At 52.2% G+C, this 70,572-nt stretch overlaps 1 protein-coding gene and 2 long non-coding RNA genes across 3 annotated transcripts; all 3 read left to right on the forward strand.

Moving 5' to 3' along the window:
- The first annotated feature begins 6,452 nt into the window (after positions 1-6,452).
- On the forward strand, positions 6,453-15,133 carry LOC132249685 (uncharacterized). The gene is made up of 2 exons (XR_009461220.1): positions 6,453-6,801; positions 11,937-15,133. It is a non-coding gene; the product is annotated as an uncharacterized LOC132249685 (long non-coding RNA).
- Positions 15,134-23,565: 8,432 nt separating this feature from the next.
- LOC132249684 (uncharacterized) lies at positions 23,566-30,429 on the forward strand. Its single transcript, XM_059725448.1, has 3 exons — positions 23,566-28,015; positions 28,927-29,006; positions 29,212-30,429. The coding sequence occupies exon 1, from the start codon at positions 24,319-24,321 to the stop codon at positions 26,104-26,106; it is 1,788 nt and encodes a 595-aa protein (XP_059581431.1). The 5' UTR covers positions 23,566-24,318; the 3' UTR covers positions 26,107-28,015; positions 28,927-29,006; positions 29,212-30,429.
- An 18,180-nt stretch (positions 30,430-48,609) lies between these two features.
- LOC132249686 (uncharacterized) lies at positions 48,610-54,394 on the forward strand. The gene is made up of 2 exons (XR_009461221.1): positions 48,610-51,787; positions 53,487-54,394. It is a non-coding gene; the product is annotated as an uncharacterized LOC132249686 (long non-coding RNA).
- Positions 54,395-70,572: the final 16,178 nt, after the last annotated feature.

Raw genomic sequence — 70,572 nt, forward strand, 5'->3', positions numbered from 1 at the left:
TAAAACAGGAAAATTGAAATGAAACAAAGGGCATCAAAACAGCCTCAAAACAAAACAAGGCTAGTTGAAACGTTTCAAAAGTTGAAACGTTTTGACCGTAGTGCTGGGGATGGAAAGTCAGTCCAGCTCGGCTGACTTCCCATCCCTGGCGCAAGATACGGCTGGGGATGGGAAGTCAGCCCAGCTGGGCTGACTCTCCAAATCCCACACTAGATCAGGCTGGGGGCAGGGAGTCCTAGCTGGGCTGACTTCCCGTCCCCGGCAGAGCTAGCGAAATGTCGAAACAGAGTCAAAACAGCCTTACTGTTTTGATGAAGCAAAACAGAACAACTGCTTTGAATTGAAATGAAGTTCGATATGAAACACTGTTCCATTGAAACCTCGAACCTCAAGTGAAATGGAACAGTGCTGTTTTGCACAGCCCTACTAAGTATATGAAACTGAATAAGGAACTGGATTTTGAGCTGGGATTATAGCTACAAATACTTCTTGTGCCACCCCAGACCATGTCTCTGTAACACTGGGGGACTCTCCTGGACATCTCTGACCACACAACTGCCCAGCCTGAAGTGTGTCTTGGACACTGTGCTAAGTATCAGGACCCAAATAAGGAGCTGGATTTTGCGCTGGGATTATACCCAGAAACCCTTCTTGGGCTACCCCAGATCACACCTCTGTGCCACTGGGGGAATCTCTCTGACCAGAGACTTGCCCAGCCCAAAATGCAGTATGGCCGTGCCAAGCTGCCAACAGAAAGCACCCCAGCCTCTGTGCTAAATATATAGACCCAAATAAGGAACTGGATTTTGGTCTGGGATTATAGCTACAAATCCTTTTTAGGCCACCCCATGCCATGCCACTGTGGCACCAGGGGACTGTCCTGGACATCTCTGACTACAAACTTCCCAGCCCGAAGGCATGGTTTGGCTGTGCCAGGCTGCCTACTGACGCCACCCCCCACAGACACTGTGCTAAGTATCCAGATCCGAATAAGGAACTCACATCTGGGCTGGGATTATAGCTAGAAATCCTCCTTGGACCACCCCATGGCATAGCTATGTGCCACAGGGGAACTCTCCTAGATGTCTCTGACGAGAGACATGCCCAACCCAAAGCACCGTTTGGCTCTGCCAGGCTGCCAATTGACAGCACCCCACTGTGCTAACTACATGGTCTTGAATTAGGAACTGGTTTCTGGGCTGAGATTAGAGATGGAAATGCTTCTTGGCCACTTTACACCATGACTCTGTGGCACCAGGGCACCTTCCTGGACATCTCTGACAAGAATCGTGCCCAGCCCTAAGCGTGGTATGGCCGTGCCAGGCTGCCAACTGACAGCCCCCTATTCCCACTGTATTAAATGCATAGGCTTGAATAAGGAACTGGTTTTTGCCTGGGATTATACTCAGAAATCCTTTCTGGGCCATGCCATGACATACCTCTGTGCCACTGGGGGACAGTACTGTACATCACTGACCAGAGACTTGCCCGGCCCAAAGCGTGGTTTGCCCGTGCCAGGCTGCCAACTGACAGCACCCCAGCCACTGTACTAAGAATATGGACCCAAATAAGGGACTGGATTTTGGGCTGGGATTATACCTAGAAATCCTTCTTGGGACACCTCACTCCATGCCTCTTTGCCACCAGGAGATTCTCATGGACATCTATGACCAGAGACTTGCCTGGATGAAAGCAGAGTTTGGCCATGCCAAGCTACCAACTGATAGCCCCCTATTCCCACTGTACTACTGTAGCAAGAAACTTCCTCTTTTTTTGCCTGCCCCCTGACTCCAATCTGAAGCCCCTCCATATGGCAAAACCCCCTTTTGCAGTATTTGTCCCCTTTTAGGGATATTTCTCTTTTCCTCCTTTTCTTCCTTCCCCTCTTTTCTTCTTTTATTATTTTTTAAATACAATATAGGGTGTTCTTTAATTAAAAAATATATTTTGTAGGTGCTTTTATGGGTGTAAAATAGTATTCTGCATCGGTATGTCTTCCCCTCATTATATTAGGTCTATTTGTTATATGTGCCATGGCATTTCACCCTTTTATATTTTATGCTTTTTAACTTTGTAACAAATGTACTTTATGCTTAAAAGTAAGTTGTACCATATAATGATGTTAGCAAGGGCAGGAATCACATTGCCGCCTCCCTGTATAGAGCTGGTCCCTGAGTGAATTATTATTGATTGTGTAACATGGTAGCTAGCTACCATAACGAGTTAATGAGCAAGGATTAACACCTACAACCACAAACTAATGTAACCCAGGCTTTTCATTCCATACAGGAAGAGCACACACCAACTGCTGAAGCTTCCTTAGCCTGACGAAGGGTTTTTGAACCTGAAAGCTTGCTTAATAACTATTCTCCAGCCATTTGAGTTGGTCTAATAAAAGATATCAAATTCACCCAAGGAACCTTGTAACCCAGGCGGTACTCCAAAAGGTACTCCCTCTCCAATTGAAGGGATCAAAGCAGGTGCACAAGCGCTGTGGGAGGTGTAGGGACTCTCCTCCCCCTATAGAGCAGAGCCAGACCACCACTGGGGACTTAACCATATACCTTTTAATGAGGGAACAATACTGGGAACATAACAGGCATAATCAGGGGGTCTAGTGCACACTACAATGCCCCAAGGGGGCAGGATTCAACAAAGGTTAGACACTTACAATCATTGACAAAAGACAGGGTTAACAAAATACAAAACACAAACCGCAGAGCAAACAATACTAGTTGGGGAAATATAAAAAGGTACAAAATACAAAATGTCAAAGGACAAGGAAATATAGGGCCTAGGTAACTGGAAGGGGGAAAACACAATGGCCCCTTTCCACTGCAAGAAGAATTTCTCCTTGTTAGCTCACTCACTCCAAGTCACCAAAGCTGGGACTTGAACTTGGATCTCCCACATCATAGGCAGAAATGTGGCTACGCAGCCACCAGGGCTAGTACTGCTCCATGCTGCTAGGGGTCTTGACCTTCCTGGAGCCCCGGCCTCACGTCAAGCTTCCTGGCCTCCGATTGGAGGAGCTGGAAGCCAAGCTGGGACCCCTCAGGTCACTGCTCATATCCTTGCTGGAGCAGGGAAGCCTCTCCTGCTGGCCACAGCCTCTCGTAGAGGATCCTGGAGCCCAGCAGGGAGCCTCTCCTGCCAGCCGCACGCCGCGCTGCTGAGGGTCCAACTGCTGCCAGCAGGTCCCACTCTCTTCGGGCTCTTCTGGGGCAACTGCTCCTGCCCCGCTGGCTCAGCTCTTGCCAGCTCTTTGAAGCTCCTTCCTCATGGTCCCTCACTGGTCTCTTCCCTGAGTCAGCCGTGCTGCCCCTTTTATCCCCCTCCAGGTGACCCAAGGGGCCAATCAGGGGACATGAGGGGTGAGTCTCTGGGGCCTGATTGGTGAGGAAAGGGAATCCCAAGTCCTCCAATCATCTTTTGCCCTTTCAAAACCCCTGGTCTAGGTCACTGCCAGCTAGCCTGTCACATCGTCCCCTGCGGAACCCTTCACCATCCCTGGTGAAGTGCAGGCCTCAGCCTGGGGGACTACTGGACCCATGGGGCAGCGATGGGGACCTCCCCTGGCACCCCCGGGGCATTGTAGGTGAAGCAGCAGACTGGCCGAAGCTCCCGCCTTGGCCCTGGGGTGCGGTCTGGGGCAGGACTCTGCGAGGGCCCAGGCAACTCAGGTTCCCTCTCACTCGAGGAGTCTGCCCCACTGGCAGGTAAAGGCGTGGGGATGTTTTCTCCTTTGGTCTCACCAGGTGGGGCCCCACGAGCAGCACTCCCCATCTCCCCTTCGCCCTGAGGAGTGGCAGGTCCTAAGCTTGGGTGAGAGTCGGTAGGGTACCACCAGTCAGACGTAAGGACTAAATGCTCAAACTGTGATCGGTGTTTGCGGAGGAAGACCCTGCAGTCCTCCGGGGGAGCTGCAGGTACGATTGCTGGCTGGGTGGCATGAGGCCTCCTCCTCCAGGGAGACCTAGGCCTCTCTTCTCGCAGCTCGCTCTCGGGTGGAGGGGGCCCCACCAATTCGCCAATAGGCAGCAGGAGGTTCCGGTGGACCACGTGACTTCGACCCAGTCCAGACTCAGGGAAGATCTCGTATACTGGGAGGTCTCTTAGTTGTCGCACCACTGTATAGGGTTCAGCCCACCACCAATCAGTGATTTTGTGTCTCCCAGTTAGCCCCAGGTTTCGCAGCAACACCCGGCCCCCTTCTTGTAACCCTTGCTCACAAACTTGAGCGTCATAAAGCTGCTTATGGCGTTGCTGGTTTCTTCCAGCAGTTTTGGCTGCCAGTCGGTATGCACAACAGAGACGGTCCCAAAGCTGTTGTACATATTGACCATGAGTCAAATGTTGTTGGTAGACTCATTCTACTCCAAAGCACAAATCTATGGGTAACTGGGGCTCCCTCCCGAACATGAGTAAATATGGACTGACCCCCGTTGCATCATTCCTAGTGGAGTTGCAGGCATGCACCAGGTATGCGATACGCTGGCTCCATGCGGCCTTCTGTTCCTGCTGGAGGGTACCCAGCATGTTCAAGAGAGTGCTATTGAAGTGCTAAGGTTGGGGATCCCCTTGGGGGTGGTAGGGTGTAGTCCTTGATTTCTGTATGCCAGCCACTGTCAGTACCTCACGCAACCACTGGCTCTCAAAATCTCACCCTTGATTGGAGTGGATTCTTGCCGGCAGCCCAAACACGGAGAAGTACTTTTCCCACAGTACTTTGGCAACTGTTCTTGCTGTTTGATCTCACGTAGGGAAGGCCTGGGCATATCAGGTGAAGTGGTCTGTCACAACCAGCACATTCCCCTTTCGGTGCCCCTCCCCTTCTATGGCTAGGAAATCCATGCACACCACCTCCATGGGTTTTGAGCTCTGGATGGTGTGTAGATAGGCAGTTTGAGTGGGTAGGATCTTCCTCCACAAACACCAATCACAGTTTGAGCATTTAGTCCTTACGTCTTCAGCCATTTTGGGCCAAAAGAACTGCTCGTGGGCTAGCGCCAGGGTGCGCTCCACTCCCATGTACCTAAAGTCATCATGCAAGGCCCGTAATGCAAGGGCCTTATACTTCTGAGGGAGGACCAGCTGCCAATATTTACGTCCTTCTGGGTCCTGCACCTCCCGATGTAGCACTCTATCAAACAAGCAAAGCCTTTCCCACTCCCTCAACAGGATGTGGGCTGCTGGGGTAGCATTATTAAGGGTTGTGGGGTGGGTATTCCCTGATCTCCAGGCATGCAGCACCTCTCACACATCTGGGTCCTGTTCTTGCACTGTCCACCATTCCGTGGCCGTGACCTGGGGCAACGAAGAGGGAGTCAGCGTGGTGTACTGAACCCAGGCCTGTGGGATCCCCTCAGGGGGCAACCCCAACACCTCAGCCATGCAAACGGTACTTTCCCTTGTCCCCACAGGGTCTTGTAGCTGCAGGTCGCAAATGGTCTTCACTGTCTTGGGGCTCCAACCACTCCCAGGGTTGCTGGGGAATTGTCAAGACAGGGCATCAGCATCCACGTTCTTTCGCCCCTCTTGATAGTGCAGGCTAAAGATGTCGTTGGCTAATGCCGCAATCCAATGTTGGCCAGTCGCATCCAACTTAGCGCTGGTGAGCACGTAGGTAAGGGGATTATTGTCTGTCCACACCTGAAAGGTAGTCCCATACAGATAGTCCCGGAATTTCTCAGTGACGGCCCACTTGAGGGCCAGGAATTCAAGCTTATGTACCAGTAGCGTGTCTCGCTGGGTGACAATCCCCTGCTGGCAAAAGCCACTGGTCGCCGGTGTCCATTATGTTCCTGGTACAGTACAGCCCCCAGTCCTGACAGGCTAGCATCCATGTGCAAAATAAAAGGGTGTTTGGGGTCAGCATATGCCAGCACAGGAGCCTGAGTCAACTGCAGGATCACCTCCTGGAAGGCATCTTCACACTGTGAGTCCCACTGGGGACCAAAAGTCTCTGTGGGGCTCCATGTCACAGGAAGCCCATTTAAGCCATTGTTTTGCCCCTTCTTGCAGGGTGACCTTCCCCCCTGGTGTCCACGAGTTAGGGCATTTAAAGGTCCAGTTATTGTAGCATAGTCTTTAACGAATCGCCGGTAGAAACCTGCAAATCCCAGGAACCTTTTCAAGTTCTTGGGTGGAGGCCAGGTGGTCACAGCACTTACTGTCTCTGGATCAGTGCTGACCCCTTCTTGTGATACAATGTGTCCTACGTACTTCACAGAGGCCTGGCAGAACTTACATTTATCAATGGTGTGGAATCAAACAAAATGAATGCCTTAAACTTTGGTCAAGCTAAACTATGAGTCGTAAGATGACCGTGACAGCTGAGTGGGGAATTGCTGGTTCTGCATGTTAGAGGAGACAAAGGGAAATATTTGTTCTTTGTAATTCCCCTGCAACTGCTTCACTCACCGTGGCCTTGAGATAGCAGGAAAGTATGTGCCTGTTCTTCTTGAGATAACAGAGTGCTTGTTAGTTGTCTTTGACTGCTTACTCAGAGAATTTTATTTTTGCAATCATGTCCTGTGTAATGGCTGTTCAAAAGCTTATATAAACTGCATTTTTCTGTTTGAAGGGAGAGACCTCCCTGGAGTGCTGGTGAATCCATGTTGCTCTGAGTTCTCTCCTACAGTACTGTATTTGAATGAAAACTTCTACTGACCTAACCCTAAAGTCTACATGTGTTTTTCCATGACAGTTCTTGGTGCCGTGACTCAGATCCAGAACACATGTTAAAGAAGTAGGACCGCGGACCGTTCCCCGCTGAACCCCAGGCACCAAACTTAAGAGGTAAGAGACCTAATTCAAAATTTCTATTGGGGTTTTGAAGGAGGACTGGCCATAGGCTCCCAACTTAGCCGCAGTAACTGGACCCGAACCTTGTCAGAACAGGTCAGTTTAGAACCTTATTGCCAGCTAAAATTTTCTGTCTGATAATTCTGTCTGGTAACGTACATTCTGTTCAGGGAGAATCTGTCTGAAATCTCCTCCATCCAACAGCACATTGGGCTTGCAGTTAGTTAACCAAGGCAGTGTGGAAGGGGGTCTGGCCGACTGCATGTGCCCCATGTGTGAATGAATTGAATCTGAAAGGGATTGAGAGTCTCTGAAGACTCATCCCAGGGGCATCCGTTAGCCATCCAGGCTGCCCGCTGTGACAGAGTCTGACTCTAGCGGTTAAAGACTAGGGTGGTGCAATTTTACAGATTTATAAGACTGGTTTTGTCTTCCCCAACCCTTTTTCCCAGTAGCTTCTGTGTTTACCCCACCCAATCTGCTTCTGGAATGAGCCGAAGCTGAATCTGATTGTCGTAAGTCTTGGCGGACAAGCCGTGGGGCCTGACACAGACTAGCACAGACGTACCTTGAAATCTTTCCCTTGTCTTACCCGTGTGTGTGAAAATGGAGGCAGGTCAGTCAAAACAAGTTCCAGTTCCCTCTAAGGGAACTCCAGTGTACTATATGTACATACATTATTCTCCCAAAGCTTGCAAGTACCTGGACAAGTGGAACTGGTACACTGGGGATGATCCCATAAAACAATTTCCACAGGAAGGAACATGCAATCAGGATAAAATAGTGCACTTAAAAGGGGCTGTAGAGTCCTGTGGATCCAAAACACCACAAAACCAGTGGAACACGTTCTTTTATTAGTATGATGAAATGTCCAAAAGGTGGACAGAATCTCAAACTAGAAGTCTCAAAGACTCACAAGAGAAATTAAAACAGCAGTTAAAAGCTGTCCGGGAGAAATTGGCTGCTCCCCCAAATTACACACCGGCCACCGCTCCGATATATCCAGCGTTGCCTGGGGCGCCCCCACTGCCGGAGCCAACAGAGGACATCCTTGACTTCTGTTCGAACCCTGCTCTCCTGGGACTCCCACATCAACAACAACTGGTTCAGCAATAGGCTGCAGCCCAGACTGGGGACCCATTAGCTGAAGCTCCTTTGGTAAACTCATCCATGGAGCTTAATAGTCCAGACTCATCCACCATACGTGCCACTCAATCATCACCAGTGTGGCAATTTAACCCTGGGTCACAACCCACCACAGGTATACTTAGAAGAATGGGAATGGGTATGGAAAGATCTCCCATTAATCTTAGATCCTGGGATGTACAAATTCTCCCCCTAGGACAAATGCCAGGCATTGGCACCGATAGTCAAAATATAGTAATCGTGCTTACACCCTGGACTCCAAGTGCTCTCTACAATTTAACTCAAAAATTCCCCAAAATCAGGGAAGACCCAGAAAAATTTCAGGAAGAATTGCAGACTGTTATAAATTGTTATAATCCAACATGGGCTAACATTAATCAGCTCATGTGATCCATTTTGCCCAAAGAAACTATGCTGCATCTGTACACTTCCTGTACTTAGCCAGATCAAAACCCAGGGACTGGCCAAGATTTGATTGACAAGATAAATGCTTTGGTTCAGACAGTTCTCACAATTTGCCCAAAGAAGGCAGACTGGACCAAAATAAATACCTGTAAACAAAACAAAAATGAACACCCCAGTGACTATTTGGAACACCTCAAACAGGCATTTGAACAGTATCCAGGAATGGATGACCCTGTCGGAAATGCTAAACAAGCAATAGTAGCAGCATTCGTCCAGGGACTTAACCCTAAAATTGCTGAGAAAATTCAAACAGTAGTTATTAGCTGGGAAACTAAAGACTTGACTGAAGTCCTTGCCGTAGCCAACCATTTTCATAACAAAATGGAACGGTCTAAAGATAATGCTGAGACCAAGTTAATGGCTTTACAAATTTCTCAGTTGCAGGGCCCAGGTAGGGGAAGGAGATGTGGACAGGGAAGGGGAGGACTGGGTGGATTCAGGGGAAGAGGTAGATCCCTGAGCCCACAAAACCAAGCCTATGGGAACCAATGTCATTATTGCAAAGAAGAAGGATACTGGAAGTCGGAATGCCCCAACCGCCCTGACCAAAGACCCAGACCCCAGTCCCTGCCCCCACCTCCTCTTATCAATTTTCCCAGTGTTGAATAGGACAGCCTGAGGGACAGTGACATCATCGCTCCTTTGCTTGCTACCGACCAATCTGGTCCGGTTTGTTAAGTGTCTTATTTCTGGTAAACCTGTTTCCTGTCTTGTTGATACTGGAGCTTCTCGCTCCACCCTAAAAGCCACTGAATTCCCTTTCTTGCCTCATTCTCCTGAAAATGTAAATGCTGTCAGCATAGGCGGACAACCTACCCCACATCCTGTTTCCGAACCTGTCTCCATTTCTATTGGCCCTTTGTCTGAGGATCATGCCTTCCTTCTTAGCCCTTGTGCACCTGTCAACCTTATTGAAAAGGATTTGTTGTGTAAACTGGGATGCGTAATTTATTGTAGCCCAGATGGTGTTTACCGTGAGGTACCGGAACATAGGGAAACCGAGCTTGTGGCTTTGCTAACTCAGGAGTACTCTGATCCTGACACTTCTACTTGCAAGAGGAACTGTTAGCATGAGTACCTCCACAACTGTGGTCCACCCATGCAAATGAAGTGGGACATATGTTGAGTGCTGAACCAGTGCGCATCACCTTGAACCCTGCCAAGCCACTTCCTTGTGTCCTGCACTACCCCATCTCAAAAGAAGCTGAGAAAGGGATCAAGCCTGTCATTTCCTCACTCCTTGAGCAACGGATCACTGTCCCAGCACGCTCCCCTTGTAACACACCTATCCTGCCCATTAAGAAACCTAGTAAAGATACTTATCATTTTGTGCAAGACCTTTGAGCTGTAAATGCTGCTGTTCTACCTACTGCTGTTTTCCCGTGGTACCTAACCCTGCCACTATTTTTTCCTGTATCCCTCCAGATGCCACCTGTTTTACAGTAGTGGACCTGTGGTCTGCTTTCTTCTCCATCCCCATTCATGAGGATAGTCAGTACCTGTTTACATTCACCTATCAGGGACTCCAATATACCTAGACAAGACTCCCTCAGGGATATACGGAGTCCCCCACCTTGTTTTCTCAGATCCTGAAGAAAGATTTGGACCCCATCACGTTCAAAGGGGGATCCACCCTTATTCAGTATGTTGATGATTTATTATTAGCCTCACTGTGGCAGAGCACAGGGTGTGTCTGCCACTTTAAGGGCCTGGAGCTGGCAGCCTCCAGGTGCCTGATGAGGGCAGCCATTTTGAGACAGCGGCTGCCTATATAAACAGGGCAGTTTGGCTGCAGGAGGCCAGGCAGCAACATTGCCTGGCCAGAGGGCTGCTGAGAACAACCTGGAGGTAAGGGGGAGCTGCAAGGGGATGGTAAGGAGGCTTCTGGTCCTGGGCACGACCTGAAACTGCACCCTGCCGGGAGTGGGTGGTCTGGTGGGGCTCTCAGTGGTGCGGGAGCCCCCAGGAAATGCCAGGCCAGTTACCACCCCGGTGAAAAGTGGGTTGGGGCGCCTTAACCCCTAGCTCCCACCACCACTGGGTGGGTTACCCTAGTGTTTGTTGGAGGGGCCAGAGGGCCAGTGTTGTGAGGGGCCCAGAGAGGGCGGACCCCGAGAGTGGGAGTGATGTGGGTGTGGTGCTGCGGTTGCCCCCGAGAGGATGGAGAGTAGCGGCACGGTGAGGCCCGGAGACAGAGTGAGCGGCTAGAGAGACCCAGCCCGAAAGGGAGAGTACCCTCAACTGGCCCATGCTGGGGCCAGGACTTGGAGAGTCAAAAGGGCTGGGGGCCCACCACGAGGGATGCCCAAGAGCCGGGGGCCTGGCCTCCTGACTGGCCTGGAGGTGGGCCAGGGCAAGTGGCCGAAGGTCCCGGGGGGACCACGCCCTAGAGGGGAAGATGGCTTCGGGGGGGCGAGGTAGCCCGGATGAAGGCGGAGAGGCTGCCTGAGTGGAGAGGATCATAGAGGGGTCCTGTATGGATGATTCTGGGGCCCAGTGTGGGGCCGGTGACTAGGAGAACAGCAAGATGCCATCTGCGAGGCTTGGGCTGCGGTATTAGGGGAGGTTGGAGCTGCAGAGCGCCCCCTGGCATCGGGGCATTACAATGGGCAGCCTCCCGCCTAATGGACATCGGATTGAATCAATTATCATCAAAGGCGTGGCGGGCGAGAGAGGCAGGCGGTTGGCCCATTGAGACAGGGGGCAGGCCACGGAGTTTGGCCCTGAGGAGGCCCCCTGTCAAGCTCGCCTACTTTAGAGGCCTGCGAATGGGATACTTTGACACTCCTCTCAGCTTTGGCTCAGAAAGGCCGCAAGGCCTCAAAATCCAAACTGCAATTCTGTAAGTCTAAGGTACGTAGCTCCTGTTCCATCTGTTTAGCTCATAACATTGGGCAACGGGTAAAGACAACACCTGCAGCCCATCCGCCTCCATGGGGGCTGTTTGTGAACTTGCAAATTAATTTTGTACAGCTACCCATGTGTTGTTCGTATGAGTATATTCTTGTTATTATTGATATGTTCTCTGGATAGGTGGAAGCCTACCCATGCATACATGCTGATTCCATCACAGTAGCTAAGAAACTGCTTAAAGAATTCATTCCTAGATTTGGATTGCTCCACACAATAGATAGTGATAGAGGCACCCATTTCACAAGACAAATAGTAAAAAAACATCTGCCAAGCACTCAACATACAGCAACTACCTGCACGTAGTTATCCACGATCAAGTGGTGCTGTAGAATGTAAAAACTCTGATTTAAAGACACGCATTTCAAAAATTTGTGCTGAAACAGGCCTCAAATGGCCTGATGCACCGCTCATTGCTCTCATGCACATTAGAAACACTGTCGATAGAAAACATGGCCTAAGACCTTACGAAATACTCATGGCATGACCCATGAGGATGCTGGCCGCCCCAACTGCTGCCCCATACCAAACAGACCTACAACTAACTGATGGAACTGTGCTGAACTATTGCAAGGCATTAATGAAGTGTCAGGTCTGTTCATTCACAGGTCCAAGAAGCCTTACCTCAACCACTGGATATTCCCTGTCACAACCTCGAACCAGGTGATTGAGTCTATGTAAAGGTCCATCAGTGGAAAAACGTGCTTCAACCCAGATGGAAAGGACCGTTTCAGGTGCTTCTGACCACTAACACTGCTGTTCATTGCCAAGGTCACCAAATGTGGACTCACGCCTCTCACTGTAAAGAAGTATCACCTCCATTGGGCCCCGAAGCGACTGAATTCCAACCCAGATTAAGACCTTTCCCTGAGGCCAAGGACAAAGACCCTCAGGACCTCACTCAGGCAAGTGAGGAGTGTCTCTAATGGGTTATGGAATAGAGAAAATCCCACACAATTTACTGATTCGTTTTGATGCACTGGCTGGGGGAGTAGTTAACTGATTGCACGATTTCACAATGATTACACACTTAACTTATACAACACAACTTTATTTTAAAACTCTTTGCTAAGTATATAACACTGCTTAGCTTTAAGAAACACCACAAACATTAAAAACACAATAATTACATATATCAGAAACAATGCTCTGAATGCACTTCCTTCCCAAACAATACTATAAGAATTAGTGTTACAAAAACAACTACAATTACAACTAAAAGTTAAATTTGAATCAATACTATTATTTTTTCATAATATACTTACAATCCTAGAATTCCAAGAAGCCAAATACGAAAATATGGTTTCATTCCTCAGTAGTACGATTTTAATGGGTTGGCCTCAGTAGTACGGTTCAATGAAATGGGCTCAGCAATACAATTCAATAGGCTGGCCTCAGCAGTGATAGGACTAAGTCCCCTTCCTTCAGTCCCTTTCAGGTGCTCCGCGGCTTCAGCGTGAACTAAGAGATTCGTGTTCACGGAGAGGGTGGTTCAGGTGATCAGTCTGGACCCGGGCTATACTTGCGATTTTTTTTCCTTCGTTGTTCTACAAGTATAGTCACCTCCAAATTGGGACAGCAAGTTACCGTTTTTATTGAGCGAGCTGCCATCAGTGGGCTCCTCCTACTCAATATATCACTGCTCCCAAATTTGGGCTCGGATCTTCCTCAACAGATTGTTTTACCTTTGTTGAGCGTTTTAAATTACCTTTGGGAAACTTCCATATCACTGCAAATGCCCTTTTCTTACCAACCTGGTCAAAAGGCCTCAGGGTTTGATCTCTTGGAATTCAGGATATTTGCTCTCTTTGTAAAAGACTTCTAAAAGATGAAATTTAAATTAAGACTTTAAGCAAAGTCAGGACCTTTTGCACGTAGTCCCCAAAACAAAGAACTAGATAAGGAGATAAATCTTATCTTCTTCCTGAAACTGGCTAATGGGCAACCTTTACAAACATTCAAACTATTTCATTCACTATGACAAGGAGCATCAGGGTGCAAGTGCTAGTAACCTCTCCCCTGAACCCAACTCCTCAGCCCGGCCAGATTTACCAATTGTGGAATGAAGATATCATCTCTGACCCCGTTAGAAAAAAGCTTCATGTTTGGATATTATTTATCTTGATTGTTAATGCCAAACTTTTGAGCTTAGCCTGTGAAAATGTATTTTTGTCTTTAGTTAATCAAATTAGAATAGATTTAAATGTCTCCAGTTGTTGGATATGTAGTCATGTTCCTATCCATTTTACTGGAGGAATACCCATGATACCTGTACCCTTGAATACAACTCAGATGCTGGCCCCTTATTATTCAGATTTCCATAGAAACGAGACTTGGTAAGACATAAGCTGCAATTGGTCTGACTATATACAACTAGCCTATGCTACCCCTGGAAAGTTTTGTTGGACATGTAATGGATCACATGTGGCAGTAAGAGTTAGCAAATGCAAAGTAGAATTTAAAGTAAATGGTGCTTGGTTTTCTAATGGTTCCTGAATATCTAATTACTCCCCCCAGATTAAATTTTCTGGGTACTATTCACAATGGATGATGAAACCACAATGTAACACCACCTTCACTGCACTAGCTGGTCATTATTTTGTATGTGGAAACAAGGCGTATAAAAATCTTCCTTCCGAGTGGGAAGGAACGTGCTGTTTCTGCCACGTACCCTGCTTTCACAATTAGATCACATTTGCCAAAAGGAAAAATTTGCAATGTTCACAAAATTACTGAAAACTAAAGATTTTAAAGTATAATGTTCCCTAATTATGGGGCAGGCTTAGCTATGTCTAAAATACAGAAGGTTGCAGTATCCTTGGGGGGGAAAAAATAGCCAATGCCACTGCCATTGGGTTCCGTGAAATAAGTAAAGAAATGAGACAAATGACTTTGCAAAATAGATTTGCTCTAGACTATATATAGCCAGTAAAGGAGGAGTATGTGTCATGATAAAGTCTAAATGCTGTGTGTGTGTATATATACCTGATGCCTCTAGTACCACTGAAAATCAAGCCGAGATTATTGAAAAGGAAGCTGCCAAACTTCACCAAATTAATCAATGGGATATGGAAGGAATGTGGTCTTAGTTAACCTCCTGGTTCCCAGATTTAGGAACCCTTGGCAAGAAAATCCTGTATGAAATATTGCTTGTCTTGATAGTTCTGATAATGTTTTACGTTTTAATGCAACTGATCCTCTGCTGCATTAAAGCCAGCAGGCGAAGCTTTAGCAAAACAAGAAAACACACCGCAGAGTCTAGAATAACGGTGTTACAAAAGTGTGAGCAGATTGAAAGAAAACATGAAAGGCTGCAAGATGAAATAAAAGGACTCATGAGAATGGAAGTTTAAGGCTAAAGTGAGACTAAAAAGTCTCAAAGGGGGGACTGTGAAATCAAACAAAATGAATGCCTTAAACTTTGGTCAAGCTAAACTGTGAGTTGTAAGATGAACATGACAGCTGAGTGGGGAATTGCTGGCTCTGCACGTCAGAGGAGACAAAGGGAAATGTTTGTTTGTAATTCCCCTGCAACTGCTTCGCTCACCGTGGCCGTGAGATAGCAGGAAAGTATGTGCCTGTTCTTCCTGAGATAAGAGTGCTTGTTAGTTGTCTTTGACTGCTTACTCAGAGAATTTTTTTATTTTTGCAATCATGTCCTGTGTAACGGCTGTTCAAAAGCTTATATAAACTGCATGATTCTGTTTTGAAGAGAGAGACCTCCCTGGAGTGCTGGTGAATCCATGTTGCTCTGAGTTCTCTCCTACAGTACTGTAGCTCTGAATAAAAGCTTCTACTGACCTGACCCTAAAGTCTACCCGTGTTTTTCCACAACAGTGGCCAATTTAAGTCCCGTGGTCTCCAGCCGATTTAAGTACCCGGAGCAGCCGTTCTTCATGTTCCTGCAGGGTCTTTCCAAAAACAATAATATCATCTAAATAAACCAGTACTTGGGTCATATGAATATCCCCAACCACCTTCTCCAGAAGGTGGCAGGAGCCCCAAATATCCCTTGGGGCATTTGCTCAAACTGATAGGATCCCAAGGGGCAAACAAAAGCAGTCTTCTCTTTGTCCCCTTCCCACAGAGGTATCTGGTAGTAGCTGCTGTGGAGGTCTAGTACCGAAAACCATTTGCTCCTTACTAAACTCAAATATGAGATTGATGTTATATATCTTGACTTCAAAAAAGCCTTTGATCTGGTTTCCCATGATCACCTCTTGGAGAAACTGGCCAATTGTCGCCTTGGGTCCTCCACGACCCACTGGCTGGAAAATTGGCTCCGGGGTCGGACCCAGAGGGTAGTAATTGATGGAAGTCACTCATCGTGGTGTCCTGTGACCAGTGGGGTCCCCCAAGGCTCTGTCCTTGGACCCATACTGTTCAACATCTTCATTAATGATGTGGACGCTGGAGTCAGAAGCGGACTGGCCAAGTTTGCCGATGACGCCAAACTTTGGGGCAAAGCATCCACACCAGAAGACAGGCGGATGATCCAGGCTGACCTGGACAGGCTCAGCAAGTGGGCGGACAAGAATCTGATGGTGTTCAACGCCGATAAATGCAAGGTTCTCCACCTTGGGAAGAAAAACCCGCAGCATCCTTACAGGCCCGGTAGTGCTATGTTGGCTAGCACTATGCAAGAAAGAGACTTGGGGGTCATCATTGACCACAAGATGAACATGAGCCTGCGGTGCGATGCTGCGGCTAGTAAAGCGACCAAAACGCTGGCTTGCATCCATAGATGCTTCTCAAGCAAATCCCGGGATGTCATTCTCCCCTTGTACTCGGCTTTGGTGAGGCCGCAGCTGGAATACTGCGTCCAGTTTTGGGCCCCACAATTCAAAAAGGATGTGGAGAAGCTTGAGAGAGTCCAGAGAAGAGCCACGCACACGATCAGAGGTCAGGGAAGCAGACCCTATGATGACAGGCTGAGAGCCCTGGGGCTCTTTAGCCTGGAAAAGCGCAGGCTCAGGGGTGATCTGATGGCCACCTACAAGTTTATCAGGGGTGAGCACCAGTATCTAGGGGAACGTTTGTTCCCCAGAGTGCCCCAAGGGATGATGAGGTCGAATGGTCACAAACTACTTCAAGACCGTTTCAGGCTGGACGTAAGGAAGAATTTCTTTATTGTCCAAGCCCCCAAGGTCTGGAACAGCCTGCCACCGGAGGTGGTTCAAGCGCCTACATTGAACACCTTCAAGAGCAAACTGGATGCTTATCTTGCTGGGATCCTATGACCCCAGCTGACTTCCTGCCCTTGGGCAGGGGGCTGGACTCAATGATCTTCCGAGGTCCCTTCCAGCCCTAATGTCTATGAAATCTATGAAAAACAGTCCAAAGCCTCCTGCAGCTGTGGGACAGTGTATTGGTCAATGATGGGCCAGGTGTTCAAAGTCCGGTAATCAATACGCATACGGAGTTGGCCATTCTTCTTCCACACAATCACAATGCGAGAGGCATAAGGGCTCTTAGATTCTATGATGATGCGGTGGTCCATGAGCTCCTGCAGATGACGCCTTATTTCCGCCATCTCAGCGAGGGGAATGTGCCGAGACCTTTCGCGAAAGGGTCGTGGGTTGCTCAGACGAATGTGATACTTCACCCCCTTAGCCTCCCCTACATCCCAGTCATTCAGGGAGAAAACACAGGCTTGAGCCCCGAGTTTGTCCCAGAGCCGAGCTTTACAGGATTTGGGCACTGGGGAGTTCCCCCCAAAAAATGTTGAAGGGTCAATTGGAAGGGGGTTTGCCTCCTGCTCAGGGCTCACCACTTCAGCTTTCTTTATCAAGGCCACCTTCTGTCCCGGGTGGACCACAATATCTTTCAAGGTTGGGTTAACCACTATCACTGTAACCAGGTCTAGATTGAGCCCTTTTGTCTCAATCACACAATCAGGGACCCTCAGCGCACTGGGTCTCTCTCTCCCAGTGGGGATCTCCACCACCAGCAGCTTATTCTTTTCATCCCTCTCAATCCAATTGCATACAGTAGGCGAAGCCCATTGGCCCTGTGCAGGCGGGAACCCCCCTCCAATTGACCCTTCAAGGTTTTTTCTTTTGCCCCTTCAAAACCCCTGGGCCAAATCATTACCAGATTGGTGAGGAAAGGGAATCCCAAGTCCTCCAATCATTTTTTGCCCTTTCAAAACCCCTGGGCTAGGTCACTGCCAGCTAGCCTGTCACATCAAGGAGAGGAAAGAATCAATACAGAGCTGGGAACTCCCTGAAACTTCACTGTTCAAGGTACAGCAGCCCCAGTTTGAATTAACGGAGTCTGGAGACTGACTCTTGGGACTGAATAGCCCCCCGATCAACTATTCCCAGAGCCCTGTTCATCATGGCAATGAATCAATCAAAATTCATCAAAGGACTCCTGAGACTGCATGTACTCATGGACGTAACCCCTGGGGCTGACAGCTGCCATCCAGCTGCCACCAACGGAGACATCCCACGAAGTCAAGGACCCCTGGATTAAGTAAGCCCAAGAACTGGGGAGTCACCAAAGTCTGCCAGAGAGGGATAAAAGGCAGTGAGGAATGACCCCCAATGCTCCCTCTTTGACCTGATCAGCACCCTGCCTGTCCAGCCAGAAGGACCAGCTGGTGACCCACTTCTGAACTAATAACTCACTGAAAGAAGCCTCAACTGGCCATTGACAGCAGACTCCAGCGCTTGGGGATAGGTATATCTTGACACTGGTGCTTAGTGTTCATAGCTAGCTACTGAGTGTGTGTGTGTGTGTGTGTGTGTGCATGAATGTGTGTGTGTTTGAGAGGATCAGCCCCAAGCTTAATGATCTGACTTTTGCATCCATCTAATAAACTAGAATTTTATGATGTGTTATCAGATTTACCCACCACTTTGGGGTGTGCTCATTTATTAGTGTAGCCCAGGTAACTCTGCTATATACTCCCCTTCTCCAGTTGAAGAGAATTGTTAGCTGGCAGGTGTGCTGTGGGGGAACTACAGACCACTCAGTTTCCCTCCTTCCCTATAGAAACAGGCCAGGACAGTCAGGAAACTTAACTATAGACACATTTATTTACATTAATTTATCACAAGGAAAAGAAATATGGATATAAACATATGTACTATACACACACACACACACACACACACACACGATATCTAAACAAATAACATAAACAATACCCTCTGGGTAAATGCAATAAAACCTTATACCAGTGCTCCAGATACAGGTATGTCACAGGTAAGTATCTGATCTGAAACAGATAAAGGCCAAAATAAACATAGATAGCCAACAGATAAACTATAGATAAGTATGGGTGAACAATAAATAAGCCACAAATAAATACAGATAAACAGCAGGTGAAATAATAGCAACAGGGGTCCCAGAAGAGCCCTAGGACTCTACTCATCTACTAATTTACAAACATGAGAGTTCATAAAATATAAGGCATGACATCACACCATTTATGGCGCAAGAACCCCAAAGATAACCTTAATCCCAAGGGGAAACCCCAATGCCCCTGAGCTTTTCCCAAGCCCTACAAGGAAGCTGGTAACTTTAGGGGGCCCCCTCCCACTGGGACCTCCACATTCATGAGCCCTTAACTAACCAGGGGGACTCCTCCTCCCCTGTGGGAATCTTCTTTTCCCTGCAACTCATGGCTCCCAGGACTGGAGGGTGGCCCTTGTCCTCTGTGCCAAGCTGCTCTTTCACCTGCAGTGGGCTTTGGCAGGGGGTCGTTGTCCCCTAGAACAGGGCTCCTATATGCAGGGCTTCTGGGACCTCTGACTCGGCCCTGTCCGCTGGCCACTCAACATTTTGCTATGGGTCAGTGATGACTCTGAAAGTTATGCTAAGCTTGGGCCTACTCACAAAAGTTAAAATACAGAATAATAATGCTAACTGCATAGTGCAAGAGGATGCAAGTTCATGGCTAGGCCATCTAAGAAGGAATAATGAAGTATCTCTTCCAGCTTCTCTTGCTATATTTAGAATGATTTCAAGCAGACTCTTAGTTGTCTGGTGTGTAACCACATGAAATGTCTATCCTTGATTAATCAGTACGGTAAATATTTCTTTTGCGACTAACTTGCATTTATGTGCAGGAAGACATTCTCCATATGTGATAGATGTCTCCTCCTGATTTAGTATGTTTTTCCTGGCTGTTAATCAGTTTCTTGATATGTTTCAAACTGAATAACCTCTTGTTACTGAAGAAGGTAATTTATTCAAATTAAAAATTTCTGGCAACTAGTAATGAGCAGGTTTTTCCTGTCTTACTGCTGGGAACTCTCTCTTGATTTACACAACTAAAAGAATGCTTTTAAGATGCTAAACTAAGGGTATAAAAAGGCAGTAAAACAGCAAACAGCAAGCGTTTGAGAGCTCAGGTAGTGGGTTGTGGTGCTGGAGGTTTGGAGAGGAGCTTACCTTGGCTCTGACTAGGTTGCCTTGTGTCCCCTGTTTGGGGTGATGAGGGTTTTGTTTGATTTCTAGTGGCTTTGATCTTGTGGGGGAGAAGGATGTGAGGGCATGTTGTGCTGTAGTGATGGAAGATGGGGGAACAGGGTGCTGAAAATTGGTTTGGTTTAGAGTAGCGGGGTGGAGTGGCTGGTTTGCTCTGGTGATGTTTGGCTGGGGGGTGGGGGGGTGCCAGTCTCTGCCTGCGTGTTGCTGCTGCCACCGGCCTCCCTTCAGTTCTGGGAGCTGTACTCTGTGTTGTGTCTCTGGGTGTGTCACTGGTGTTTCTTTCTGCTTTGATGTTGAAAATCACAGCAGCACTTTTTGTTCTTTCTTTGCTCTTCCCAGAGCTGGAAGGATGGGAGTGTTTGCATGTAAATTGGTCCCCTCCTTTGGGAGGGGTTTGCTTGTATCCTCTGTGCCTTGTGTGGGGGTGGCGGCTGTGTGCTGCTTTTGGAGACCGGGGCGGGTGCATCTCTCTCCTTAGTACTATGAGATGTGAATACTGTTTCGTGTAGTACTTGCTTGTTGTTTGGGGGGTGATGCAAATATCTGGACCCTGAGCGGGGAAGAGATCAGGTAGAGGTGAAGTGACCTAGTGCCACCACCATGCAGAAGGAGGTGGAAGAAGTTGGTGGCTGTGTCCCTGTCGTCACTTCTGGTTCTCCTTGAGCGAGGCCTTTGCCTGTCGGGTGGAGCTGTGTGCGTGGACAGAGCCCGCAGCAGGTAAGACGTTACTGGTAGCGGCGTGGGATTGTCTTCCGGTCAGGCAGTCGTTTGCGGTCTGCCCTTCTGTTTGGTAGTGAAGTTTCCTGTGTACCCTCAGGCGGTGCCCATGTCCCCTGCGTGCAGAGGACGGTGAGCAGGATGAGGGAGGGGTGGAGAAGGAACAGCGTGATGCCAGGTGTGGCTGTTGGGGCTGAGCCCTTTCCTAGGGCTGGATGGGGCGCACCTTGGCCAGGCCTGCCTTGGAGAGCTTTGAGGTGGGAGCTGGGTGTGTGGAGTGGGAGTTCTCCCAATGGGTCCTGTCTTGTGTTTGGTTGTGTCTCCTGGGGTTACGGTCTGTTCTGTGCCTTGTAGGGTTGTGGCTTGTGTGGATGCAAGCGAATGCTGGTTCAGGGAGTGGAGCCAAGCTATGCCCGTGGAGGTTGAAGCAGGCAGAGGTGTGTTGGCAGTTTGTGTGGGAGGCCTGTGCTGGTGAGTTGTGTGTGAGGCCCCTGTGTGGGATGGTGTCTGAAGCTTCGTGCTTGCCGGTCAGTTTGTCTAGTATGCGGGGCAGGCACCTTGGGGGTCTGATTTGTGATTCTGGTGCTGGTGGGTCCAGCTGGGGTGTTGTCTTGCTGTGCTTGAGGAAAGCCTCTGTCTTTGTGTAGGGAGTTTTTGGACTTGTAGCGGATTAACTTTTGACATGTGGGTGTTGATTTTTTTGCCCCTACATAGATTTTGCTAAGGTAGAGGATCGGGTCCGTCTCTGCCTGGAAGTTGCTATTGCCACAGGCTCCCCTTCGGTGCTGGGAACAATGTTTGCTGCTTGCGTGTCTGCACGTGCGTGTCTGTCCTGTTACGTTTGTTAGTGAAATCACCGGGGTGTTTAGTTTGGTCCTTCCCAGAAGAGAAGGCGGGAGGGCTGCGTTTGCAGGTGCAAACAGAATCCCCTGCTAGGAAGGGGGAATCCCGGAGAAGGGTCTGTCTGCGCCCCGTCTGCGCTGCGGGGCAAAGCAGGCTGGTGTCGGAGCCCTGGGCGGGAGGGCCGCGGGTGCTAGTAGTGAGGTGCGTGCGTTGCGCCGATGGCAGTAACGGCTTCTCTGTTGCGGGCGGAGGGTTTGTTTGGTGTTTGTCCCGAGGTTTCTGAGGATGATGATGTGCACCAGACTGTGGGAAGAGGGTGAAGCGTCCCAGAGGTGCTGGAGGAGGTGCGGTCAGTCCCTGGTTGCCTGGTTTGAGGCCTCTGGCTTTGTGTTGTGTCTTGGCTGGATCCCTGTGCATCTGTGGTCCCTGTGGTGGGTGGGTGAGTGCTTACTTGGAGCAGCGTGGGACTTCTCTCTAATCTGCCAGTTGCCTCCATGTTTTTGTTCTTGTGTTTTGGTGAAGATTTTCTGTATCTTGCAGGTTTCTGTTTTTCTCCAGCCCAGTCCTGGGTGTTGGGCATTGACTAGGTAGGGTAGACGGCTGGAGATCGATCTGGATGTTTCTGACTGGTGAGTACTGGGTGTCAGAGAAAAGGTCCTTCTTGTGGTGGTGTCTCCAGCATATGCTGTGGCTGCTGTGCTCTGGTCCCAGCAGAGCCAAGCCTTGGAGAGCTCAGAGGTGTGGCCCAGGGGATGGGATTGCATTGTGTAGCTTTGTGCCTTTTCTTCCGTTGTTGGAGTCCCTGGCTGTTGAATGTATTTCTGTTTGCAGGGTCCTGGTCCTTGGAGAGAAGTTTGAGCAGAGAAGGGTGGAAGATGGAGGCAGAGAGGATGGTGCAAGGTGTGTTTGTTTTGGAAGGGGGGTGGGGTGGGGTGACAAGTCCCTGGTGTACTGAGCTTCACGCTCCTGGGCCAGCGATGCTCCGGCAGGAGGTTGTAGCACCAGGGGTGGCCCCTCTCTGTACCGGTGCAAGGCTGTGCCGTTGTCCCTGGGAGTCCCGCAGTTGCCTCGGTGTAAAGAATGGGAATCGCTTCCCTCCAATGTGGGGGATTTCTGATCCTTTGTGCAGGGTTTGCTTGTGGCATGGGTGCAGATCTCGACTCTGTCTAGGCTCTAGCAGGGCAGAGGATTGGGTGTCTGCCTTGCTGATGCCATTACCACAGCTTCCTGCTTCCGTTCTGGGAATTGTCTGGGGGTGTCACTGATGGCTTGGTATCAACATCACCGCACTATTTCTGTCTCTTTTGTCCTTTTCTTTGCTCTTCCCAGAAGTGAAGGGGGAGGCCTGTGTGTGCACATCTAAATGGCCTCCCTTAGTTGGGAGGGGAGAGCTGTGAGACAGGTCTTGCTGCATCCTGTCAGCTTTGTGGGAGCAAAGTAGGGTGGTTTTGGGTGGAAGGGGCCCCTGCCGCCTGTGCTGTGAGGCCTGTGAGTTGTGCTGTTTTGTGGTAATTGCTGCTTTATCTGCAGCAGGGGGTCTTTTTACCAAGACTTTTGGGGCAGGGAGGAGGAGTGCACATTGGACAGAAGAAGAGAAGACATCTTGAAGTCATGAACCATGGAGCTGCCTGTTGTTGGTGCATGGAACATGTGATGGGTGAGAGCTTGCTTTGGGGGAAGCTGTTGCTGCCTGGTTTTGCCTTGGCACATTTTGGCGAGGTTTTACTTGCACATGTTCGCAGGTGCCTGCGCTGTAGCTCTGTCGTGAGGAGCAGGGCAGGGGCAGTGACACGCTGAGGGCTGGAGAAGGAGCACCACAAAGATGGCTGTGGTGAGCAGTAGATGTTGGTGATGATGAGGTGTTCTCTGTGGTGGCCGTGTCCTGCAAACCGTCTGGTTGCTGTGTCGTAGACGTTTCCTCGGGTTGGATGTTGAACACCCTGCCTAGGCAGGCCCGAGGGAAGCGTTTGTGAGCTCTGAGTCTGTGGGTGAGGTGGGTTGGCTGCATCTGCCTGGGGCTTGGGGAGGACCTTCCGCCTACGTTTTGCTTTGCACCTATTTGTCGTCCGTGTTTTGGGCTGACAAGGCACGTGTGGCTTTTCCCCTGTCCCAGAGGCCTTGGTCAGGCGTGAAGTACGTGAGCCAGGAGAGTCGTGCAGCACACACGCAGGATGGAAGTAGAAAAGGGATGGGGGCGTGGTTGGTGGGGAGGGGGTCGGGTGGTGGCTGTATTTTGTTTGGGGGCGGTGTGGGTGGGGTAGGACGGCCCTGGTTTGCAACAGCCTCCTGAGCTTTTTGCTTCCAGGGCAACTGTCATGACCCAAGGGTATGATTTTGTGTGTGCTTCGGCACTGCAGAATTATTCCCGCCACACGGAGCTTTCTTTGCACGGTGCAATTCTCAGTTGCAAAGAGAAAACCCCGGTGCAAAGGAGTTCCCGCCACCCGTATGTAAATTTGTGTCCCACTATTGGCCAGTTCTAAATTATTCCCACATGGCGGCTAGCGACTGGCTTGCTAGCCGTATAAGAGGTTTGAGCAGTTTCCGCCCGAGTTGAAGAGGACTCCACATCCATCTCGTGGAGACTCTGAGCACGCGGCAGAGTAATAGAGACTTTGTGTGTGACTCAGACGAGTTCGGCAGCATGATCAACCACCAACCTCTTCCCGTCTCGTGCGTTAACTTCTTTAGACGTATCTACGGGTTTTTTGGCATGCTTGTTGAGGATATCCAGAGCTCTGTTCGTGTTTGTTTAGTGGAGCCTAGCAAACTCCACGTTTGTTTTGTCTGTAACTGCAACTCAAGCAAGTGTTTCCTGCCTGCACCGTGACCATCGACGGTGTAAGTAAAATAATCTTTAATCAACCGCTACGAGTCTGTGCCTAATTCTAGTCCGTCGTGCCGCATTCCCCAACCCACGTGCCAGGGCTGCTGGCTACAGCCCGCGCCGCGTGCCCCTGAAAGCCTCGGACCGCTCCCGGCCCGCACATGGCGACGAGGATGGGATCCGGGGAAAGCACGATGGAACTAGAATTAGTTAAGAACTGCCCTTGGCAAAGTGGGAGACGCGACGTAGCAAGTGTTGTGGAACTGGAGGCGCGTATCACTTACCACCAGGCAGGCGGAGCGGGTGAAAGGTTTATCAGCGGATGCCTTTCGCTGAAGGGAGAAGAGGGAGCTTCCTTAGACGGAGCCCCAGAAGAGAGGGAGGTGTATCTTCACCCCGCGGCATTCGGGTGTATCATGAATAATGAGCGGGTTTTGTTTAAGCCCCTGAAGACTGTGTCCCTCGCTAGAATCAACCCGGCAGGCGCAGTAAACCCGACCCTCACCCAGGAGTGTGCCCGTTGCTTGCGATGTGCTCGGGAGAGTGAGGAACTGGTGCCGATCAGCCGGTTCCCCCCCTTTATACTAGCGTCTAGATCGAAGGGCCGCGAACTTCCATCCGAACTCTGCGAAGATCTGGAGATGGAGGAACGCGCCGCAGATGAGAGGGTAGCCCCGGGGTACGACGGGGGGAGAAAGTTAACTGCCACTTTTCGTACTATCACTGATTTGATGCAGAAAAACATAAGTTTGAGAGCCCAGCTGCGTATGGCCGTTCAAGTGGTCCAAGAAGCGGCTGCGCAAAAGAACCCTGAGACGCCACTCCAAGATGGCGCCAAGCAAGAGGGAAACTGCGTGGAAGAACCGGAAGAGAAGGGTGGAGCTTCGGAAGAACCCGCGAGAGTTCGGCCGACGACCCCGCCCACCGACGTAGCGTCGCTTCCGGCGACCACGCCTTCTTGCCGACGGGAGGGAGCATCGAGGGGAGGAGTGCATCCGCCCCTCCTGCCAGAAGCAGTAACAGCAGCATCGACTCCCGCAGCAACAGATCAGCCTGTAGCAACAACCAGCCAAGTCATCAATCCGCAGAGTGCAATTCGTGCTGCTACCTATTACGCTCGCACCAGAACCGAACTACAGGAGTTGTGTAGAGAATCAAGAATCCAACCTGAAGAAACTCTAGCTGTGTGGTTGGGACGTTTGGTCGTGGAACTTGGGTCCGACCTGCTGAACCAGGAAGAAGCAAGCTTCTTGGTCAGACAAGCTTCGTGGAGTAGAGGACATGTCACTGACATCGACATGGTGGCGTTTAACGTTCACTGGCCTATTCCACTGCCAGCGCTTGTTGCAGGACTGATCGGTCAAAAAGCCCACGCATGGCGTGACGGACGGCCAGAACATACCGGTGCAGAACAGCTTATGCTAGCAATCATCGGAGTCTCGTACTGTGCCTGGAACCCCAGACCACGTGCGCTGGGACTGACATCACTCCAGCGAATAAGACCAGGGCCTCACCGTCACCTACGAAACCCTGGAACCGTTCCAGTGACCGTTCACAGCATAGATAGTTGTCTTGAGGTTTATGGGCGAAAAAACATCATTGTCCTTCGGATTCTGCTTAACCCAATGGTTAACCAACCTGTGAGTAATCTCCTTTGTCAGTTGCCACGACTGCATATCCTGATGGAGCCAAGAATGTCCAGTGATCTGGAACATCAACGCCCGACCGAGGTTCAAGACGCAAGATGCCGTGAATCCGACCTCCCATCGTTGCCACAGAGAAGACCAGAGGAGCGATACATGTTTGGATTTCTCCTACAGTGTTCTGGACTCAATAAGCGGCAACTTTGGATTTTAGGGGACGCAGGCCAATGGCAACTGGCCTATGAGTTAGGTTTTCATTATCTGGAAGAACTGGATGACGACTCATCAATGATTTTGTCTAGTTGAGTGTACAAGAGAGAGTTGTCCAGAGTAGAGTCGTGTTCAAACATCTGTATTATATGTTTTAGTAGTGATAGTGAGTTTAATTGACCGCCCTGTTGTGCAGTTCCATGTAAAAATTGTAATATTAGTGAAATAACTGTTTTAAGAGAATTCTTTTCGCAGATCTGGAATTCAGAGTACGTGGCAGAGAGAAGCCCCAAGAAGGACGACATCACCGAAGAAGTGAGGGCTTGATGCGCGACTTCGCCATGATGTCCACTGAAGTCCTGATAATTCAGTTTTTTGTTATGAACGTGGTTATGTGTGCATGTGTGTGTGCCGGCTATTATTTAATTCGATCCCTGGAGGACGAACTTTTTATGTTAGCTGATTTTGTGTTTACCCGTTTAGTTCAACGACCCATTATAAGAGCTACTGGCGACCCGAGTGACGAGTGTGTGGTATAATTCAGCTGTGCCTTCAGCAAGGGAGGATGTCATGACCCAAAGGGTATGATTTTGTGTGTGCTTCAGCACTGCAGAATTATTCCCGCCACATGGAGCTTTCTTTGCACGGTGCAATTCTCAGTTGCAAAGAGAAAACCCCGGTGCAAAGGAGTTCCCGCCACCCGTATGTAAATTTGTGTCCCACTATTGGCCAGTTCTAAATTATTCCCACATGGTGGCTAGCGACTGGCTTGCTAGCCGTATAAGAGGTTTGAGCAGTTTCCGCCCAAGTTGAAGAGGACTCCACATCCATCTCGTGGGGACTCTGAGCACGCGGCAGAGTAATAGAGACTTTGTGTGCGACTCAGACGAGTTCGGCGACCTGATCAACCACCAACCTCTTCCCGTCTCGTGCGTTAACTTCTTTAGACGTATCTACGGGTTTTTTGGCGCGCTTGTTGAGGATATCCAGAGCTCTGTTCGTGTTTGTTTAGTGGAGCCTAGCAAACTCCACGTTTGTTTTGTTTGTAACTGCAACTCAATCAAGTGTTTCCTGCCTGCACTGCGACCATCGACGGTGTAAGTAAAATAATCTTTAATCAACCACTACGAGTCTGTGCCTAATTCTAGTCCGTCGTGCCGCATTCCCCAACCCATGTGCCAGGGCTGCTGGCCACAGCCCGCGCCGCGCCCCCGAAAGCCTCGGACCGCTCCCAGCCCGCACAGCAACAAGTCGAGCGGGGGGCTTTTTTGGCCAGGGCTGCTGTGAAACCTGGTGTAGGGCTGGGCCGGCTGGTCCGAGTCTGTCGGACTCCACGTAGAGGAGAAACGACGGATGTCTAGGGAGCTCCTGGGGCGTTTGATCCGGGCTCATCCCTGGCACTTGGGGTGCAGGCCTGGCCCCTCTCTGGGGTGTGTTGAGGCTGAGCACTGGGTTTGCATTCATGCCCCTGACTTGCTGTTGCTACAGGCCTCCCTGCAGTCTTGGGAACAGCGCTATGTCCTGTGTGCCTGGGGGTGTCACTGGTGTCTCTCTACCTCTTTGCAAAATGTCTGCAGCACTTGTTCTTTTTCTGCTTTTGTCAGGACTGGAGGGAAGGCTGTGGTGGGTTTTTTCCTGCCACCTAAAATGGTTTCCACCTCGGGGAGGGGTCTGACTGCACCCTGTGCGCCCTGTTTAGGCTGGGTGGGGGTATTGCCTTTGGATGCTCGGGGGTTGCTTTTGCCCTCAGGGCTGTGAGCCCCGTGTGCCACGTGACTTTTCCTAATTCGTTTTTGTCTTGGTGACATGTACGGGAGTCATCTGGCTGAGGCTCGAGGCTCCTAAGTGGGCATCGGGAGGAAGACGTGGAGACAGCACCTGTGACCTGAGGAAGCTGGTGAAGGAAATGGATGTCGGCGCATTTGCTTTGTGGTTGCCTGGTGTGAGGCTTCTGCCCGTGTGGTGGCCCTGGGCTGGAAGCCTTGCTGCGTGAAGCCTGCGATAGGTGAGATCTGAATCGGAGCAGTGCGAGACATTTGGTCCGTGGAAGTTGGGAGGTGGATTTGAGCGGGCTTGGGGGGAGCATCTCTTGGCCTCCCTCGGTGGTGCTGGTGACGGTCCTGTAGAGGGAAGGGTTGTGGGCTCCTGCCGTTGGCCACAGGGTGTATTTAGGCTTGTCAGACTGTGCTTGCCTGTGGCACTTGGGTGTTGGTCTTGCACTTCTTGGTTGTTTTGGGCCAATTGGGTTTGTGTTGGCGTGCCTGTTTTCAGCCCTCTGCTGTTGCCAGCCCTCTGCTGTTGGCAGAGGGCCTTCGCAGTGCTGGGAATGGTTTGTGTGGTTTCTGCCTGTCTCATCTTTGTTCACTGTGCCTGAATTCACTGCTGCCTGTCTTTGCTCTTTGCTGGACTGAAAGGAGGGGACTTTTCTGTAGTGCTGAAGTTCTGCCCTCTTAATTGGCGGGGAAGTTCAGAGGGGTCTTAATGCTTCATGTATCTTTGGTGGGCATGTGGGTTGCTGTGTGTGCCCTAGGTGGGGGGTGGGGGGGTGCTCTAGTCTCAGTGCTCTGAAAGAGTTAATAGATGTATTATTGTTTTGCGGAAGGGAGGGTGCAGCTGTGTGTTGCTTTGCTGGCTCCTGTGGTGTGGGATGAGGTGTTGGGTTCACGGTGAAGATCCCCAGACCTGGTGCCATGGCCATGTTGGAGGAATCGGGAGGTTACTTGGAGTCCCCTTGCATGGAGTCCTGTGGCTGTGCCAGTCAGAGCTGGGAGACTTGTGGTGTGAGCCGTGTGGGGCATTGTTCCTGTTTTACGGGGACCTTTTTCCATGGGCATTTTCATTGGGGGGGGGGGGGGGTCCTTCTCTTTCGACACGTCTAGCTTTGCATTTTTATTTGAGGGGTTTTCTTTATTTGAGGTGTTGGACTACTGCTCCCTGTGTGGTGAAGAGGATGGGCTACAATGACTGGAGGCCTGGAAAAGGAGCGGTGTGGCCAGGTACGGCGTGCATTTGACTCTTGGGGCTGGAGCCTCTCGGTAGCGGCTGCGTGGCGGAGCCTGCAGTTGCCTTGTCGAGGCGGCTCCCTGGCTGCAAGTGGAACAAATTGCCAGAGCCCAGTGGCTGGTGGTGTTGGGATGCGCGGTATGTGTAGTGCTTGCCTTGCTTCCCTTGTGCTGAAAGTGTGTTCTGTGTTCTTGCCAGGGTCCTGGCCTGCACGGAGGGAAGTAGGTGAGAGGACTGCATCGTGGAAGAGCCGTGGGACAGTGTTGGATGACAGACACGGACCGGCAGGATGTTGCCCTCTATGTTGGAATGTCCCTTCTGTATTGGGATTCTGTGTGGGGGTGTGGGTTGGGATTGGGAGTGTCCTCAGCTTTATGATCCTGGAGCCAGGGGTTTTGTAAGTACTATGTTTCGGTCAGTTTGTCTGTGCTGTGGGTGGACCTAGGGTGACCAGAGGTGAAATCCATTCCTGTGACCCTGCAGTTGGACCAACACCCAGACACTTGCAGGAACTGCTGTGCAAGCAGGCCCAGGCCTTTCAACTGTTGAGCACAGCGATGCTTGAGCAAGCTAGTACGGAAGCAGGAGGGCCGGCCGGGCGCGGGGCTCGGGCTTCGTCTGCCTGAGTCAGGCCGGCTGGGCGCGGGGCCTGGGCCTCGTCCGCCTGAGTCGGGCCGGCCAGGCGCGGGGCCCGGGCCTCCTCTGTGGCTTCTGTGCTAGTGAGGTTGAGAATTGCAGTGCTGGGGGGTTGGTGGTTTTGGACCTGCTTGTGCAGGGTTCTTGTTGGCGTTGGGGTGCTGGTTCTGCCAGGTCAGAGCAATGGGTTTTATTCTGCCTGGCTGCCATGTTTAGTGTCCTGCAGGGCTGGGAGCCTGTTGTAGCAGTGTGTGCTTGGCTGAGCAGGAAGGAGGACGTTGAGGGTCTCTTGGGCCTGTGTGGTGTTGCTGGTGGTTGTGTTTAGGGGTGGGGTGGGGTGTGAGGGGTTCGGAGCCCAAGTGATGGCCCCTGTGGAGGCGGGGAGTGGAAGCAGAAGTAGGTGTGAAGAGCCTGGGTGCTGGGCTGAGTGCTAGGTGGAAGAGGTGGCAGGAGGTTGTGTGGGGTGTGGCTTGTGCCTGGTGCGTGCTTGGTTGGGTGAGAGGGGTGTGAAGCTGCCTGCCTGGGTGTGGTGGGATTGTGCTCTGCTCTGTTGCTTGTTTGCTTTGGTTGGTGTTGTTTGTGTGTGTCCTTGCGGTATTTGTTTTCTACATGTTTGTTGTGATGCTCTCCATATTTTCTTCCCGGTGGTTTGTTTTGTACACGGTTGTTTCCTCACCTCCTGTCTGCTGAGCTTTTTGTGTGTAACATGTAGAGGCACTTGTGGGCCAGCCTGGAAAAATTAAATAAAATAAAGGAGATACACACACACACACAAACACACACACGTTTCATTGCAATAACAGAAAAAGGAAGGTTTGGGTGGGGGTTTAAATCAGAGAACTTGTTGAACTTCTGTATTCCAGCTCATTTCTCTGAGGTAAGGATCTCTTGGCTCACTGAGCAGAGAGAAGGGAAACTGAGTCATGGCATGGGACCATTGTTCTTTCCTGAAGTTGCCTCAGGAGCAGTGGGTGTCATCATTGGACCATACACCCCTACTCCCTTGAAACTTTTCTGCCAAGCTCCTCTTGGCGTTTTTAGACTGAGCTGCTTCTGGGATCAGAGTATCTGGAGGGAGGAGTAATGTTGTGGAATGTAGCATAGCAAAAAAGAGGTCCTTGCCATGGGCTGCGACAGACCCGTGGCACTTTAGCAGTCACAGAATATAGTTCTGCATTGAGGGGCCTTGTTTGACACCTAAGGATAACCATTCAAGACGATAATTCCCAGATATTGCTTCTGAGAGTAGGAATGGGGGAGGAATGTATTCATTTTTTGTTGTTGTTGTTGCTTTTAGCTACTAGCGGTAAGTTTTTAACTGAGGATGTCCTTGACTGATCTCAGCATATCCAGTGCTGCATTTGTGCCCATTGCTGCTCAGTACTGGCATCACTTGTGTCACAACCCAAAGTTGTGAGTTTTTGTTTGTGTGTGCTTCGGCATCGCTAAATTGCAGCTTCCTTGCACGGTGGAGTTCTCTGCTGCAGAAGACAACCCCGGTGCAATGGAGAATTTCCCGCCAATTTGAAGCTTTCTTTGCATGGTGCATTTCTTTTGCATCTAAGAAATGCTTGGTGCAATGATTGGCCGATTCTAATATATGCACACGTAACGGCTAGCGATTGGCTTGCTAGCCATATAAAGAGCTTGGGTGGCTTCCACCCAAGTTGGAGAGAAATCACTTAGAGAGCGTGAAGATCTCTAAGCGCTGCGGATCCTCACGGACCCAACGCATTTCTTAAGCAGGCAACAGAGGTCTAAACAGCCTCTGGCCTCTCCCCGTCGCTGAGCGCAATCCTAGACGTATCCCTTTCCTATATACTCAAGATTCGAACCCACGGAGCTTTAACAACTCTGGGGCCTGAGAACCGAACAGAGCCCATGGAGCTTCGACAACTCCGCGGGAAAGAATTGCTGAACCCGCGGAGCCTTAACAACTCCGGGGCCAAAGAACCGAATTTGTCGTAGTCCTCCAATGAGGATTTAAGCGGAGCTGCACCTGGAAACTGTCCAGCCTACACCGTGACCATCTTGGGTGTAAGTAAATAATCTTTAAATCAACCATTACGCCTCTGTGACTAATTCTAGCCCGTGCGTGCCTTGCCGCCGCACGGTCCTCTCCGACCCCACGTGCCCGGGCTGCTGGCCACAGCCCACGTGCGCAAAGACGGGCCCGGCTCGCCCCCAGCCCACACAACTTGGAGCTTAGAAGTTGATCTTCCTTTATACAGTTTCACCTGTGTGCGATGGGACCCCTTAAATAGAGGGGGTTTTAATCAGTGAGGCATGGTAGAAAGAACCAGGTACTGTTTAGTCTTTTGAGAGACAAGACTATGGCCCCTTTATGGGCGGGAGAGTTTTGCAAGCTTAGAGCCAGAATTCTTGGAAAGTAGCAATTATTTTACTTATTACTAGGGTTCCTGGTTTTCTTTGTTAAAAAAACAAAATTGCCAGTTCTCTGATTAAAATCCTTGAAATTATAACCTGCCTTTGCCTGTTATTACAATGAAACGCTTGCTTGTGCCCCTCAGTCCCCTCCACCCCCATGCTTGCCAGCCCTGCTGGTGCCCTTAGTCCTGCCAGCCATGCCGGAGGGAGGCCCCAGCTGCCAGGACTATGCCTCTTGTCCCTGGGAGGAGGCTGCGGCTGCTGCAGTGGAGTAGAGCATGGAGCCTGGTTCCCCCCTGCTCCCTGTCTGCTGTGGGACTGGGCAGGTGGTGAGGCCAGCTCCCTGCTCCTGTGTGCACTCCTGGGGTGCAGCGGGGACTCCTGCCCATTAGATCTGTGCTCAGGGTGGGCGTGTGCTCCCGCCCTGGTATCCTCCCCCCGGGGCCTCTGCAGCCTGGTGGGTGCAACCTGGCATGGCAGGGCACAGCAGAGCCACACAGGGAAGCTGCTTGCCACTATGACCTCCGCCCTGCTCTGGCATCATGTCCAGTGCATGCGTGGGGGTAGCGGTGCAGGGTTGCGCTCCTCACTGGTGCCACTCCTGCCCCACAGACAGGTCTGGGGGCACAGGTCCCCACTGCCCTCCAGGAATGTGCGCAGCCGTGGGGAGCCAGCCGGCCCCACCCATCCTTCCTGCTCCCCACCAGGGCCTTGCAGCCACAGACTGCAGCCCCCGGCCCCATGCACCGCCAAGCTGGGCTGCAGCCCAGCCCTGCCCAACTCCCTGCCTCCTGATGGGGGCCTCACTTCCTCCCCAGCTCCCCACCACTTACCTGCAGGAGCGGCGGCAGCGGCCGGGGCAATCGTGGACCCCTTTTTGCAGGGGGTGCACCGCCACACTCGAGGGATGCATGAGGACCTGCGTGCACCCCGCGCACATCGCTTCTGCGCTGCGTTCGGCTCCTGCCTCGCAATTGGTGTCGAGAAGGGGAGACCAACCCGCTGCTCGGTGCTGCCCTCCGGTGGTCCCGGCGGGGCCTTGACCCAGCGCGTGAAGGCGGAGAAATAGCCCTGCTCAGAGCCGCCCTCCTGTGGCCGCGCCGGGCATTGCGGCGGGGAGACCCGGGCAGGCACCCAACCCAGCTCCGCGCTGCCCGCCTGGGGCTGGCGCGGGGCTTGGAGCCCGAAGACAAGGGCCAGGAACAAAGCTGGCTCCGTGCCGCCCTCCTTGCCCTTCAACCTGCGCCGAGCAGCCGGGCTTTAAAGCCAGAGAAAAGAAAAACCTGCCCTGTACTACTCCCTAGGGTTCAAACCGGGCTTTGCAGCCGAGAGATGAGGGCAGAGAGAGCGAGCGGCTCCGGCCCCGCAGCTGTAGCGCAGGCAGGCGGGAGATGAAGGCAGAGAGAGATGAGAAAAGGCCCCGCTGGCTCGGGCAGTCGCTAGAGCAGCGACCGGAGCCTTGTGTTCCCGCCGGTCGCGTGGGCCGTGCAGCGATTGGGTGGGAGGGTTGTGTGGGTGGAGTCAGTGCCAGCCCGCCTTGCTTCGTCCTGATTGGCCTCTGCTGAAAGAGGCGGGTCCAGGAGCTCTCTGATTGGTTGTCAGGCATTAGTGAGGGGCTCCCTGCTCTGCGTGCCGATTGGTCCGACTCGGATGCCCAGGGGAGATTTTCAGCTGGCCGGCGCGGGGGTGTGCCGAGGGCAGCGGAAGACCCGGCCCGGCCCAGCCCCGCTTTGCCCGAGCCCTCGTGCCCTGCTTCCGGTCCCATGTGACTGTTCAGTGGTATATGTTGCTAGCTATATTTGCACGGACTTTCCCATTTGTTTAAGAGAAATGGAAGGAAAGCCCGTGGTTGTTTAGTAAACACTGCAGGACGTCACTTCGGTTCTAGTGCGGAGTCTGGTATTCTTCGTGTAAAATAATAAAACATGGAGGAGGGGGGATTGAAGTGGCAGTGGTCTTCATTGCGTAGTTACTTTCGTGAACTTGAAACTGTACAGAGATGCGTCTAATAATTATGTGTGTGTACACAGATGCTCACATAAGGTGTGTGCAGAATACGTGCCATAAGATGCATAGTGATCCTGCTTCTATGTCCCTCTCTCTGTCTGAAACAAGGGAAATCGCTTTAGGTATTCAAATACCACGACGGTTGCATCTCAATATATATGTGTATGGACAGGTACTAGGGTTTTAGGTTGTAGCCGTGTTGGTCTAAGGACATAGGCAGACAAGGTTCCTTGGGTGAATTTGATATCTTTTATTAGACCAACCCAAATGGTTGGAGAATAGTTATTAAGCAAGCTTTCGGGTTCAAAAACCCTTCGTCAGGCTAAGGACGCTGCAGCAGGTACTGGACACATAAGGGGCGTGTCCGGCATCCATCCCTAGAGTATTAAAGGACTCCTCTCAGTGCTGCCCTCCTGTGGCTCGCGCTCCGCGTTGCAGCCAGGAGAGACGGGCGGATAAGAAGGGGTTAAACGGTCGGTGCCACCCGCGCGTGTTTCTACCGGGGCTTCGCGGCCCGGGGATCCTGGCACGACACAAAACCGGCCCAGTGCCGCGGTCCGGAGCTTCGCACTGGGCACGGCAGCCAGGAAATTCAACCGGAGAAATAAAAACAGACCCGGTGCTGCCGTGCCTTGCCGTGCCGTGCCGTGCCGCACAGCGGGCATTGCTGCCGGGCGACAAGGGCCGAGACAGAGAGAGAGAGGGGCTCGGTGCCGCCGGGCTGTGGGTCTTGCAGCACGTCGCAGGCGGCAGATAAAGCAGAGAGAGAAGAGGAAAAAAGCAGTGACCGCGGCCGCGGCGGACACACGATTTACGGGGCAGTGATTCTGGGCCGGGGAGCGCGGCAGGGCCGGGATCGGAGGTTCGAGTTTTCATTGGCCACTTTGCGGAGTGAGGTGATTGGGTAGAGTGGCCGAATGGGCGGAGTCAGGGCCGCCCCGCCCTTCGACATTCTAATTGGCTTTCCTAGGAGAGGGCGGTCCCAGAAGCCCGTCCCCACCGGTTCGCATTCTGATTGGCTGCCCGGGAACTGTGGGTGGTGTGCACGTTTCTACGTGCCGATTGGTCCGACTCCGATCCTCAGAGGCCCCGTTTAGCTGCTTGTCTGTCCGCTGCCGGGTCCACTGTAGGCCCGGACACCGGACCGGTCCGGCAGCGCTGCGGCAGGCTGTTCTGGCAACCGCGGCGAGTCGTGCGGGAGACGGCGTTCCCCACGGCACGGGGCCTTCCACGCCCTCCCGTGATCCCCTCCGGGCCTGGACGCAGCACTTGCAGGCGGAGAAAAATCCCTGCTCAGAGGCGCCCTCGTGTGGCCGCGCCGGGCATTGCAGCCTGCAGACCCGGGCAGGAACCCAAGCCGGTTCCGCGCTCCCCGCGTGGGGGCAGGAGCGGGGCCTGGAGCCTGGAGATAAGGACCCGCAACAAAGCCGGCTCCGTACCGCCCTCCCTGCGCTTCAGCTTCTGCGTAGTAGCCACGATTAAATACAGAGAAAATAAAAGCCTGCCCTGTGCTACTCCCCTGCGGTTCAATCTCGTCTTTGCAATGAAGAGAAGAGGGTAGAGAGAGAGAAAGCGGCTCCCACCGCGCACCTGTAGCTCAGGCAGGCGGGAAATACAGGCAGAGAGAGAAGAAAAAGGGCCTCGCTCGGGGCGTAACTAGAGCCGTGACCGCAGGCGGGGTTCGCGCTCCTCGGGGCAGACGCACGATTTAGGGGACATGGATCCCCGGACGGGGGAGCGCAAAGGCCGGGATCGGAGGCTCGGGTTTTCATTGGCCATCTGGAAGGAAGAGGCGATTGGGTGGAGTTGCCTCATGGGCGGGGTCAGGACTCCGCTGCTCGTCTTCGCTCTGATTGGCCTCTGCCGTTGGAGGCGGGCCAAGAAGCACGCCTTCTTGTCTGCAGTTAATTGGCTGCCGGGGACTATTGAGAGGGGTCAGCACTCTTCCGTGTGCCGATTGGTCCGACTCCGATGCACAGCGGCACCGGTCAGCTGTTTGTCTACCCACTGCCCAGTGCCCGGAGCCCACGTCCCGCTGCGGGCCCGGACACGCGGGCGGGGCCGGAGCGCTGCGGCAGCTGTTCTGGCAACCACGGCGGGTCGTGCGGGAGACTCCGTTCCCCACGGCACGGGGCCTGTCAGGCTCTCCTGAGGTTGGCGTTAGCAACACATGCCGCACTGGATTTCCCTTCGTAGAGATGAGAAAAGGAAAACCCGCAGTTGTTCACTAAACACTGCCAGGAAACCCTGGAATCCTAGAGGTGACACTGCGCCCCTTGCTGTAAAATAGTATCAGGTGTCAGCAGGGGGCTGGTGTGACCTGCTCTTTGCTCTGTGCCAGAAGCCGCCTGATGCCGCCTGTCGGGCTCTGGTCCGAGGTGTGTCGTTGCTGTCACGATTTGCACGGAAATTCCCTTTTTTAAAGGTAAAAAGAAATTTAAAAAAACCCTATTGTAAGAAATCTATTGAAGTGGAGAGTTGGAGATCCTTGCTGTCAAATAAGTACCATGTTGAGAACAGGGGTTTCAAGTGCCGGTATTATTCGTTGACTACTGACTTGTAACTACAGCAATGTATGTAACAGAGATGTGTGCGTGCGCGCGCGCGCGTGCGCAGAATACATGCCGTAATGAACAGAGTAATCCTATTACTGTTTCATTGTGGGTGTCTCTATCTAAAAGGGAAACAGAGGTATGCACATATCATTATGTTTGTATATAACTACATATTCATGTGTGGAATTCAAACATATACCGTAGGTATGGTGTGCACCCCTGTAGAGTATTAGGAAAAAAGAATACGCTGCTGTCGGTGCCGCCGTCCTGCGCTTCCCCCGGCGCCGCAGCCAGGGCTGGAAGGCGGAGAGGAAGAGAGCGCGCTCGGTACTGCCCCGCGGTGGCTCAGGCCGGGCACTGCAGCGGGGAGGCGCTGGCGGCTCCTGAGGCCGGCTCAGTGCTGCTCTCCTGTGGTCACGCCGCGCATTGCAGCCAGGGGCAGGGACAGAAGCGGCTCCACGTGTCCTCCTGTCCGACGCAGCAGCGCTGCGGGCGGGTTTGTGCGCGGTGCCGCCGCCCGGCAGCGCCCTCCGCCGCTCGCCCCGCGCCTGCGCCGTGTCGCCGCTCCCGCTTCCCGGGGCTCCCGGCTCAGCCCGGCCTCGTGCCACGGCGGCGGGGGCCGCGACGGGTGTTGGGGGGGGAGGGTGTCGTCTGCACCGGGGCGATGCTGGGCCGTGGGGCTGTGCGGGCACGTGCGTGGGCTCGCGGCGGTTGTGTGTGGTGGGAAAACCCTCCATTTTGTGTGGGGACGTGGAGCCCTTTGTATGGAAACGTTTGGGCAAACCTGGGGACAGCGGGAGACCTCTGCAGGGATTTGGGAACTTTTTTTGTGGAAATGTGTGGAATTACGTGTTATTTTGTTTGTTTGCTCGTTTGAAAATGGGTCGTTCTGTGTGGTGATAAAGGACTTATTTGGAAAACATGGTGACCTTGTGTGGAAAACTGGTGAATTGGTTACCGTTTGTGGCACTGCGTGTGGAAATATGCTAATTTTGTGTATGGAAAATGGTGTGGTAATTTTAGCGTGAAATGGGAGCTTTTTTATGTGACGTGTGTGTTGTGCAACCTGTGGAAAATTGTGTGGTGATTGGGTAAATGTTGGGAAATATGGTTATTGTGTGTGAGGTGAATGGTGTGGGGATTTGGAAACCTTTTTTGAGGGCACGCGATGGTTTTGCATAGAAAACTGGTCATTTTTGTCTCGGAAGGCCAGAGCCGACTCGAGGTGATCTAATAATTACTCGTTTGTTGGGCGGGCTGGTGAATAGAGAGGCCGACAAAGCTTAACGGTTGTAAAACTTTACTTATGCCGCTTGTGGTTGCGACGCAAACGGTCCAGTCGTCTGAACAACTATGTTAGTTGTTCCAGCTGGCAAGGCTCAGGCTAGCTCATCCGTCCACAAATCAAGTCTGCGGGGAAAGGGTACGTCTGGGATTGCGCTCGGCGACGGGGAGAAGAATCGGTAGGTGATCAGTCTATCGATCAGCTCAGCCGCAAGTCAGATCTCTTTTAGAAGCACTCTGCAGCGTGCACAAAATTCTCCGACTTGGGCGGAAGTCACGCGAAATTTTAAACGGCTAGCAAGCCAATTGCTAGCCGCCATGTAGGAATAATTTAGAACTGGCCAATAGCGGGACACAAATTTGCATTCGAATGGCGGGAACTCTCTTGCCCCGGGGTTTTTCTGTTGCAACAGAAAACCTTTACTGTGCAAGAGGCTCTCATGTGGCGGGAAAATTCCATCGTGCCGAGGCACCAAAATCACTGGGTTGTGACATGCCCCCTTGCCGACGGCACAACTGGAATTTTAGACACATGAGCACATCATAAGGCATCTTTGTTTCGGGATTTACTGACCTAGCAAAGCTTTAACAACCAATAATATATATATGTACAAACAAACAATTTGATAGACTGGTCTTTTCAACAAATTACAAAATACAATAACTTGAACATATAACAACAACTATGGATCATCGTCTGATTGGAGAACATCTGCTTAGGACTCCCCTCGTCTAGTAGTCGGTCCGTTTTCTCCTATTAACAGACAATGTCAATAAAATACTTAATAAAATGATTAAATAGTGTTATAGCAAGTCCTGAGCGGATGGACATTCACTGTTTCAGTGTCTCCTTCACAACCATCACTCTACTGACTCGAATGAACAGTAGTTTGGTGCTCGACGAATCTCACAATCGGGCGGTTGTGGATTACTACTTTTCTGGGGTTAGACCTGTGAAGAAAGAAAACAACAACACAAAACAAAAAAGACTCATAATTGGATTTACTGTAAGGATACTGGGTGAACGTCGGAACGGCGGGTCATCCAGTTGTGATGAACGATAATAGGAGGACGATCAGGCTTTTCTTCTAATTGGACAGAATAGGTATTAGGATATTGTCCCGACCGTTGAACGGTCCCTTTGTGAACTTGTGGATGAGACTGATGGGGGTGCGGTATTGAGATCCACACTAACTCATCTGGCTGGAACTTGGGTTCCCAAGGTGGGGGTTTCTGGACATTAGCTTCGTCCCATAACGGTTTAGCGGTGTTTAGTGAGATGAGAACATCATGATTGAATTTAGTCCAGTTCTTAAACGTTCCTCCTCCTCTAAGACGAAGTTGTTTTTTGTACAGGCCTATGTGTCTTTCCACAATGCCGTTGGACTGCGGGTGGTACGGCAGATGGAGATGCCAGGCTACATTGTGAAGACGAGCAAATTTGTCTAGAGCGTTAAACGGGGGTCCCCCATCAGATTGAATCTCATGAGGGGGTTGCCAGGTAGCAAATACGGCAGTTAAGGCAGAAATAACAGCAGTGGCATTGCTTTTCCTTAAGGGAATGACTTGTAACTGTCTTGTTCCCAAGTCGACAACAACTAATCCTTTATTTGGCGGCTTAGACCCTGGGAGGGGTCCTAGCAGATCTACCTGCCAAACTTTTCCTGCCTGAAACTGTGAAGAATCAAAAGCTCCGAGCTGATGTTTGGTTCTATGGCACTTTTCTTTAGCACATATCTCACAGGCCTGAGCTACCTTTTCCCAATCGCGCCGAGCTCCGTATGAGGCCGGCTCCGTAAGGGTTCGGCACCAACGTTGATGGCAAGCTCGTGGTCCCAGGTGACCCCAATTTTCGTGCAGCCATGCGAGGAATGGATTTACTTCAGGACCGGAGGTAGATGTGATAGGCAAGACTATGTCGGTCCGGAGTGGATCTTCTAAGAGCTTATCAATGACCTCATGTACTGGGTCAGTGTCCAGACGGTGGGACTTAGTGTGTCTAACCAACGGGAGGCGCACAAATTTAGTTAACATTTTCCAGATGTCTTGCCAATCATTCAAATTTTCGGAGGGAAAAGCTGTACCCGTAAGAATTTTATAAATGTATTGTGAATCAATTGCGATAATTGGAACGGGGAGTGTATCGTTATGATGTGTCAGACAATGTTCTAGTACCTTGAGGAATCCTAATAATTCACATTTTTGGGCCGAATTATCATCTGGGTCGGCTTGAAATATTTCCCTATCGTTACAAGCTTTGCAATAGTACCCATAGCCTCCGCCATGTCGGGAGGTTCCATCTGAGGCCATCCATGCCGGGGCAGAAGTTCCATACAATGTAGGGACCTTTTCCTCATCTTCTGGGCTTGGATCAGGTGCCGTGTCTTCCAACCTCCAACAATGCCAGTTGTAATGGTGGGTAAGCACCAGCGTATTCCAGGTCTTAGACTCCCCCTGAAAATGTGGGTTGATTCTTTCCGCATCCAGCAAGGGTAACAATGTGGCACCGGGAGCGCGTAACGTCCCATGCCCCCTTGCTAATGGCTCCACCAGTTGTTTGGCGAGGAGGATTTTTCCTACAGCTCCATATCGATGTTGTGCCGCTTGAAGCGTTTTATGGGCCGTGTATACCAGCTCATCGCGAGGGTTATGCACGACAGCCCACACATGGTTGGTGGTGAACCCGAGGGTTACGGTTAGTGACTCACCCAGATCGATGGCATGGAGTTGTGCATCTTTAACCGTGGCTAGCAGGCGAAGCAGGTTCCGCTGATCTCCTTTCGTCCAGGGCGTGGACTTTTGAGATTTGTTACGGATCTGTCGCTGCAATTTGGTGAGGAGTGCCAAATCACTAGGTCCAATATAATGCCGATACCAATTCAAATGACCCAAAAGCTGTTGAAAATGCCTCTTAGTAGTAGGGAGGAATGTTTTTAATGGATCGATGTTAGGGCCCTCATGCGAGATTCCGTGGCGGATGGAACCGATGTATTGAGTACCAAGGAACGTAATGTCATCTACAGGATGTAGGCATGACTTTTCCTCGTTGATCGTCCATCCCTCACTTTGGAGGTGAGCGACTAGTTGATTGACTATACTAATAACTACGGAACTATCGCGAGCCATGATGGCAATATCATCGACATAACTCCAAATTTTTAATTCCTCCTCTGGGGGAAGAGAGTGTGAAGCTTGAAAATTCTTTAGGGTGTTATTCATGGCACCAGTGGCTAGTGATGGAGCGTTGCGATATCCTTGTGGACAAACCGTCCACCTGTACATGATGCCATCAATACACATATTTAGTATTCCTTCCGGGTCAGTTACCGGGATGGAAAAGAACATGTTTTTTAGATCCAATGTAACTCCGACCCACTTACTTTGTTGGAACTGTGCCATCTCAAACATACATTGTGGCAGAGTAGAAGGATTAGGTTGTTGAAGTACTTGACACCTTTTGTTGACTTCTCTATAGTCCACAACCAACCGGGCTTCATTAGGCTTTCCAGGTTTCGCAACTCCCCATCCTGATGACAGGTAGGTGCTGGCAGTTACGGTCTTAATACAGCCTCGTCACTCGAGTCGCTGCAGGAGGTCAATAAGGGACTGTTTTAGAGGACCCTTAGTTGGGATTGGTCGATATCACCAGGTGGAGGTGTTATGAAGCGTTGGTCGATGCCAATCCTGTTCTGGGATAATAATGGGTAATGCCTGTAGCACTTGTTCTTTAAGGTCAAGCGCTCTTATCCCCGGGATCCCTAAAATGTTGATGCCCCCTAGGACAGCCTCTAGGGGGTATCAGTGGCCTTGGACCCAAAATTTGACCTTCGTTGTGACGGCGATAGCATTAAGCCCTTGTACCTTGATCGTTTTGGTGGTCTTTTGATGAGGCATCATTGAAGTAATCACATTGGTTTGAGCTCCAGTATCAAGAAGGAAGAATGCTTGTTGTTGGTCATCCGGATCGGTAGGGTTGTAAACAGCGAGTTCGGTGTATGGTCAAGAATCAGTGGGGTCAGGTCTGAGCTGGAGAAAGCTGCCGGCAGAGCCGACGGCCATTACTCGTTTTTTGGTGGGTCCTCGAATTTTAATCCTAATGCTTCGGCCAGACGAGACTGGCCCCTTTCTCCCAAAATTCTTAACTGAATCTTTGTGAGTCCGGAGTGGGCAAGGAGAAAACCAAACATGTTCCTTTCCTTTGTCGTTCTTTCCTTCGGGGTTCTTGGAGGTGACCACCATGGCTCTCGCTGGGGGGTATACTCTTGACGTCTAGGTCTTAGTGTTTCGGCTGGGTATGCTGGAGGTCGGTCCCTTATATTATCAGAAACTTCTTCACCTTGCTTCATGAGTGCTTGTAGTTGTGGGAGATGGCCTAAGAGATTTCCCACCGGTTGACCTGCCATTGGGTTAAAAAAGAGTCGGAGTGTAACAGCATTTGCTACTCCGTATACCTCCACGCAGGCATCTATAGCTTCCAGGGGCTTTGGAATTGCCCCGGGGTCCGATAGGTGGCAATGAGCCCAGCTCTCTTTGCGTTGGACGGCTGTTAGTCCCATTGGATTCGTTCTCGGGCTCCATGAGATATGACACCCCAACTATAGCCAGGAGGAGTTGCTCTTCAGTAGCCTTCTGTGGACAACCTTCGTGCCAGGTGTGAAATTTGTGGGTTACCTGTCCCACTACGAGTGCCGGGAGCAGGATGGGCTAGTGGGCACTGTTTGTGACCACATTCAAGTCGGTAGCTTGCCCTCTGCTCCATGCCGCTTGTCGGGTTAGGGCACTCGCTTCTTCCTTGTCGAAGATGTCAGATCCAAATTCCACTATTAATCGTCCTAACCACGTGGCCAAGGTTTCTTCTGGTTTTATTTTAGATTCTCTACAAAGTTCCTGAATTTCTGGTCGGGTGCGTGTGCGAGAGATAACAGTGGTACGCGTAGTACCTTCTTCATCCGCAACATGCTTCATCACAGCTATTGGGTGCGCTGCGGTAGAGAAAGAGTTAAATTCTTCATCTGGGAGCGCTGGGTACATCCCTCCTCCCATTGCCCCCTCCCCATGGCAAGGAGGCGGGGCTGTTGGGAACGACGTCACCTCAGGGGGCAGAGTCGCTAGGCGGATCCCGGACGGGTCTACTGAAACTCCGGCCCTCCTTTCCGGGTTTCCCAGATGGCTCGCGCTTCTTTCGGCGCCATTTTCTGCTAGGGGCATCATGCGGCCAGTGCTTCTGACAAGCGCCGCTCCGGAGCTATTCGCTGTCCACTCCAGCGACTCGTTACCCGCCGTACGCATCTGTGCCTCTAAATTTGCGTATTCCCTTAGTAGACCCACTACTGTACGGAACAGCACATTCATCATTTTTCCCTTCTTCCATTTGGTCAGACCCCATCTCGGCACATGACGGCCCTTAGTTTCCAGATCCTCCCGGAGCTGAACGAGTTGCTCATGGCCCCGTGACTCGGGCGCCAAATCCGGACAGTTGAAACAGTCCGTGGGGGTGGGTTCCCCTCCTTCCCTTAAGTATCGAATGCATTGAGCGAACTCCTGAGTGGGGGTCAGCTTTTCAGCTTTCCGCGCTTTCACCCTGGCTAAGGATATGGTTGAGGTTTCCTCCGGGGGTCAATAATAGACCCGGTCGCTCCCCATTATGCATCCGAACTCCCCAAGGGATAGCTTAGTTCTCCATTCCTTCACCACGGCTTCTTTTCTCTTTACGGAGAAGTAACCATCAATATTTCTTTCATCCCCTTCTACCACCTGGTGGTAAGCGATATGCGCCCATAGATCGTTGGCATTCTCTACGTGGCGGGTCCCGGTGCGCCAGGGGCAGCACCCAATTAGGTTCTTCTCTATCACCGTGCCCTTAGATCCCATCCTCGTCGCCATGTCTTGGACGGCCAGAGCCAACTCAAGGTGATCTAATAATTACTCGTTCGTTGGGCGGGCTGGTGAATAGAGAGGCCGACAAAGCTTAACGGTTGTAAAACTTTACTTACGCCGCTTGTGGTTGCGACGCAAACGGTCCGGTCGTCTGAACAACTATGTTAGTTGTTCCAGCTGGCAAGGCTCAGGCTAGCTTATCCGTCCACAAATCAAGCCGGCGGGGAAAGGGTACGTCTGGGATTGCACTCGGCGATGGGGAGAAGAATCGATAGGTGATCGGTCTATCGATCAGCTCAGCCGCAAGTCAGATCTCTTTTAGAAGCACTCTGCAGCGTGCACAAAATTCTCCGACTTGGGCAGAAGTCACGCGAAATTTTAAACGGCTGGCAAGCCAATTGCTAGCCGCCACGTAGGAATAATTTAGAACTGGCCAATAGCGGGACACAAATTTGCATTCGAATGGCGGGAACTCTCTTGCCCCGGGGTTTTTCTGTTGCAACAGAAAACCTTTACTGTGCAAGAGGCTCTCATGTGGCGGGAAAATTCCATCGTGCCGAGGCACCAAAATCACTGGGTTGTGACAATTTTGTGTGGTGACTGGAGACCTCTCCATGGGGATGCACTTGGTCGGCCCGTACAGGTCGTCTCGTCCATGGCTCTGTGGTCGATGGTGCGCACGATTTCGCTCGCGTGAAAGTGTCTAACGCGGGTCTGCCACTCTCGCAGGCGCCTCCTTGTGCCCCGTCCTGGAGCCGGCAGTGACAGGAGCAGGACTTGGAAACATCCAACGCTCCATGGGTGAAGGTGAGTACCTTTACTGGTCCCAGTTACCCAGCTCTACTGGCCCCAGTTATCCCCCCTTAACGTGTCCCAATTACCCAGCTATACTGTTCCCAGTTACACCCCCCACTTCACTGGTCCCAGTTACCCCCACCTTTACTCGTCCCAGATACTGTGCTAGACTGGTCCCACTTACCCCCACACCCCATTTGTGGTCCTACTTACTCAGCTATACTTGTGTTTCCGCCTTTGACACACTCAGCAGGCAGAACGCACCAGCAGTTGCCTAGGCTTCTGCCTGGATGCACATCATCCACGTGCCCTGCTCCTACGGTAACACATTCAGTGACTGCCATTGTTGCCTCTAATTGCTGGTAGCACCCTCCAAAAGTAATGACCTGCCCCTTGGCTCGCAGGATCCTGGGGGCCAGACTCCACAGACAGAGACGACCCGAGCAGGGTGGGGGCCTGGAGCAAATCAGCCTGTGCAGGGCCGTGCCCACACATGCAAGGAAGCTAGCAGCAGATTCGGTGGCGGGGCGGGTGTGGTGCTTAATGGCTGGACGTGAAGCCAGTGGCAGTGCCACTCCACTCCACTCCACAGAAATAATGCTGCAACCTCGCTTTCTATAAAAGTCTTACTCTGTTGCAGCGGCAGTGCCGCCCCACTCAGTGTGCCACTCAACCCGGCTCCGCAGGGCCCCCCAGAGCGTGGGGCCTGGGGTGGTAACCCCAATTTGGCCCCCTGCTAGGTCTGGCCCTGCACACAGACTTAGTATTCTCCCTCCCTGTGCCTGGGTGAGGTGTTGAGCACTTTGATCTCTGCAAGCTGCAGGTTTTGTCTTCCTTGTTTCCAAAACCCAGCCCCTGTGAACCTGTCCTACCTGACAGCCTCTGGCAGCCTCTCCTAGTCTCCCCCACTGCCAAATCTGCCACCACCTTCCTTGTGTCTAGGGGTGAGCCTGTGCACAGGCTGATTTGCTCCGGGCCCCGCACCCTGCTCTGGTCGTCTCTGGTTGCTGAAGAGTGGGGAGAATGCCTCCTTGCCCCCCCAGCTTTTGGCTTTTCTCAGCATGAAGCTGCTTATCTGTGTCCGTTCCCTGTTTCCCTCCTCCTCTCCCTCTGCTGCCACTGTCTCCTCAGTGTGCTGGATGTTGGTGTAAACCAGGTCTGTGGGCCACACAGGCAGTTCTGGGGACCTGCAGCCACCCTGGTCCTAGTTACACTGTTTTCCTGTCCCAGCTATCCCCCCCTTTACTGGTCCTAATTACTAAGCTCTACTGGTCCCAGTTACCCCCACCTTTAGTGATCCCAATTACCCAGCTCTACTGGCCCCAGTTATATCCCCCCTTAACTTGTCCCAATTACCCAGCTGTACTGGTCCCAGTTACACCCCCCACTTCACTGGTTCCAATTACCCCTACCTTTCCTCATCTTAGTTACCCTGCTAGACTGGTCCCAGTTACCTTTACCTTTACTGGTCCCATGTACCCTGCTAGGCTGGTCCAACTCACCCCCCCTTTCCTGGTCCCAGTTACCCAGCTATACTGGCCCCAGTTACCTTCACCCTATACTGGTTAAAACTTCTTTGTAGCTTTTCCTGTTTCCCTGAGAGACATTTCTCATGCTTAAGTCAGCTGGGAGCTGTGAAACCAAGTCCTGAGACCGTGGTGGGCATGCAGGTGTCATCTTACCATCATCGGTGTTGGGGTTAACGTTGTGAATATTTTATCTTGCGTGACACTGTCTGATGTGGGCCTCTGACACTTGTCCTTGTGCACTTGTCCTTGGAACCACCTTATCGTCGAGGAGGTGCAACGTGACAATCGGCACCAAATGTCATGGGGTAGAAGGGTCTTTGACACGTGGCATGTCTGCAACCAGGTCTCTGTGCAGACTGTTCAGAAATGGGCATTTGGGGCCTGCGCCAGTTTCCTGGAAACAGCTGAGCCAGCCCTTGCAGCAGGTAAGTGCGGGTTCCTGCCTTCAACACACTTGGGGAACACAACATTCCAGCATTTGCCTTGGTTTCTGACTGGATGTACATCATTCGCTTGGGCAGATCCATAGGTACTGCCTCCAGTGGCTATGGCTCTTGCCTCCAAACTACTGGCAGTGTCTTCCAAAAGCCACAGCATGCCCCTGGGCTAGGCCTGTACCAGTTGGCCAGATGCACAGGCTTGCTGTTGTACCTCTCTGTGCTTGGACTGGCGTTGAGCACATGGACCTCTGCCAGCTTCAGCACTCTGTACCTTGTTGCCCTCATGTGGTCAGCAGCACAAGCCTGTGACCCTAATGAACCTGTCAACCCCTGAAGGCCATTGCCCAAACCCCTCATCTCATTGCAGTCTGCAGTGGGGCTGCACCACTATTTCCCCATTGCAGTTGAAGAGTTGCAGTGGGGGTGGAGACAATGCAGAAATAATGCTGCAACCTGACCTTCTATAAAAGTCTTACTCTGTTGCAGTAGGGCCATGATTCCAGATGCAGGCATATACATATTTAAAGGTGTGATTCAGAAGGTTAAAAGGTAACCTGCAGCTGACGGGTATTGGCAAACACCTGTGTCCTGGTAGAAGGCTGTCACCACTACAACTCCTTTTCAAGCACATACACGTAGTCTCGGGACCACTAGACTGAAGTCTGGCTGTGTTTGGAATGACTGCATGCTGTCGTGGGGCTTTAATGAGCTATAGAAGAGATTGGAAAGGAAATAACTCAGGTGGCTATTTCCTCCTGCCAGCAGACTGTTGTGTAACCTAACCCAGCATGCCAGCTGCTCTCCTGGAAACTGTGGTTGAAACTAGACGCAACCTACTTCCAAGAGCAAACTGTCAGAAAGCAGGCGAGGGACTGTAATATTAGAGCACAGATAAAGCATTTTTTTTGGAGAGAGAAACCACTTCCGTTCTGAGTTTCAAGTCCTTATGCTTAAGGGAAGTTTACAAAGTGGTTTCAGAGGCCTGGCCTGGGGGAAAAACTGAATTAGCTTACTAAAGAACCACAGGCTCAACACAGACCTTGACTTTGGTTCATTGTTATGTAGGTGATGTCCCCCAGTCTCTATACTGTGCTGGTGATACCAGCCCTCTTGAATGGGCTTGCTCTTCCACTTATCTTTCTTCGGCATTTCACCTGCCAGCTCCCTTATAACGTCTCTCCTATGCTGTGTATCTTCATAGTGGAGGTCAACGCGGGCCCTCGTGCTGTGCTCTAAGCTCCTGCTGTCTGCTGTTTCTGAGGGACCTAGGGATGGCGACATTATCCCCTGAAGCATGCCTTTCTCTTTCCCAGCTCCACCGCCAGTGGTGGATTTAGGAATTCATTTAGAAATGGGGGCACAGACGGTGAGGTGCAGCATCCCATTGAAAACAACCCGCATTTTTCTCCAGGCAAAATACACTGGAAGCTTTATTAACATGTTGAGGGGAGGGCTCGGGCTGTATCATTTAGGATAAGCTTGAAGCAACAACTCAGACAGTGTCAGTGGAAGGAGTTGAAAGCCACGTGCAGGCTGTGAAACAGGATCTCCAGGCGCAGGCGCAGCACAGGCCGCAGACCCGCACACGCAGGCCAGCTCCAGAGCACCAAGACCGTGAGAAGAAAAGCGGGCCCCTTGCAGCGGCAGCAGGAGCAGTCAGGGGTCCGGGCAATGGGCTGAACCACGACACCCAGGCTGCAGCAGCCTGGCAGGTGGTTTGACACAGTGCAACACGACTAGCAGTGGGGGCCGAGGGCCCAGGTCTGGACCTGCCTCCCCCCACCGCTGCTGCAGCACACGCCATGGCCCACACAAGCCCTTATCCGGGTCGCGGAAGGCGGGATGTGTCGGCATCTCCTCAGCCACGCGACGCTGCCGGGCTCCAGGCCTGACAGGAAAGACAGGCTCCCTCCGGGCGGGTGGGGCTGGAGCTCCGGCCCCGCGAGGAAGAGCTGTGAAGGGAAGAGACTCGGACCTGGCTGGACCGGGGGCACGAGGCGAGGTGGAACACGCGGGATGGCGGGGGCGGGGCGGGGCGCGGCTTGGGGGCGGGCCGGAAGTACGTGGCCTGGGCGCTGCCAAGGATCCCCCGGGCGCATCCGGTCAGCTCGGATCGGTGCGCCGGAGTGGGAACAGAAAGCAGAGCGGCAGGGGGGACGGGGAACGAGGTGGAAATGGAAAATATCGTCGCGCGAGGCAGGCTGCGGCACAAGGGATCGCGGCGGCTTTCGGGGAGCACAGACTGCAGTGTTCCGGGAGGGAGGAGGGAATCTGCCCCGTGTGCGGGTGCAGGAGACCTGTGATTGCCCGGAGCGCCCCCGTGCTGCTCTGCCCAGGAGCAGGCGCAGTGATAACTGATCGCCCTGTCAACAGCCGCGGACGCGTCCTTGCTTTGCCCGCTGAAGGGCAAAGCTGATGCACCGGCTCTTCCCAAGTGCGCATGCGTGTTCATGGCCGTTCATAGCTGTTTTCACGGCTCAAGCGGGAGCCTGCACTGGATGGCGCACGCACCCTGGGTCTCTATCAATCATGCTTTTACGCTGCGACCGCTCTCGCACAGCAGCGCTGAGCCGTGAGTTGCTGTGCGTGGCCGCTGGGAGAGAGCGGCGGAGCGTCGATCCTTGCTCCTTCCCTGAGTGTTGGCCGCACAGTGGCCTGTAGTGCTTATTCCAAATGCGCATGCGTACTTTCGGCATTCTTCGTGTCGTCAGTCGCTGTAACCATGCTCTCATCGATGATCCGCGCTGTGCCAACGTCCACTGATTCGCCGGACGCATGCGCAAATCGACTATATCGATGTTCGAGAGGTTGTGACTGCAGCGCATGGGCACTGAGGGACATCGATTGACTTTGATGGGCAAACCCTATTAGACACCTCTCCCCAAGTGCGAATGCGTCTTCGTTGTCTCTTTCGATGTTTTGTCTCGTGAGTGCGATCAGTTGCTCACGGTCCTACGCATGTGTACTTGCGGATTTGGGAAACGATGTGTCGCCTGTTCCCAAATACGCAAGTGTGGTCAGGACATTTCATCGATGTGTTCGTCACGCGACTGGGAGCCTGCCCAGTATAGCACACGCGTACTGGGCCTCCCCCAGTATCAATACGTATGCTCCTTCTCAATGCACATACGTATAGACACTTGCGCCCTGATAGTTTCGGCGGTTGACATGTCGTCACTTCCTCTGTAACCGTGGAAACTGATCCATGACTCCTCTGGCAGTGTCCGCTCCGCTAATTCTGAGGACGCATGCGCCAATCCTGAACATCGGTGATCGATATTTTTTGACTGCACCCTATGCGCACGCGCAAATTCCATTTATATCGATGAGTTTGGTGTTGTGAACAGCCCATTTGCTGGCGCATGCGTATTTGCTTTGCCCATGGAAGGGAAATGCCTTGGCCCGCTTGTTCTGAAGTGCGCATGAATATGCATGGCAGCTCATCGATATGTTCGTCGCGCAACTGAGCGCCTTAGCTCTAAAGCGCATGTGCACTGGGTCTTTGCCCGTGATTGCTTAACGTGGCGGCCACTGTCGTGCACAGGGGTACCGCGCCCACGGTGGCTGCGGCTTCGGGCCCGGGATGAGAGGGGAGGAGGCGTCCATGCCCTTCCCCCGAGTATTAACTTGGCGGGTGGGGGACGGGAATGTAACGCTTATTGCAGTGCACACGGAGAGCCGCGCCTCGATTTGCGTCGCTGCTCGTCCTGTCCTCAGTGCCTGTGTAACCCGGGAAACCATCAGTGATTTCGACAGGAGGAAACAGTCCCTTCCTAGGACACGTGCGCATCCGGCTTCAAGAGTCCTCCGGCCGCATGCGTACTTGCCTCGTCCGTTAAGCAAACGTTATGCGTCGTTTTGGTCGCCCTGTAGTGCGCATGCGCACTGAGTCATCACTAGGCCCCGGCGTGGCTTCGGCCGCGCCCCGCCAGTGACGATAGAGGGGACATCCCTGCCTCTCCCCCTAGGATTGTCCCCATGTAGGGGGGGGGGGGGGCTTCTAGTCCTCCTTTCCTACACGCATGCGCACTACGTGCCAAACTCGTCGATGCTGTTCCGCGCATGCGTGCATCGATACTTTTGGCTTCCTTGCCAGCTCCGCCGCCAGTGGTGGATTTAGGAATTCATTTAGACACGGGGCACAGACTGAGCAGTGCAGCATCTCATTGAAAACAACCCGCATTTTTCTCCAGGAAAAATACACTGGAAGCTTTATTAACATGTGGGGGGGAGGGCTAGGGCTGTATCATTTAGGATAAGCTTGAAGCAACAACTAAGATAGTGTCAGTGGAAGGAGTTGAAAGTCATGCACAGGCTGTGAAGCAGGATCTCCAGGCCCAGGCACAGCACAGGCCGCAGACCCGCACACACAGGCCAGCTCCAGAGCACCAAGACCGTGAGAAGAAGAGCGGGCCCCTTGCAGCGGCAGCAGGAGCAGTCAGGGGTCCGGGCGAGGGGCTGAACCACGACACCCGGGGCTGCAGCATTGCCCCAGCAGAAATGCAGCTACCCCAGCCGGGCAGGTGGTTTGACACAGTGCAACACGACTAGCAGTGGGGGCCGAGGTGACCACAGCCCTCCTTGCACCCGTCGACCAGGGACTTTTTTTGTTGTTGTTGGGGTTTTTTTGTTTTTCAGGGAATGAGATTTTTTTTTTGAGGAAAGCTGGTCATTGTGGATGGTGATATAGGGCTTTTTTTGGGAATATGGTAATCTTGTGTGGAAAACTGGTGGTTTGGGAACTGTTAGTGGAAATTCATAGGTTTTTTGTGTGGAAAATGGTGTGGTTGTCTTAGCGTGATCTGGGAACTTTTTTGTGCAACTGTTTTGTGGGGCTGGTGGAGAAGGGTGCGGCGATCGGGTACGTAGGGGAATACGGTCTTTTGTTGTGGGGGGTTGAGAAATCTTTTTTGTAGCAATATGTGTATACAACTGGTGATACTTGTGTGGTGATTTGGGAACTTTCAATTGAAATGTGCTTTGTTTGGCCCGTGAGGTCCCCTTATCCCCTGTGGTGCGGTTAAGGATGCGTGTGTTTTCACTCACGTGAAACAGTCTAAAGCGGGTCTGCCCTTTCTCACAGGTGCCTTCTCGTGCCCCCGTCCTTGGAGACCGCGTGTCAGCGAGGAGCCGCAGCGTGACAGAAGCGGGGCTTGGGGCAGAAGGGCCCTGTCGTATCTGCAAGGGTCACTCCGGGCACTCAGACAGGTGTGCGGGGCCTGCACTGGTCCCTTGGAAACAGCCGAGGCCCCACGGGTGACAGGTGAGTACGTGTTTATGCCTTTGACGGTCTCAGCGGACAGAACACACCAGCAGTTACCTAGGCTTCTACCTGGAGGCACGTCATTCCCATGTCCTGCTCTAACGGTAACGCCTCCAGCGCCTGCAGCTCTTGCCTCTAACTTCTGGTAGCAGGGGTGACTGGTGCCTCCTGAGTCTGGGACGGGCACAATTTGTTGGCGGGCCATGGGGTATGCCAAAAGTTTCATATCTACTATACTTGTGTGTTGTGGCTTAGTGCCCACCTGCCCCCCGCCACCGACCCATACCACGCTGCCAGCATACACAGTGAGAAAACTGCCTCGTCCTGAGCAGTGCTGAGCTGGGGCCCAATCCCAGGCGGGGAACAGGCCACTCTCTGCCCTGCCTACCAGTCGCCTGTGGCTGGTAGCACCCTCCAAAAGCAATCATCTGCCTGTTGGCTCACAGAATAATGGGGCCTGGATGCCCCAGGCTTTGTATTCTCCCTCCCTGTGCCCCGATCAGGTTTTGAGCACTTTGCTCTCTGCAAACTTAGGCCTTTGTTGGCCACTCATCCTTATTGCCCAACACCCAGGGTTAGGCTTAGGCTTTGGGTTAGTGGTCACAGAATATGACTTTGCATTTTGGGTTGTTGTTTGACCCTTATGTATCATTATTAAGGAGACAATTTCCCAGATATTGCTTTCGAGAGTATAAATGGGGGAGGAATATGTCCATTTTTGAAATCTTTTAGCTACTAGCAGTAAGTTTAAGCCAAGATTTCCTTGGCTGATGTCAGCATATCCAGTGCTGCATTTCTGGCCCTTGTTGCTTGGCACCGGAATCGCTTGCAGTTTAGAATCTGACCGTCCTTTACACAGTTTGAGCTGTGTGCGATGGAAACCTTCACATAGAGGGGTTTTTACTAAGTGATACATATTACCAAGAACCAGGTACTGTTGAGTCTTTTGAGAGACAAGACTACAGCCCTTTTTTATGGTTGGGAGTTTTTTTACAAGGTTAGAGACAGAATTTTGGGGAAGTTGGAATTCCTTTACTGATTACAAGGGATCCTGGTTTTCTCAGATAACAAAAATAAAACGCAAAATCTTTGATGAAAAACCCCAGCATCCATGTTTTTTCTGTGATTTAAAATGAAGTGCCAGTATGTATGTAGGTATGAGTTGAACACTATGTTTTATTGATGTCTTTATAATTTTAAAGCATTTTGAATCCTACTAGTGCCTCAATCTGTAGAATAAAAAAAATGTGAATACCTATACATTTTGGCGTGTGATTTGGGGGTTTTTAGCATGGAATATCAGAGCTGCTCCTGCTCCCTTTGTTCACCAGGATGTGAGTCCAGGAGCTGGTGTCCACCCTCACATGGCTTTGTGGCACTGAGCAGTCCTGATATGCTCTTGCCAAGGCTATCTCCTTGCCTTTCCCTTGCCAGCCACACCCCCCTTCGCACTGCTGGGGCACTTCATAGATTCACGTAAGTTAAGGGCTGGAAGGGACCTTGGATGTCTTTGGGTCCAGCCCTGCTGCTGTAAGGCAGGCAAGACTGCTGAGGTCTGCGTGCAGTGAGGTGCACATCCAGTCTGAGTGGAGTCTGTTCCAGACTCTGGACGCACGAACCGTAAAGTTTTTCCTTGTGTCTCCTCCAGGCTGAACAGTCTCATGTTCTTCAGCCTCTCTTTGTATTGTCTGTTCTCCAGACCTCTGATCATTTGTGTGGCCTGCCTTTGGACTCTTTCCACCTTCTCGACATCTCTCCTGGAAGAGAGACACAGAACTGAACACAGATCTCGCCCAGAACTGAACACAGTCCTCCAGGTGCAGCCTCACCAATGCTGAGTTGAGCGGGAGGGTGACATCCTCAGTCTTGCTTGTGATGCATCGGTTGATGCATGCCAGAGTGTTTTTCACTTTGCCAGGCACAGGATTGCATTGGTGACTCATGTTCATTTTGTGGTTGATCATAACCCCTGGATCTTTTTCAGTTCTGGTGAATGGAAAACCTGGATCCCCGCTGATTACCCCTTTTGTATATGAAGTGAGGTCACAATGACATTCCCTAGTGATACTCCAGTCCCTCTTAGCAGGTAAAAGATTACAACACCCCAGGTCGGATAAAGAGGCAAGAGACAGGACAATAACCTGCCCTTACCTTGATTACACCTCAAAGCATGAGAACAGGCACATTTTTTCTATACCTGCCTTGTGACCTGCCAAAAGACAGATATAGATTCTCACCTCTACCATGAGGGGGGGATGCAGGAGGGAGGAGGAGGATAACAGCAGGTCATTTCCACTTTGCAAAGGTCTTTGTACAGCTTCCCTTTATTTACATGTAATATTTATATGTGGGTTTGTATAATCAGTACTAGCCACTTGCCCATCAAGAATGGCAGGGGGGAGAGGGGGCTCGGATGGAGTGCCGCCACCTAACGCCCAATGCTGCCACTGTTCCGCCTCTTGCAGGGAGCCGGGTGGGGACCTTGGCTCCCTCACCCTCTGTCCAGTCCTCTGTGTGGCTTTGGAATCATGGTGGTGCTCCCCCACGCGTGGAGCGCTCTCTTTCTGTCAGCCAATCCGAGCGTTAATAAAGTGTTATGGACAGACAGACAGGCGTAGGTTTTTATAATATTAGAATTCTGATAGGTGTCACACAGATGTGTCTCAGTGAAAGCTTGGGAATGAGAGTGAACCTGTTTTCCTGTGGACTTGGAAGATGCCATTTAGCTGGGGCCTCTGTCCTTGGGAAAAAATACAACTCTGAGATGGAAGAGCACTGCTCATTAGGGGTGTGCAAAGTGGGCCTGATCCGATTTGGATTCGGCCGTAATTGGGGACAGTGATTCGATTCATTGATTCAGATTGCTGTCCCTGATTCAATTTGGCCGATTCTGAAGATTTGATGCTGATTCGGACATAGGAAAAACTTTTAAAGCTGTGTCTATATACCTCAAGGTACCAGTGCGGCTTGTGAACACTGCAATGCTGGGGTGCATGGAGTTGGGGGGGGTGGCCCTCCACGTGCTTGGCAACGAACCTGGAAGTAGACAGGAAGTACTTCTGGGTCGTCTGGAGGATGTGCAAGGGCTCCCCTGTGCTCCCCTGGCTTGACGATCGGCCATGGGGGGACCAGGGTGCTGTTCCCCACCTCCGAGACCCATGATTTATACAAGTCATGCATAAGTCAGGCTTCTGCTAGGTCTGTAGTTTGAAAGAGTCCATGTGGCCTGTCAGCCACTGGCTGTATCTACAGCCTGAGGGAGGAATCACCCTGCAACCCCCTCCCTCTCGCCACCCCTGCCTCCTGTTACCTAGATTACAGGTAACCTTGTGGGTAGGCTGCTGATAAGAGAGGCAGAAGTAAGTCTATAGCCCCACCTTTTATTTGTTTGCACCTTGAAACGGGAGAACAAACCTTTATTTCAAAGTCTACCTGCCTATCCACAACCACACAACATACGTGTTCACTTACATTGGCTGGGGAGACTCAGGAGGTGGGAGGAGGGTGGTACACAGATTGAAAGCAAGTTTTCTTGAATTTGCTGAGTTCTCCAAATTTCCCTTCAGCCTATGCCAATATTTATAGATACTCATTGAGTTACATCAGTTGCTACCACTACTACTACTTAATGATAAAGCTATAATGTTGCTTATGTGGATTATTTAATGTTTAGGCTTTTCTTTGCTCCTTTTAGGCCTGGTGCTTTGTTTAATTATTTGATGGTTTCCTTTACTTGGTGACCAACTTAGTTGTCACATGTGCAAAGGTTCATGCTGCAGTCACTCAGAATAAGGCTTTGGGCCTTCTGTTTGCAGCACTTCTCCAGCTTAGCCTAGATGCCTTGAAAATGGCTCAGGCTGGCAGCAGGGTCATTTTACCCTCATCCATGGTTAACGGATTGATGGTTAACAGTGTGAGCGTTTTTCTTCTGGTGAAAGTGTCTGATGTGGATCTGCCCTTTCTCACAGGCTAGTCCTTGTGCACTTGTCCTTGGAACCAGCTTATGGGTGAGGAGGTTCAGCGTGACAATAGCACGTAAAGGCCTGGGGTTGAAGGGCCCCTGACAGCTGTCATGTCTGCAACGGGTCCCTGTGTGGGCTGCTGAGAAACGGGCCTCATTTTCCTGTGCCCAGCACCACAGAGCCTGTGCCCTAATGTTTCTGTCAGCCTCTGACTCCCACTTCTCCTGGAGGCCTCCCATGAAACCCCTTGTCCCATCACAGTTTGCAGCATGGCTCCACCACTATTTCCCAGCTGCAAGGGGAGAGTTGCAAGGCTGGTGGGGAAGAGCTTTCCTTGCTCCTACGCTCTTTATTTCTCTCAGCTTGAAGCTGTTTGTCTGTCCCAGTGCTTCTTTTCTGTCCTCCCGCTTCCATAGCCGCCGTCTCCTTGATATGCTGGGAGGTGGTCTGAGGGGGTGCACATGGACCCCCAGGAAGGACTGTTTGGTTCTGGGCTGATGCTGCAACCTCTCTAGAGACCACCTTGTGAAACGCCAAATTTTAGTTTTGTAAAGAGAAAAATAAATGAAAAACCTGTTGTTCAGGAAGCACCACAGGACATCAGTTCAGTGCCAGGGGAGAGTTTGGGATTTTTCGTGTAAAACAGTATAATAGTGAAAATGGGGTTGAAGTGATGGTGTTATTCGTTGTGTACTTATTCTGAAAAACTTGAACCTGTACAGAGATGTATCCAATAAGGGTATGTATGTATGTATAATACACACCATAATTAACACAGTGATCCTGTTACTATCTTTCTCTCTCTGACTCTTGTCTCTATACAGGGGAATAGCGATATAGTCATTCACCTGTCATACTTGTGTATAACCATGTACGGGTGTCTGAGGTTAATACAGATAGAATAGGTATCCTGTGCAGCCATACTTTGTGTGAAGAAAGACCCGGCTCAGTGCTGCCCTCCTGTGGTTCAGTCAGTCCGCGGCGGAGCTGTGTCGAGGGCTCGGGGCTGCCCTCCTGTGGTCCCGTCGGGGCATTGCCGCAGCACGTGATGACTGAGAAGCCCTGCTCAGAGCCGCCCTCCTGTGGCCGCGCCGGGCATTGCTGGGCAGGCACCCAACCCGGCTCCGCGCTGCCCGCCCGGGGCTGGAGCGGGCCTTGGAGCCCGGAGATACGGCGAGGGAGCTATGCGGGTCGGTGCCGCCCTCCTGTGCTGCAAACGTAATCGCATCCAGGCGAAAACCAGAGAAAACAAAACCGAGCTCAGTGCCGCGCTCCTGTGGTGACAACCGGGAGTTGCAGCGTGGGGGTACTGCAGATAAGTGACCGGCTCCGAGCGGCCGTGCTGCGGTGCGCCCGGGGCCCTGTAGATCGGATTTCAGGCAGCGGAAATAAAGGCCGCTCCGCGCTGCCCGTGTGGAGCCCGGAGACGAGGGCCGGGAACAAACCCGGGTTCGCGCTGCTCGGGGCGGACACACGACTCCGGGCACAGGGATCCCGGCCCGGCGGAGCGCGGCACGGCCGGGTTCGGCGTCTCGCGTTTCCGTTGGCCACTTGCAGGAGTGCGGCGATTGGCTGGCAGGGTTGTGTGGGCGGGGTCAGGCCTAAGCCGGCTGTGCTGTTCCCTCTGATTAGCCGCTGCCGAAGGAGGCGGGTTCCCGCCTTCTCCGCAGTCTGATTGGCTGCAATGGATTAGTGAGAGGGGTGGCGATTGGTCCGACTCCTGTCCCCGACGGAGCCGTTCAGCGGGCCGGGCGCGGGCGTGTGCCGCGGGGAACTGGGGGGCGGCGTCCCCCTTTGCCCGAAGCTGCGCGCCGCGCTTCCGCACCGGTGCTGCCTGGCGGGCTCCGGTCCGACCTGTGTCGGTGCCAGCAAGATTTCCACGGAGTTTCCCCTTTTTGAAGGAGAAAAAAAAAAGAAAAACCCGTTGTTCAGTAAGAAGTGCAAGGAATCACTTCAAGTCTAGTGGAGAGTTGGGGAACGTCGCTGTAAATTAAGTAAAATATTGAGCCGAGGGGATTGGAGTGACAGTGTTAATGGTTGTGTGCTTGCTTTGGGAAACGGCGTGTAGGTTGTAGCCGTGTTGGTCTAAGGACATAGGCAGACAAGGTTCCTTGGGTGAATCTGATATCTTTTATTAGACCAACCCAAATTTGGTAATAAAAGATATCAGATTCACACAAGGAACCATGTCTACTTTGGGAAATTTAATTTGTACAGCGATGTATGTAATAAGGGCGTCCGTGTGTGTGTGTGTGTGTGTGTGTGTGTGTGTGTGTGTGTGTGTGTGTGTGTGTGTGTAGGATAGGTGCCGTAATTAGCAGTGACCCCATTACTGCCTACAGAAGGGGCAATCGAGATAGGTGAGCGCGTATGCCGATGTTTGCGTCCCGCCCTACAATAATAAGTGCAGCTCAGACATCTATAACAGGGGCATTGTGCACCCACGGCGAGTGTCAGAAATACACTTCTCGGCGCGGCCTCCCGTGCTCCGAGCTGGGCGCAGCAGCCGCCGGATCAAGGCACCGAGGGGAAATCCCTGCTGAGTGCTGCCCTCCTGTGGCCACGCCGGGCCTGGCAGCGTGGGGAACAAGCCGGCTCCGTGCTGCGGCTCACCCGCGGCCCTGCAGCCCGGCTTCAAGGCAGAGGAAGTAAAGGCGGCTCCGCGCTGCCCTCCTGGGGCTGGAGCGGCGCTTGGAGCCCGGAGATGAGGGCCCGGAACAAAGCCGGCGCCGTGCCGCCCTCCCTGCGCTCCAACCTGCGCGCTGCAGCTGGGTTTTCAAGCCAAAGAAAAGAAAATCTTCCCCTGCGCTACTTCCCTCTGCTTCCCTGTGGGCTTTGCAGCCGCGAGAGGAGGGCAGCGCGAGCACGAAAAGCGGCTCCGGCCGCGCACCTGTAGCTCACGCAGGCGGGAGATAAAAGCAGGGAGAGAAGAAAAAAGGCCTCGCTCGGTCGGGGCGTTCCCGGAGCAGTGCCCGCGGCCGGGACCAGGCGGGTTCGCGCTGCTCGGGGCGGACACACGATTCCCGGGACATTGATCCCAGCCCGAACAGCGCGGCGGGCCCAGGATCGGAGTCTCGCGTTTCTATTGGCCATATTAAGGCCTGAGGCGATTGGGTGGAGTTGTCACTTGGGCGGGATCAGGGCCGCTCCGCCCTTCTTCGCTCTGATTGGCCTCTGCTGGCGGAGGCGGGTCCAGGAGAACGCCCTCCTTGTTCGCATTTTGATTGGCTGCCGGGGAATGGTGGGTGGTCTGCACTCTTCTGTGTTCTGATTGGTCCGACTCCGATTGGATCCTTAGCGGTCCTCTTTGGCTGTTCGTCTGTCTCCCCCGGTCAGCTGTGCTCAGAGCTCACGTCCCGCAGCTGGCCCGGACACCCGGGCGGTCCCGCAGCGCTGCGGCAGGCTGTTCTGACGGCCACGGCGGTTCGTGCTGGAGATTGAGTTCCCCGCCCTGCGGGGCCTGTCAGGCTCTCTTCTGAGGTTGGTGTTGAAGCCTGAAGCTGTCTGTCCCAGTGCCCTTTTCTCTCCTACTCCCGCCTGCGTAGCCTCCCTGTCTCCTAGATAGGCTGAGAGGTGGTCTAAGGGCGTGCACGGGGGCCCCCAGGAAGGACTGTTTGCTGCTAGGCTGACGCTGAAACCTCCCTAGAGAGCACTTGGCAAAGCACACTTTTCTGTTTTAAAGAGAAATGGATATGAAAAACCTCTTGTTGTTCAGGAAGCACCGCAAGACATCAATGCAATTCTGTGGGAGAGTTTGGGAACGGTGTTATTTATTGCGTACTTACTTCGAAAAACCTGAACCCGTACAGAGATGTATCAAATAAGGATGTGTTTGTATACCGATATACAGATGGTGTGTGTATAATACATACCATTATTAACACAGTGATCCTGTTACTATCTCTGTCTCTATAGATGGGGATGATGATACATGTATTCTCTCGGAGCAGCCGGGATTTCAAGCCAGAAAAAATAAAATCCTGCCCCGTGCTGTTCCCTTACTTTTGAACTTGGGCTTTGCAGCCAAGACATGAGGGACGAGAGAGAAAAAAACCCGGCTCGGGCCGCGCACCGGTTGCTCAGGCTGGGGGGAGATGAAGGCAGCGAGAGAACAAAGGCCCCCCTCGTGCGGGGCGTAACTCGGACAGTGCCCGCGACGAACCGCAAGGCCGGGATTGGAGGCTCGTGTTCCCATTGGCCAGCGTGAGGAGTGAGGCGATTGGGTGGAGTGGCCGCTTGGCCAGGGTCAGTGCCACTCCGCCCTTCTTCGCTCTGATTGGCCTGTGCCGCGGGAGGTGGGACCAGCAGCCTGACCTTGGTCGCATTCTGATTGGCTGCCGGGGACTGGTGGGGGGTGTGCGGGATTCTGTGCGCTGATTGATCTGACTCCGCTCCTCAGTGGCCCCGCTCAACTGTCCGCGTGCGCGTGACGGGTCCGCGCTGCCCGGAGCCCACGTCCCGCTGCTGGCCCGGACACCGGGCGGTCCGCGAGAGCTGCGACCGGCTGTTGTGGCGACCACGTGCGGGAGAACGCGCTCCCCACGGCGGGAGCGCCCGGCGCGGCGCTGGTTACGGCCACGTGTGAGCGAGACGCGCGGGCGGGAGCGGGGCCCGGGGAGGAGCAGGCCGAGGCGCCGGGCATCGCCCTCGTGGCTGCCCGGGCGGCGCTTGCCTCGCGGAGCAAGCAGCGCTGTGGGCGGGTTTATGCGCGGTGCCGCCGCCCGGCCGCTCCCGCCCCGCCCCCCCGGGGCGCCCGGCCCAGCCCGGCCTCGGGCCACGGTGGGGGCGGGGCGGGCTGGGGGGCCCCGCGTCCGGGGTAACGGGGGCGGGGGGGGTAGTGTTGGGGGGCGTCGTCTGCACCGGGACGGGGCGTGGGGCGGGGCGGGTACGTGCGTGGGCTCGTGGGAAACCCGCCATTTTGTGTGGTGATTTGGGGGCGTTTCTATGGAAACGTTTGTGGCAATGTGGTGACAGCGGGAGACTTCTGTGGGGATTGGGAACTTTACTGTGGAAATGTGCGGGATTAGGGGGTTTGTTCCTTTGTTTGTTTGAAAACAGATTATTCTGTGTGGTGTTAAAGGACTTTTAAAAAAAAACATTGTGACTGTGTCACTCATGATTTGGGAACTCTTTGTGAAAATGTGTTTGGAAATATGGCGATTTTGTATAAAGAAAATGGGGTGGATATTTTAGGGTCATTTGGGACGTTTTTTGTGTGACTGGTGTGTTGTGGGGCCTAAAAAAAATAGTGTGGTGGTTGGGTAAGTGTACTGAAATGTGGTTATGTTGTGTGAGGGAAATGGAGTGGGGATTTGGAAACCTGTTTTGAGGGCACGTGGTGGTTTGTGTGTGGAAAACCGGCCATTTTGAGTTGCGATATGAGAACTCTTAATGGAAGTGTGCTGCGCCGGGTCCGTGAGGGTCATCTTATTCGCTGCAATACAGTAAACGGTGCGTGCGCTTTCACTCACGTGAAAGTGTCTAACGCGGGTCTGCCCTTTCTCGCAGGCTGCTCCTCGTGCCCCCGTCCTTGGAGCCGGCGTGTCAGCGAGGAGCTGCAGCCAGAAAGAATTGGGGCTTGGGGCCGAAGGGCCCCCAGGAGCTGTCATGTCTGCAAGGATCGCTCCAGGGACTCAGACGGGTGTGCGGGGCCTGCAGCGGTCCCTTGCAAACAGCTGAGGCGCCACGGGCGACAGGTGAGTATGTGATTCTGTTTTGACGCACTTAGTGGATGCTCAGCCTCTGCCTGGACGCACATTGTCCACATGTCCTGCTCTGGCGGTAACATTTCCAGTGACTGCAGCTCTTGCCTCTAACTGCCGGTAGCACCTTCCAAAAACAGTGACCTGCACATTGGCTCGCAGGATACTGGGGGCCCAGACACCACAGTTTTTCTACCAACAGTCCCCTGCATCCTTGAGTACCCAGCATACTGCATCACTCTGCACCAGCATCACTTCCACCAAGAAGACTGAGATGGACTGTACCATCATGCCTGATGGTGCTATTGTGACCACTGTCACCACCATTCAGTCCAGGCCCAAAGTGGACTGTAAGCTGGGTACAGTCTGATTAGTAAGCAACTCTTAGACATGTTGCTGGTATCTGTAGTGAGAGAATAAAGCAGCTCTTAATTTCACCAGGCTTAGTCCTATAGCATGTGGTTAGCTTCTGTAGCTGTCAAATGCAGCAGTCCCTGCAAATGTGCTCCTCATGTAGATAATGAGAGGGGTGCCAGGAGCCTGTGGTGTGAGAATGGGATTATTGGCACTGGGCGATGGTGCTGTTCTGTTGTTGGCATCATGCTGTGACTGGGAAAGTACACTTGGCACCCAGGGCCTCTGCTTCTGACAATTTTTGCACTGCTACTGGCTTCCTGTATGACTCTGGGGAAATCAGTTTGTCTCTCTGCTTCCATTGCCTCATCTCTAAAGTAAGGCTTCTGCTGAACTGTGGTGTTCCTCATGTCAGCATTGTGCACTGTCATGTGCTGAGTAGAACCAAATGCTTTCCATCTTGGCTTGGTAGCATTCCCTAGCTTCAGTTCCAGGTGGGAACACTGACACACATTGCACAGGACTGGGTAGGAGACCAGTGTGCACTGTGACCAGTGTCTGGGATGTTACATGACTTGCTCCATGTTTGAAGGAGACCTAGAAGGTTCCCCATTTTTACGCACTGCTGGGTGGAAAGGCTTTGATGGACCCAGTGTCAAAGTCTTCTCTGTAATGGGCAAAGTTTGTGCCTCAGAGGCAGGCAACCTTAGGCAGGTCCTGTCCCTCCTAGTGCTGATTTTGTGCCTTTCTTTCTTGTGTCTAGATTCACCTTCAAGATCTCTGTCCAAAGTCGAGGTGATGGAGAAGACAGAGGTGCTTTCAGAGAGCAGCTGTCCCAGCAACACCTCACCCAGCAGCATGCTCATAGATTCATAGATTCATAGATGTTAGGGTCGGAAGGGACCTCAATAGATCATCGAGTCCGACCCCCTGCATAAGCAGGAAAGAGTGCTGGGTCTAGATGACCCCAGCTAGATACTCATCTAACCTCCTCTTGAAGACCCCCAGGGTAGGGGAGAGCACCACCTCCCTTGGGAGCCCGTTCCAGACCTTGGCTACTCGAACTGTGAAGAAGTTCTTCCTAATGTCCAATCTAAATCTGCTCTCTGCTAGCTTGTGGCCGTTGTTTCTTGTAACCCCCGGGGGTGCCTTGGTGAATAAATACTCACCAATTCCCTTCTGTGCCCCCGTGATGAACTTATAGGCAGCCACAAGGTCACCTCTCAACCTTCTCTTGCGGAGGCTGAAAAGGTCCAGGTTCTCTAGTCTCTCCTCATAGGGCTTGGTCTGCAGGCCCTTGACCATACGAGTTGCCCTTCTCTGGACCCTCTCCAGGTTTTCCGCATCCTTCTTAAAGTGTGGCGCCCAGAATTGCACACAGTACTCCAACTGCGGTCTGACCAGCGCCCTATAGAGGGGAAGTATCACCTCCCTGGACCTATTCGTCATGCATCTGCTGATGCACGATAAAGTGCCATTGGCTTTTCTGATGGCTTCGTCACACTGCCGGCTCATGTTCATCTTGGAGTCCACTAGGACTCCAAGATCCCTTTCCACCTCTGTGCCACCCAGCAGGTCATTCCCTAGGCTGTAGGTGTGCTGGACATTTTTCCTCCCTAGGTGCAGCACTTTGCATTTCTCCTTGTTGAACTGCATCCTGTTGTTTTCTGCCCACTTGTCCAACCTGTCCAGGTCTGCCTGCAGCTGTTCCCTGCCCTCCGGCGTGTCCACTTCTCCCCATAGCTTTGTGTCATCTGCAAACTTGGACAGAGTACATTTGACTCCCTCATCCAAGTCACTGATGAAGACATTAAAGAGTATCGGTCCAAGGACCGAGCCCTGCGGGACCCCACTGCCCACACCCTTCCAGGTCGAGATCGACCCATCCACCACGACTCTCTGGGTGCGACCCTCTAGCCAATTCGCCACCCACCGGACTGTGTAGTCATCCACGTCACAGCCTCTTAACTTGTTCACCAGTATGGGGTGGGATACCGTATCGAAGGCCTTCCTGAAGTCTAAGTATACGACATCCACCCCTCCTCCTGTGTCCAGGCGTTTCGTAACCTGGTCATAGAAGGAGACTAGATTGGTCGGGCACGATCTGCCTGCCACGAACCCATGCTGGTTTCCCCTCAGCATAATTTGCCCTGCCAGGCTCTCACAAATGTGAGCATTGATAATTTTTTCAAAAACTTTGCCAAGCATGGAGGTGAGACTGACTGGCCTATAGTTGCCCGGGTCCTCCTTCCTCCCCTTCTTGAAAATGGGGACCACGTTAGCCCTTTTCCAGTCCTCTGGGACTTGGCCCGTGCGCCACGAGCGTTCGAATATTCCTGCCAGTGGCTCTGCAATGATGTCGGCCAGTGCCTTCAGCACCCTCGGATGGAGCTCATCCGGGCCTGCCGACTTAAAGGCATCCAGTTCTTCCAAGTGACTCTGCACCACCTCAGGATCTACGCATGGCAGTCTGGCGCCTTGCTGCTGCCTCTCTACAACCCCAGTGAGAGACTTGTCGTGCCCCTCACTTAGGAACACTGAAGCAAAGAACTCGTTGAGGAGTTCAGCCTTGTCCCCCCTGTCTGTCACCAATTGTTTCTGCCCATTTAGCAGAGGTCCTATTCCACCCTGGGCCTTCCTTTTACTCCCAATACATCTAAAAAACAATTTCTTGTTGTCTTTTACTTGGGTTGCCATCCTCAGCTCCATGGTAGCTTTGGCCCGCCTAACTGCCTCCCTACAAGCACGAGCAGAGGAGGTATATTCATCTTTAGTGATCTCACCCTGTTTCCACTTTTTATGTGCTCCCCTTTTGGCCCTTAGGCTGCCCTGGATTTCTCTGGTCAGCCATGGAAGCCTCCTGGCCCCTTTTCCATTTTTACCTCGCTCGGGGATTGTCTCGCTTTGTGCCCGAAGGATCGTTTCCTTAAGGCACAGCCACCCTTCTTGGGCTACCATCCCTTCAAAACTCCTACTGCGCAGTGCGTCCTTGACTAATCGCCTGAGTGCATTGAGATCAGCTTTCCTAAAGTCTAGCACTTTCACCCTACTAGTTATCTTACCCACTCGCCGTCTTATGTTGAATTCTATTATAAGGTGATCACTGTCTCCCAAATGGCTACCGATCTGGAGGTCCCCTATCATGTCATCCCCTGTTGCCAATACCAGATCCAGTATGGCATTCCCCCTAGTGGGACCGTGCACCTCCTGTGTCAGGTGGAAGTCCTGTACACAGGTTAGAAACCTGCGTGAGCGATGGGACCTTGCTGTCTGCGTCTCCCAGCAGATGTCCGGGTAGTTTAGGTCCCCCATGACTACCGCCTCTTTAGCTTTTATGGTCTCCGAGAGTTGCCTCAGGAGCGCCGCATCTATTTCTTCCCCTTGGTGTGGGGGTCTGTAGCAGACCCCTACCACCATATCCCTTTCTCCTTGCCCCCCATGTAGCCTAACCCACAATCCTTCTACTTCCTCAACCTCGGATTCTGTCTTGATGAGGGTTGATGTATATTGCTCACTGACATAAAGTGCAACCCCCCCCCCCCCCTTTCTTCCCCGACCTGTCCTTTCTGTACAATCTATAGCCCTCAATATGTACCGCCCAGTCATGGGATGAATCCCACCAGGTCTCTGTTAGCCCCACTAAGTCATAGGTGTTTAGTGCAAGCAGGAGCGCTAGTTCATCCTGCTTGTTCCCCATGCTCCTAGCATTAGTATATAGGCACTTGAGCCCTGTGACTGGTGCCTTTGCTGCCCTCCTGCTCCAAGTCCCAAGGGGCCCATTGTTTCTTGTTTCTTACCTGTTCTGTAGTGCTGGTCTCCCCATGGCTTTCAAGTCTCCAATGTTCTCCTTCTTCAGGCTGGGCTGTCCTTGTGGGTGCCACATGGTTTGGTGGTCCACAGCTTCCCCTGCCCTCGTACTCCCCTCCCCCCGACGAGCCTAGTTTAAAGCCCGCCGGAGGAGATCCGCCAACCTAGTAGAAAACACACGCTTACCTTTGGGGGACAGGTGAAGCCCATCCCAGCTGAGCATGTCCCTCGTCGTGACGTGCGGGTCATTGTCCAGGAAGCCGAAGCCTGCCTCGAGACACCACTGCCGAAGCCGCCAGTTGGTTTCTCGGATGCAGTTCTCCTGCCGTCTTCCTCGTCCGGTCACTGGTAGGATGGAAGAGAAAACCACCTGTGCACCGAACTCCTTCAGCACGCCGCCCAGAGCACTGTAGTCCGCCATCAGGTGATCGGGGGTTCTCCTGGCCGCATCATTAGTACCCACATGGACTAGGACCATGGGGTCCTTTGATACCTGAGACCTTCCTTAGTAGCAAGAAGGTCCATCTCTGGTGGCAAAATATAACTCATTCTTTTGGCTGTTTTGTGTCCACTGTCGGAGAAGCTCACATGATTAACATGGTCCTATGTAGTAGGCTGGGTAGATTTGCACCTTATAAACAAACCAAACTGTGTGCATGTGTGTAAATACATGCACACAGAGCACAAGGCTTTCATGGGCTGAAGCTCACTTTATCTAATTCTGTGTGTGCACGTATATGTTGTCTCTGGTTAGTCTATAGGGTGCTAATTTACTCAGCCAATTACTTGACTTGAAGCTAACATGGCTAAGTGTCTCTCTGCTTACCATCCTTTGCTTCAAACAATACTTAAAAATATCGGGGGAGGGGAGCGACGGGGCAGGGAGGAAGATGGTGAGGATGGAGTAGTTAACCTTGTTGTCAACTCTAAGTTCCTTGTCACTGATCTTGCATATCTATAAGAGGGCTTTACAAATTCTGTATTCGTGAGTTGCTTCTCAGCCCTTGGCTAGAACATATTCTGTTAAGCAGGGCATGACAGCAATTATTTGGGAGTTCAGGGCCAGAATTGAAAAAAATCCATATGCACCTGAAGCTTCACGTGCCAATTGCTCAGGATGAAATGGCACTTTCTCTTTGGTGATGCTGCATCTATGGAGGCAACAGTGCATAGGGACTCTGGTTTCTGGCACTTACGAGCAGATGCAGAACTCAGCTGAGGCATCCCAGTTGCTGGAAGCATCATTCTCAGGACAGAGGTCCAGTCAGGAGCTGGATGAAACAACACGATCGGACATCTCTGAAACACTGTCCGTGGAAGATGTTGGATGTTGAGTCTGAAACTGGCTCCACTGCAGCCCTTGAGACCAGGAACTTAAAGGACCACAAAGGTGAGGACCAGTGTTGCTTGGAACATGAGCCAGTCAGCCTTACAGACCTGAGTCTAGGGTGATGGTCACATCTTGTGGCTGAGTAACTGTCCACTTGTGCAGTGGGTGAGGATAACTTCATTCCTTCTCTGTTTTGCTAATCTACAAGGTGATATGCTTTAGGCAAGATGGTTGTGATTATTTCTGGAAGATATGTCAAAGCAGTCACTTCTTAGTGAACAAACAGCCAACTTGTGTTAGCAGCACAAATTGCAGGAATGGGACTTGGACTGGCATGTTCTCCAAGTAGGTGCGCAAAGAAAAAGAGCAAGCAAGGTGCAATGTCAAATACAAGGCAAATAGGAAGTCAGTTTTAAGACTTATTTTACCAAGTGTCCAATATTATAACTGCTAAAAGCAATGGGACAGTTGAGGGAGACCTTGCTACAGAGCTTTTGGGAATTGGTGAAACTACTAATTGTGTGATGCAAGATAGTAATGTAGCTTGCCGAATGAAACAAAACATGTTTATGTAGGTGAAATACTTGCTGATGGGAAGATGCAATAGTCTGTAAATGGCATATTTGGGGGTTTTTTTAATTTTTGAGCTCTAGAGTCACAATGAAGTCAGCCTTGTGCTGCATGGAAATACAAGTGCAGATTTTTTTTAAAAAATATTGATTGATTTTTTGTAATATTTTTGTGTCCCAAGCCAAATCAATTCCAAATCTGAGAGTCATTCAAGAACAATATGTGCCCCTAGTACCAGCAAACATCCTCCACCCCCACCTGAGGCTTCAGATGCTTCCAAATCATTTGGCAGGCATCTTACGTGCAGCACCAAGCTCAGAGGCTTGGGGTTCAGATGCCCTCAAGTTTCGCTTGCCCTCAGCCATATGGCCTCAGGAGCAAGCTAGAGAGGAGTCTCCCATCTCAATAAAGTGGGCATAAAGCCAAGATCTTCCCAGGGGAAATGAACATAGGTTAACTACGTGTTACCTCTGCAGGTACTACCCCATGCCAGAAAAGCAGTTATCCCGAGCGACTAGGAAAACTGCCTTAGTGGTCATGGTATTTCCGCTGCCAGGTAAGTATGGAAATGCAAGTGCAGATGCCCTGTGCTAGCTTCAAAACTGTAAGTGGTAGTGCTTCCAGTTCCAGAGCTAATTGGGAGTGGGGTGTTTATAGGGCAGTGTATTTAGGGTGGCCATTGGTCCTGTTTTATACTGGACTATCCTGTTTTAAACACTTTGTCTCCTCTTGGTTTCTGAATGAAGAATGGATGGGAAAAGTCCCATTTTTCAGTTAGTTGGTGGTAATTTTATGTTAATGATTTGCCTTCCAAATTCTGTGGGCTGTGCCCAGGGGGTAGGGCAGTGCACAGCCAGGAGGATCAGGGTCCTAGCCAGCCATGGTGGGCCCACCCCTAGCTGCTGGTTGGCTAAGGTGGTTGGCACTCCTCATTGCTGATTGGCAGCAGGGGCTGCCTGCAGCCAAAGGGCTGTCCTGTGTTCTGGGGCTCCAACCTCCTGCTGTGTCCAGCCAGGGGCATGGACCAAGGTGGTCAAGGGCCCTAAGGCCCGCCGCACCAAGGCCCCTCCCCAGCCAGAACTGAGCAACAGGTATGCACCTCTTGCTGCCCCAGCAGAGCCTGCTGAGTTGCCAGCCTCCACAGGCAACATGGGCCTAACTGCAACTCCCGCCCCTGCTCTCCCCAAGACAAAACGTAAGGTGTTTGTTGTGGGAGACTCCCTCCTGAGGGGGACGGAGGGGCCAATCTGCCACCCTGACCCCTTAGCCCGGCAAGTCTGCTGCTTCCCAGGGGCCCGCATCCGGGACATTGCGGAGAGGATCCCCAAGCTCCTCAAACCCACAGACCACTATCCCATGCTCCTTATTCATGTGGGCACCAATGACACGGCTCGGAGCACTCCCAGCCAGGTCATGAGGCGCTACAGGGATTTGGGAGCGGGGCTTAAGGGTCTGGGGGCACAGGTGGTGTTCTCGTCGATCCTCCCAGTCTCAGGCTATGGTCTGAGAAGGGACAGGAGGATCTATGTGGTCAACCAAAGACTGCGGCGCTGGTGTCGTCAGGAAGGCTTTGGCTTTCATGACCACAGCCCGCTCTTTGGTGAGAGAGGCAGCGAGCTGCTGGGAAGAGATGGTCTCCACCTCTCTCCCCTAGGGAGGAGGCTCTTCTCAGCCAGACTGGCTGACCTGCTCCACCGGGCTTTAAACTAAGCCCGCTGGCGGACGGGGGGACTACCGCCACTGCTGGCCCGCTGAACAATCCTTGCAAAGCCAGCGGATCACGGCACTCAAGGGAGCCCACCCCAGCCCCAGCCCTGGTAAAATCTGTGGGCAAGGAAGGAGCCCCCCAGGGGGCACTTGCCTGCCTGTACACAAATGCCAGGAGCTTGGGGAATAAGCAGGAGCTCATCCTCCTGCTCAGTGCAAACAATTACGATGTCATAGGGATCACGGAGACCTGGTGGGACTCCACCCATGACTGGACCACGGGGATAGATGGCTATACCCTGTACAGGAGGGATCGTGTAGAGAAAAGGGGCGGGGGTGTAGCTCTCTATGTTAAGGAAAGCTACGCGTCCCTGCAAGCCGATATTGGCGACCAGGGTGGACGGCTGGAGACCCTCTGGGTTAAAATCCGTGGGGAACACGGCACAGGGGACACAATGGTGGGAGTCTGTTACAGACCTCCCACCCAAAGTCCTGAGCTAGACCAGGAGTTTGCCCAGGAACTGGCTGAGGCAGCTTGCTCCAGGACCATGGTTGTCATGGGTGACTTCAATTACCCAGACATCTCGTGGGAGGATCGCTCAGCAAAATCTGAGCGGTCGCAGAGCTTCCTCTCGTGCGTGGATGACCTCTACCTGACTCAAGAAGTCTATGGGCCAACGAGAGGCAAAGCGCTGCTCGACCTGGTGCTGGCTACTGGGGAGGACCTAGTCGGCGACCTAGTGATCAATGGGAAGCTGGGTGACAGCGACCACGAGCTGATCACCTTCACCATCCGCCGAAAAGCTGGCAAGTCGGTCAGCAACACGCAAGTCCTTGACTTCAGGAAAGCCGACTTTGACAAGCTCAGGAGGCTTGTCAGTGAGGCCCTAAGGGACTGTGACCACAGGGAGAGGGGAGTTCAAGAAGAGTGGTTGCTCCTCAAGGGAGCGATCCTCAATGCACAAACTAAGTCTATTCCATCTCGGAGGAAAGGCAGCAAGAGGGCACAGCAGCCCCCCTGGCTCTCCAGGGACCTAGCAGACCTCCTGAGGCTAAAAAGAAAGGCCTACAAAGGATGGAGGATGGGAGTCACCTCCAAGGAGGATTATTCTGCACTGGTCCGGTCCTGTAGGGAGCTGACCAGGAAAGCCAAGGCTGCAACTGAACTCCAGCTAGCTTTGAGCATCAAGGACAATAAAAAGTCCTTTTTCAGATACATGGGGAGCCGGAGGAAAAGCAGGGGCAATGTTGGACCCCTGCTGAACCAGATGGGGCAACTGACAACTGATGCCCAGGAAAAAGCCAACCTATTAAATAGGTACTTTGCGTCGGTCTTTCATGAGCCCCATGGGA

This window comes from Alligator mississippiensis, chromosome 3 (genome assembly GCF_030867095.1).
Source record: "Alligator mississippiensis isolate rAllMis1 chromosome 3, rAllMis1, whole genome shotgun sequence".
Taxonomy (NCBI): Eukaryota; Metazoa; Chordata; order Crocodylia; family Alligatoridae; genus Alligator; species Alligator mississippiensis.

Bases quoted from the DNA above. Each gene is read 5' to 3' on its own strand.
- LOC132249684 (XM_059725448.1), top strand. From the start codon at position 24,319: ATGGCGACGAGGATGGGATCCGGGGAAAGCACGATGGAACTAGAATTA.